The sequence below is a fragment of the Acartia tonsa genome, chromosome 15, assembly GCF_053477335.1.
Source record: "Acartia tonsa isolate MP-2025a chromosome 15, ASM5347733v1, whole genome shotgun sequence".
In the NCBI taxonomy this organism is placed as follows: Eukaryota; Metazoa; Arthropoda; class Copepoda; order Calanoida; family Acartiidae; genus Acartia; species Acartia tonsa.
This window is the reverse complement of record NC_137274.1, coordinates 17770639-17831586: the sequence shown is the minus strand read 5'-3', so window position 1 is coordinate 17831586 and position 60948 is coordinate 17770639. Positions and strand designations below refer to the sequence as shown.

The window sequence follows — 60948 nt, the reverse complement described above, 5'->3', positions numbered from 1 at the left end:
TTAGACGCGGTGGCCGCATACTACACCATCCGTGTGTCTGAGGACAGCCAGCCCTGCACCGCCTTCACCACCCCCAGGGGCTTGTATCAATGGAAAAGGATGCCCTTTGGCCTGGCTACGGCACCGTCTGTCTATTCCAGGTTTATTGCAGGGGTCCTAAATCCACTAGGCACAGCCAACCTCCAGTCGTACCTTGACGACGTCCTGACCTTCCACCAGGATACCTGGGCCCATCTGGCTAGGCTCCGGGAGGTCTTGGAAGCCCACCGCAGGGGAGGAATCCGCCTCAAGCCAGCCAAGACCAAGCTGTTCCGATCCAAGGTGGATTATCTGGGCCACACCCTCAGCCGTGAGGGGATAGCCATGCAGGAGGATTATATTGACGGTATCCTGGACTGGCCAGCCCCCAGCACCCCCAAGGATTTGCTGGCGCTGCTGGGGTTCTTTGGATACTACCGCCTGTTCATCCCAGAGTATGCAGACCTCACCTACGAGATGAATCAGCAGAAGACGGCCAAGACCTTAGCCTGGACGCCTGAGATGGAAGCCCAGCTGCTACAACTCAAGGACAAGTTCCGCAAGGCCCCCATCCGAGCGCCGCCCAGGTTTGACTTGCCGGCGGTATTCCAGCTCACCACCGACTTCAGCAGCCGCGCCATCTCTGCCATTCTGAGTCAATGCTAGGACGGCAAGGAGAGGCTGATTGCCGCCGTGGGGCGCAAGACAACTGACCCTGAGACTCGCTACCCGTCCTGGAAGGGAGAGATGGCCGCCATTATGTATGGAATCCGAAAATTCCACGGCATATTGTCCTACCGCAGCTTCCAGATCAACACTGATTCCTCAGCCTTGCTACAGATGAAATCGCTGAACACATCCACAGGGATGGTGGCCCGCTGGCAGGAGGAGCTAGCGGCCCTAGATTTTACTGTCTGCCACCGTCCTGGCACCCAGAACACCAACGCCGACGCCCTCAGCCGCCGGGAGGACGCCAACATGCCAACGGCTAGCGCCGAAGAATTAGCAGAGCAGGCTGAGTATATCCACAACCTTTGCCAGCTAGGGGAGTCCGCAGCTAGCCGGCCCCCTGCCGCACGACTGGACCCAGCTAGAGTATTGGAAGCCCAGACACAGGACCCTCTCCTGCTCCGTGTCCGCCAATGGGTGGCTGATGGCAGAGCCCCAACTAAGGCTGAGCTGCGCGGCAAGGAACGAGACGAGCAGCAGTACGCCAGCCGCTTCCCAGCCCTGGGGCTTGACGAGCATGGCTGCCTCACCACCACTGACCAGACCCTGACAGGGGAAAGGACAAGATACCTGCTGCCTTCGGCCCTCCAGCAGGACGCGTTTTTTCTAGCCCATGGGACCCCCATGGCTGGGCACTTTGGGATGGACGCGACTATCGCCCGCGTTGCCATGCACTTCTGGTGGCCCAACCTGGCCCGTGATGTCCGTCTGATGGTTCAGACTTGTCCTGAGTGTGTCCAGAAGGTTACCAAGGAAAGATTGAAGCAAGGGATACATGTGCCCTCCCGCCAGGGGTATCCACAGCAAGTCCTGTTTATCGACCTGGTGGGGCCACTGCCAGAGACCCCAGCCGGGAACCGCTATATCCTCACCTGTCAAGATGGGTTCAGCCGGTTTGTCAGCCTCTACGCCATCCCCAACAAGCGCACCCTCACGGTGGCTGAAGCCCTGCTGCACTGCCACCTGGCCACGTTCGGATGCCCCCTGAAGATCCACTCCGACAATGGGATGGAGTTCACCGGCCAGGTATTCCAGGAACTGGCCTCCAAGCTTGAGATTGGCCTGACACATCCACCACCCTACAACCCGCAGTCCAACCGAGTGGAGAGGTTTCATCGGACGCTCAATACAGGCATGCGTCTGTTCCTAGACAGAGACGACAACAACTGGGAGCCCCACTTGCCTGCCATTGCCTTCGCCTACAACACCAAGGCCTGCAGATCCACTGGCGTGACCCCGTTCCTGGCCTTCTTTGGGAGAGAGGCCAAACTTCCGGTGGACATGGTGCTCCAGCTGCCAGAAACAGAATATGCTTCAGTTCCAGCCAACGTCCAAGCTCTCCTGCAGCGCTACCATGCAGTGTATGATGCCATCCAGCAGAAAGAGGAGGGAGCCATCCGGAGGAGCGCGGCGGCCTACGAAGGCACGGCCAAGTATGAGGTTGGAGACTTGGTCTGGTACCTGGCCCCCCGCCTGGTGCCAGGGAAGGCAGCCAAGATTACCAAGAGATGGACTGGCCCCTGGAAGGTAGTGAGGCAAGCTACAGAAGTATATTATGTCATCAAACCTGCCTCTCCAATAGCCAGGATCTCGGAAGTTACCGCGCATGTAGGCCGACTGCACAAATACACTGGAGATGTGACTGCCCACCAGATCCCAGCAGACATCCAAGTCGACATGGACGGCGATGAGGATGCCACCGAGCTGCCAGTTGGAGCGGCGGCGCCCGCAGCTTGCGACCCAGGACAGTTCCCAGTGCACCAGCCGGCCGCAGCCGCCCCACAGCCTAGCGGCCAGGATCGTGACCCAGTAGAAGAGAACCTGCAGGAGCAACCCAACGAACCACCGCCGCCGCCGCCAGCTCCAGAGCCACCCAGAGATGCCATCTGGAATCCTGATACGGACATGGAGAACCTGCCAGCCAGCAGCAAGCCTGTAGGAGGAGAACCAGCCACTGCGATGGAAGAGGCCGCCCCAGAGGACGAAGCTGAAGCCATGTGCCCCCTGTTGATGACAGCCATCCCCATCCGGGTAGGAGCTAGGAGACCAAGCAACCTGAATCAAGCAGGCGCCCCCATGGAATTTTATGCGCCCTCTGCCATCGTCATTCCCCCCTTGGGAACCACCAGAGTTAGCCTAGGCCTCCGTGTCCAGCTACCCGCTGAGGCAGAGCTAGTCCTGCAGATGAGGCAAAATTTCCAGCGGCGGGGCTTGGCCGTCGCCAACCCACGCCTAGAAGCCAACCAGGAGCTGACAATGCTGATCTCCAACCACAGCCAGACCGAGCAACGAGTGTCCCGGGGAGCCTGTGTAGCCCGAGCTGTCCTCCATCGAGCTGTGCCCCAGGAAGAGCCTGTCCTGCGCAGGCATAGGTTGTCGTATCCCCAGGTTCAAGGCCTGGTGGCTCGAGAGCCACGCAACCCTTGAAGGGGAGGTTGTGGTAATACGACAACCAGACGGAGAGGCAGTTTACAGAGTTGCAACGGTGTGACTTATCATAACAAACCCCCTGCACTAATCTTATTATATCACCATCTATCTCATGACCGATGTTGACCCCGCAACCCAGCGGTCAAACTGGCCTGCCTAAATGTGGGGAGGGACTCAAACATGCAGCTATCACGCGCTCTTCACGCGATTATACAACCGGGAGGCGCTGCCTCCCCTTTTACCACCGCTGCCCCCACAGCCTGTCTACCGCCGGGAGCTAAGCCCTAGCGTCCCACACCCCCTTCAAACCTAACCATTGTTATAATCTGTTGTATATATATAGTAAACATTCACTGTAAATATTATTCAGTTAAATATATAATTTCTGTATGACTAAATCCTGCTTGTTTGTTTTGGTAGAATAATTAAAGGCTAGGGCTCGTTGAATTCGAACTCGTTACCCTGTGGGCCGAGAACGCTCAGCTTACCAGACAACTTCCATGTAATAATATATTCATTCATGTTTTATACATATATCAATGATTTTTTCTTATCTTTATTAGAAGCGAAGCTACTCTATAATTCACTAAGTCTCTCCATCAGTCAGTCCGTCCGTCAGTCAGTAACCCTATGGGGGAAACATGATTTTCGCTGCTCCTATTCAAGATATATAGCTAAAATTTTTAGTGAAGACTCCTATTATATATGCCGATCTAATATATACATTGTTTTGTCCGTCTGTCTGTTATTTTGGGTGCTATATCGGTGCCTAGATTTTTACGTTTCAATGATTTTCTCAACTCATTTTCAAGATAGAGGGCTAAAATTGTTTAGGGATTAATCATATTTACATTCTACATATTTTTATTAAGATTTGTCTTTAGATTGGGGTGCTAGATCGATTCCTAGATTTCTAGGTTTTAATGATTTTCTCTATTCCTATCCAGGATTGACGGCTGAATTTATCAGGGATTAAATATGCTCATATTCTACATATTTCCATCAAGTTTCATTAAGATTTGTCAATTAATTGTGGTGCTAGATTGATTTCTAGATTTTTAAGTTTCCATGCATGATTTTAAAGGTTTCGTGATTTCCATATTTTATACAGTTTAATGTTTATTGTATGACACTTCCTATTTTTTCCTGATATCCCTTCATTATTTTTGAGCTTTGCTACTTATGGATATTGTCATCCTTGTTTTCTGGAATTAGTCATTGGGATTTCTAATTAAGTTTTATTAATATTATTCATTACAAATAACGTGGTCACCTTAAAGTTCAAGTTTTAAACATTTCTTTTTTTGTTATCTTTAAATAACACTGCCTATTCATAACGACTTCTAATTATGTTTTATAACTTAACTAGCGGTTTCGCCCCTAGCCTCTAGGGGCTTTGACCCAAGAGGTGATAAAAAAAATTTTGGCGAAATTCGTAAAAGGACCAAGGAAATCTTCAGCAAAAAAATGGGGTGGATTTTTTGTTTTTGGTGGGGTTGGGGTGTCCCACCCTCCAAGAAAATAGCCTAAAACCACCAAAGAATCAGTAGGTATATTCCATGAAGAGTAGAATCCAATCGGTTCAGTGGTTACCGAGATCTTAAAGGACAGACAGACGGACAGACAGACAAACGGACGGACAGACATCATTCTACTTTGTATTATAGATAATCACATAAAAAGATTATTGATGACAGGTAAATTCAGAGTTTTGAGCTGTTTATATATTTTCATTCAAATGTACAAAACACAGAGATTTTGACATCAAAATATTGATGCAACTTTTAGAGTGTATGTCCAGTAAAGTCTTGTAAACTGCTGAATCGATCGATCCACGTTATTTTGGGAATGATGGGTGAAATCATTAGCAAATGATGGGTGAAATCATTAGCAGGTTTTAGGCTATTTAGTGTGAAAATGAGGGATGGAGGTAATGATGATATCTTAAAACTAATAGGGTGACTGTTTGTTGGCCTACATTGACAAATGCTATTATGATAGGTCTATCTTATAGTGAGGCTTCAATATGAAAAATATGTTTCAAGAGATGACGGGTAAGAAAATTCCGAAAATAGAAATGAGTACAAAAGTTACTGATCTCAATTTTCACGTTTTTTTTAAAATGCAATATATAATAATAGCTATTAAAACAATTTTCAAGCATCACTTTTATCTTATTAGGTTATTGATTAAATTAGAAAAACATTTTTGTCGTGTGCAATTCGTGATCAAACACCTAATTGAAAAAAAATGCAAGACATAGCTTTTATTTTAAGAAATACTATGGGCAACGCCCACTAGAAGCCTCTAGGTGTTCTTAACCCTTAACAGTCGGGCCCCTTGCCGCACCTTAATCAGTCGGGGGGGGGGGGGCCTTCAACGCCCCCCCCCCCATATTATCTCAGTTCCTATTTGAGCTAGAGAGCTAAAATTTTTTGTGCAAGTCCCCTGTGTTATGATGAATTTCCGAACTAAAGTAAGTCAAAGTCAATTTTCGCTTCCTTCACCCTTTTATTTAACAACCTTTGTTTTTAGGTTCTTTTTTACTTAAAAATTTCAAACGGCTGTAATTTTTTTATTTTTGAAGCTAGAAGAAAATTTTTTTGCAGAAAATGTTTATCTTTATGTAAATTTTATATTTGAAATATTAAAATATAAATTTCAGCGGCCGCAGCTGTACTTGGCAGCTGTCAGCCGCCGCAGTCGGCGGTCGGCGGGAAAACGGCGGCGGATCATTATGAAATTTTAATGCATCATGTAGACATGTCAGATAAGCTTAAGTTTAAAATTTGAAGTCTCTAAGTCAAAAATTGCGGCCACAGGAGCCTTTTAAAGATTTCTGGAGACCTGCAGGATCAGGACCTGCAGGATCATACCTGGAACCTAAAAATGACTTTAACACCTGTATTTAATATGAGGATGTACTACTAGAGGATATTCTAGTATTTTGGTAAGATAAAATGCTTTGTTTAAGTCAAAAAATATTTTTGCTCTTTACCTGGATAACCCTGCCAGGTTTGCTAGCATCCTGTGCCCGCCAGGATGGAGATTTTCAAAAAATTCCAACTCTCAGTTATGTTTCATACCCACACTTAAAAAGTCACGCAGTTTGGGCTCTTTATCTTTCACACACAGAAAATGAGATAGAAAAAACCAGATGGGGGGGCCCGACCGTTAAGGGTTAAGGTGGGAGGGGGATAAGTTAACCGCCCTTTTACTTTTTAATTTGAGTTTTGATAAGGAATATTAAAAAAAAATTGGAGCGGGGGATTTTAAATTGGCAGGGTGGAGATACGCCCTCCCAATGGGCGCATTTGTATAAACACCCATATACTACGCCAAGAAAAGGGGAAGGAAAAGGAGAGGGGGAGAACAGGTTTTAAGAATTCCGAGAAATATAATAACTCCAACTTCTACTGGCGATGACGCTATTGTTGATAAGGAACAAAAACATTGATAATATTCATGCATCCAACAAAAAAACGTGATCTATATCAATAGAAATTTCCAGTATAAAACAATTTAAAATGCTTAGTTACAAAATACAGGGTGTTTCAACAGGTTAGCTTCTCATAGGTCACGGAAAGGTTTATAACTATTTTGGGGGAGGGTACTACCACCCTCCTAAGAGAAATCGCCCCTAGAAAAAAATTACCCCCCCAAAAAAATTGAAAAACATTTTTTTTCTTTTAAAATCTGAAATAAAAAATTGGGTTATCAAATTCGACTCTCCCCTCCTCAAGTGCCCCGAGAGGCCTCTAGGGGCGTAGCCGCTAGTATATTATAAGGTATCTACACTATGTTCTTTCAGGATTCAATTTTACCAGGGCAATTAAATATTTCAACTGTTTCACCCTTATCTCTTCCTTGCGACTTTTATCATTTACATAAATACACATGCTTATGCCTATATTAGTTCAGTTTAAAGCGTGCATAGTGATCATAAGGGTGTCATACAACACATCATATTACAAGGTAAGAAGGCTCTGAAACCCATTAATATTTGTTGCATTGAAAAGGGTTCATTACCATACTAAAAATAATCCATATTTATCTCCTTTTACATTTACTTCATTTTTTATCTTCGTTTTTCTTTTTTTTCTTCTTTCTTTCTATTTTTTCCTTTTGTTTCTCTTGTTTCCTTTGAACTTCTCCGTAGCTTTTTTCGTTAATTTAGGCACTTTAGAATTGTCCTATCCATTTCAAATTTTTCATAGTGATCCCTGCAGTAGTTAGGTACGATTTTAAAAGCGTAGCAACTCTATAATCATTAACAGAATGTCTTTACGTCCATTTTAAACATTTTGATTTTTCACTTTTTAACATCAAATTTTATATGATCTAATTTTCCGATTTATCTGATTTATGGTAAACTGATTCCTGGGACAACAAAATACTATATTATGAGCGAAGCAACTCTATAATCAAGTCCTAAAATGCAAGTTTGTCCATAAACATTATACTGTTTCAATCAGTTTTTCAACAAATTTACTTGCAATTTTCAACTTTTATTAATTCATATTGTGATTATTCAGTTCTGACACTTCGCTGTTATGGATAAAGTAATTTTTATGTGATCTAATTATCCGATTGTTCTGAATTTTGTTAAACTGATTCCTGAGACAAAAAAGTACAATATTTTAAGCAAAGTAACTCTATAATCAAGTTCTAAACATGTAAGTATGCCCAACAAATTTACTCACAATTTTGCTTTGACTCTTATTAATTTATATTCTGATTATTCAGTTCTGACACTATACAAGTGTTAATGCTCGTTTGTCCTACCGTTTCAGAACTACGCTTTTATGAATGTTGTCATCCTTGTTTATTTAGGAAGAAGATTTTTCAGAATTGCCTTGAAACCTATTGATATCCGGCGGATTAGAACCGGTTCTTAGCCATACTGAAAAATTATGCTTAGCATCGTATTATATCCAGTTTTCTACGAATATAAAAATGTACAATCATAAGATTAAAACCAGTATTTTTTTGCTTGTGCCATCGGAATCTCGGAGCTAAGTAACTGGATTCAATCTTATAATTGTACATTTTATCCGCGGAAAGCAGTTTATAATACGATGTTATAAATAACTATTATAATATCTGACCTATCCAAGGATCCCTGGATGTCATTAGGTATTACAAGCATAGCCGTTGCGTCTAAACTATGTTGAAATGATTAAATAATCTCCTATTGGCCTATCCAAACATCCTGAATGTCATGTAAAGGGTGTGCAAAAAAATACTTGGATTTTTAAGATTTAAATTGCGCGGCTTGTTTTAATGGTAGAAAAAAAGGTACGCATACTGTTAGAACCACTATGAAGTCTACTTTTAGGAAATATAAGAACGGTTCCTTTGCTAGAAATAATCTAGGAGCTAGGTGGTAAAACGTCCAAAAATTTACTCGCAAGTCAAGTTTTAAGTCAGTTGGGACATTTTAACACGTAGCTCCTAAACTATGTGTACCACACGAGTCGCTTTTATATTTCCTAAAAGTAGACTTCTTAGCGGTTCTAACAGCATGCGCACCTTTTTTTTACCATTAACACAAGCCGCGCAATTTGAATTTTAAAATCTATGCATTTTTTTCACACAATTTATGCATTACAAAAATAGCCGTGTCGTGTAAACTATATTGAAATGATTAAATAATCCTTTTTAAAAGCGAAGTTTTTTTTATAATTAGGGTCGGTCAGTCCGTCCGTCCGTCAGTAACGGAGAGCTTTTTTCGTTAATTTAGGCATGTTAGAATTGTTCCATCGATTTCAAACTTTGCATGATGGTTCCTGTAGTAGTTAGGTACGATTTTGAAAGCGTAGCAACTCTATAATCGTTACCAGAATGTCCGTACGTCCATTTTAAACATGTTGGTTTTTTTACTTTTCTAATAAAACATTTTTATGTGAAAAATTAATCCGATTGATCTGATTTTTGGATTACTGATTCCTATTACAATAACGCACAATATTATTAGCAAAGCATCTCTATAATCAAGTATCAAAAATGTCAGTATGTCTTTAAACAGAATTATGTATTTAAGAAGTTTTGCAACAAATTTATGTACGTACAATTTTGTCAAACCTTACATTTACATATTTTGTATATTCAGTTCTGACACTCAACAAAAGTTAATGTTCGTCTGTCATATCGTTTCAGAGCTTCGCTTTTATGGATGTTGACATCCTTGTTATATATTATGGTATATATTAATAGTATTAACAAGAAGAAGCAGATGTTCAAAAGTAGCGCAAAATAATTAAATTTTACTTTCAGGACTTGGAAGTTAATTATCTGTTTGGTTAACTGAATGTATAAACAAAGTTAAACAAGGTAGGAATTATCATAACAATGGTTTTGGATCATGGAAAGAAAACGAAGAAGCGGTTTTTGTCCTATTTTTACAGTAGTTTTTGATAGGTTATTTTAGGTTATATTAGGTTAAAGTTAATGATTGCCGCGCATGGTTAGGTCCCCCCGCAGTGCAGTGGCTAGAAAAAGGAGAAAAATCTTTTGTGAAAATACGAAGAAACCCGCTGTTTCGTTTCCTTTCCACAATCCAATCTTTTTTTTCAAATATAAAGTAACGGAATGTGTGTTTGTGTGTCTGTGTGTTTGTACCGAAGGATCTCGCTAACTGCTGAACCGATCGGGTTCTCCTTATCATGGAAGCTTCTCATAGGTCCTGGGAAGGTTTATAACTATTTTTGGGGAGGGTACCACCACCCTCCCAAGATAAATCGCCCCTAGAAAAAAATATCCCCCCCCCCAAAAAAAAAACATTTTTGTAATTTTTTTTAAAAAAAGATATAAATACGGGGAGGGGCACCCCCCCAAAAAAATTTTCTCCTCCCACCCCCATATTTTTTTTTTCTTTTTCTTTTCAAATCTGAAATAATGAATCTAGTTATTAAATTCGACTCTCCCCTCTTCAAGTGCCCCTAGAGGCCTCTAGGGGGCATAGTCGCTTGTTATGAAATAAAGGGTAAGGCTTTAAACAGACCTTCTCATATGTACGAAAGGACTTGAAGATAGACATATTTAATCACAGAGTAGCTATGCTCTTTTAAATAAGCAAGCAAAACAGATTTAAGCTTACTCTTCTCTCTTAGTTATTTGAAGTGTGCAGACGTTTCAACAAGTTTAAAATCTTATAAAAACAATCATGCCAATATCTTATTTAAGAAATAATAAGAAATGCATTAATAGTATAGCTTCCTTTTAACTGGGCTATGTTCGTGCTTTGATGACAGATTTTAAATATCTATTGCAAAATAAAAATTGCTGAAAATTGCTGTCAACTAAAATGTCACAATCTTTGATATATTGACTACTCCTCTATATATGTACAAAGACGTCCTTGTTGAAATTTTTTCTAAATTAATATATTGCTTTTGTAGTAGAGGGTACTAGAAACAACCCCTCTACTCCAAAGGCATAAATTCGTCCGATAGAGCCCTAAGCTCCAGTAGTACTATCCAATGAAAGTCCTTCTGATCTATATGTTTCAAAGGTTTATTAGATACTGATCAATTAGCAATAAACACTCATATTTATAGTCAAATACAATGCTGAATATAGAAATGGGGCAGGAATCACGAGGGACGTGAATAAGCTTTGGGTGCACTATCTGCGCAGAAGCAGGCAGGGTAGGCAGGTGATGGGGGTAGACAGGTGAAGGCGAAGGAAGGGGTAAGGTCCACTCGTAGAGAGGGGAGGGGGTAATCCCTTACCCTCCTCCAACTTGTGATAAGTAGGTGGTCCGGACTGACCACCCAGCTAATCCGCCGACGCTATGACAAACAAAGGCTTTTGTTATCAGGGAGAAGGATTAAGTGCAGAAGGCTTGTGATTTCATATCTAAATTAAACTTGCCGCAAATCTTCTATACAGAATGCTAAGCTGTCCGTCTACCACAACTCTCCCTTCCAGACCTTGGGGGCCTAGGCACATCAAGTCTCAACCTGTGGTGGACGTCAGCTTTCTCCTGGAGCAGTTAACGGTGTAGCACGGCCCGGGCTCTGCAGGCTCCGCGAGAAATCCTCTGCTCGGTGTGGCTGTCCGCGGCACTGGAAGTTCTTCCTGGTCTGCAGGACAATCTCAGTCCCAGAAGGTAGTTGGATGTGGAGGCCCAGGTTAACTCTGGAGGCTCCCAGTGGAGGGATGAGGTTAGCGGCCAGGGCATTGAAGTCCATAGGAGCCCCAGACTTGTCTAAGTCCGTGGGGGGTTTGGCTCCCACTCGTTTAGGTATTGCTATCATCTTTAGCAAACACATGGTGTCCGGGTCATCCTCGGGGGCTTCAGTCTCCATCTCGATGGTGGCATCTTGGCCGGCTGGCCCTGGCGGTGGCGTAGGAGGCTCCATCTCGGCATCCAGGTTCCAGACGGGGTCTGTTGGCGGTGCGGTTACTGGCGGCAACGCCAGAGGAGGTGGGACATCTTCTTCAGGCTGGTTGGACAGGTCCTCTTCCATGGCGTCGTGGCGCTGGTCTGAGACAGGTGGGGGCGCAGCTGCACCATCTTCTGGCTGGTACACGAGAAAATGGCCAGGCTCCCTAGGCAGGGCGTCTGCGGATCCCGCATGCAGGTTGGTGGCGTCCTCGTCTCCATCAATATCATCCTGGATGTCTGCTGGGATCTGGTTTGCGGTGATGTCCCCAGTGTAGCAGCGCAGCCATCCAACGTGGACTGTTACTTCAACTATCTTGGCAGTGGGAGAGGCCGGCTTGATGATGTAGTGTACATTGGTGGCGTGCTGGACTATCTTCCAGGACCCGGTCCATCTCTTGGTGATCTTTCCCATCTTCCCAGGTACAAGGCAGGGCACCAGATACTATATGACATCGCCGATCTTGTACTTGGCCGTTCCCTTGTAAGCGGCCGCATTACGTCAGTCAGATGGTCCCATCTTCTTGGCATTGGATGGCATCGTACACAGCTTGGTACCGCTCTAGTATGGCATGTTTGTTGGCCTGCACTGAGGCATATTCAGCGTCAGACAATCTGAGCACCATGTCCACAGGCAGCTTGGCCTCTCTCCCAAAGTAGGCCAGAAATAGGGTGACGCTGGTACTCATGCACACCTTGGTGTTGTAGGCAAGGGCAATAGCTGGAAGGTGGCTCTCCCAGTTATTATCATCACGCTCCAGGAACAACCGCATGCCAGTGTTGAGGGTACAGTGAAATCTCTCCACTCTGTTGGACTGCGGGTTGTAGGGTGGAGGGTGTGTCAGGCCAATCTTGAGCTTTGCTGCCAGCGCAGTGAATACTTGGCCGGTAAACTCCAGACCATTATCCAAATGGATAATGTGGCGGTGCATGATGGCTTCCTCCACCGAGGTGGTGCACTTGTTGGGGATGGGATAGACACAGACAAAACAGCTGAACTCATCCTGACATACCGGTTTCCCGCTAATGTCTCAGGTAGGGGACCCACCAGGTCAATGAACAGTACCTGCTGAGGGTAGCCTTGGCGGGATGTCATGTGTATCCCAGCCTTTAAACACTCCTTAGTGATCTTCTGGAACACTCTGGACAGGTCTGAACCATCAGTCGGACATCATGCTGCACGGTGGGCCACCAGAAGTGCGTGGTGACTCGAGCCAGGGTGGGCTCCATCCCAGTATGGCCAGCTATTGTGACGCAATGAGGCAAGAAGAACGTGTCCTGGTGCAGTTCAGGTGGAAGCAAGTAGCGGGTCCTCTCCCCAGTCAGGGCCTGGGCAGTGATGGTGAGGCATCCATGGTTGTCTATGCCTAGGGCTGTGAATAACATACTGCTGCTCATCTCTGAATTTTCCCCGAAGTTTCAGCTTGGTCAGGGGCTTCCCATTGGACACCCAGTGGCGCACAAGCAGCAGCAGGGGATCCTTGGTCTGGGCAGAAAACATGCATTCTGGATCCAGGTGAATCAGGTTGGGTCCGGACGTAGCTGTCTGAAGGGATGGCGGCTGCTTCCTAGCTGACAAAGGTGGTTGACATACTCGGATTGCTCGGCTTCTTCTTCGGCCGTTGGGGCCAGCATGTAGTCGTCCTCCCGGCTGCTTAATGCATCGGCATTTGTGTTCTTGGAACCGGGGCGGTGGCACACAGTGAAGTCTAGGGCTGCTAGCTCCTCTTACCAGTAGGCTACTATCCTAGTGGATGCGTTGAGCGTCTTTATTTGCAGCAAGGCCGAGGAATTAGTGTTGATCTGGAAACTGCGATAGGACAGGATTCTGTGGAACTTGCTGCAATGATGGCTGCCATCTCTTCCTTCCATGATGGGTACTGCGTCTCGGGCTCAGTCGTCTTGTGGCCGACAGCAGCAATCAGCCTCTCCTTCCCGTCCTGGCACTGGCTGAGGATAGCAGAGATGGCCCATCTGCTGTAGTTGGTGGTAAGCTGGAACACAGCAGGCAGGTCGAACCGTCGTGGCGCTCGTATCGGGGCCTGCCAGAACTTATCCTTTAGCAGGGCTAGCTTGGTCTCCATGGCCTCAGTCCACGTCAGCTCCTTCACAGTCTTCTGCTTGTTCATGTCATAGGTTAAACTGGCGTACTCTGGGATGAATGCCCAGTAGTAGCCGAAAAATCCTAAGAGCGCCAGCAGCTCCTTGGGGGTAGTTGGGGTTGGCCAGTCCAGGATCCGAGCTATGTAGCCATCTTGCATGGGGATACTCTAACGGCTGAGGGTATGCCCAAGATAGTCTACTCAAGAAGTTTGGTCTTCGCCAGCTTGAGGCAAATTCCCCCCTGGCGGTGGGCCTCCAGGACCTTGCGCAGCTAGGCGAGGTGGGCCCAGGTATCATTATGAAACGATAAGATATCGTCAAGATACAACTGGAGGCCCGCGGTGCCCAGGGGGTTGAGCACTCCTGCGATGAATCGAGAGTTGGCCAATTCAAAGGGCATCCGCTTCCAATGATACAGACCCTTGGGGAAGGTGAAGGCGTTGCTGGGGTGACTCTCCTCCTTGATGTGGATCGTATAGTAGGCAGACACTGCATCCAGAGCACTATACACTCGGTGTCCGCCTGCCCACTCCACTAGCTGTTGGATCCTTGGTAGCAGGTAGCTGTCCAACTCCAGGCACTTGTTGAGGGCTCGGTAGTCCACAGCCCAGCAGGTACTTCCATCCTTCTTCTTGATGGGCACCAGGGGACTACTCCAGGCTGAGCTAGAAGGCTCAATCACACCTTTCAACCAGGTTTCCAGTTGGGCTCAAGCTCCGCTTCCTGTCGTGGATTTAGATCTCTTCTGCCTGATGGGCTGGGTACCAGGTTTCAACCGTAGCTGTAGTTCCACTAGATCTGTACACCCAGGAGTAGAGTTAGAGAATACATCACGGAACTCAGAAATCAGCTTCCAGACCTCCTTCTTGAGCAAGAAGTCCAGTTGTAAGAACTCATTCTCTTCTAGCTCCAGGTCTGTCCATAGTTGCTGCATGTCAGGTGGCTCTACGGGTTCTCCCATGGCGTGTAGCTGTGGGGGTGGTGCTGTTGAAACCTCCAGCCACAGGGAGACCTGCATCCACCAGGAGAGGCTGCTCCCCTTCATTGACCATCAGGACTCAGGAGATGCTGGCCGATTCTGGCCGGTGGTCATACAATTCTTCTGGGATAATGAGATCCTCCCCAAACTGTTGCTCCGGGGCAGCTAGGTGGATGGCGTTTTGGCCGAGTAGTTGGAATGGGACTGCCGTAATGCTGTGGGCCGGTAGGGCAACTTGCTTGGCGTTGACAAGCTGGGCCGCTGGCCTGTTTGAGGGGGAGACAGCATTCAGGGTGTGCGTAGCCGGCCGTGACTTGATGGGTAGGAGCACTCTGGAATGGGTCCAGGAGGACACAGCTGGCCGTTGATGAACGTGTCCTTGGTTAGGAGGGCCTCCAGGAAGGCAGCTGGCAAATCTACCGGAGTAGTGTCTGTTACTGGTGGGAGGGTCATAGCCAATAAGTTGGCTTCCTTGCTGGCGTTGAGGGCAGTGTGTATCCAATTGGTCCCTTTCTCAACAACCTGGAGTGGCTCTGGGAGTGGGCCCGGCAGTGGCCCCTTGTAGCTTAGCTCTCGTTCAGCATCCTTGCGGGTGGCCAGGACGCCTCGGAGGGGTATATATTCTCCCCTCACCCACAGCGTGGGGACCTGCATATTGAAGCACAGCCTGGTCCCAAACTCCCTCAGAAAGTACCCAGCTGGCCTATGACTTGGAGCGGTTGGCCTTCTTCGTTTGCAGTCATGATGTGGGTGTTGTTGGGGATCAGCAAGTCTTGTACTCCCATAGCATGCAAGAAGGACTCAAAGATGACAGTGGACCCGGGCACACGGTTGCCCGAGTCTACCATAGCATTGACCTAGACATGCTCTGCCGGGTTCCAGGTGGGGAACCGGACTCTTATGTGACAGGGAAAATGTAAATCCTGTCTTTTTGATATCAGGTGTCCGTCAGGCGGAACTGCGGCAGCGGGCATGCTGCTGCCAATGTACCTGCTATTTATAGTCAAATACAATACTAAATATAGAAATGGGGTAGGAATCATGAGGGACGTGCATAAGCTGGGGGTGCACTTTCCGCACAGAAGCAGGCAGGGTAGGCAGGTGATGGGGGTAGACAGGTGAAGGCGAAGGAAGGGGTAAGGTTCGCCTGTAGAGAGGGGGAGGAGGTAATCCCTTACCCTCCTCCAACTTGTGATAAGTAGGTGGTCTGGACTGACCATCCGGCTTATCCGCCGACGCTATGACAAACAAAGGCTTTTGTTATCAGGGAGAAGGATTAAGGGCAGAAGGCTTGTGATTTCTTATCTATATTAACACCAAAATTGTGGTAGAGGGTACTAGAAACGACCCCTCTACTCCAAAGGCATAAATTCGTCCTATAGAGCCTCTAAGCTCCAGTGGTGCTATCCAATGAAAGTCCTTCTGATCTATATGTTTCAAAGGTTTATTAGATACTGATCAATGAGCAATAAACAATCATATTTATAGTCAAATACAATACTAAATATAGAAATGGGGTAGGAATCATGAGGGACGTGCATAAGCTGGGGGTGCACTTTCCGCACAGAAGCAGGCAGGGTAGGCAGGTGATGGGGGTAGACAGGTGAAGGCGAAGGAAGGGGTAAGGTTCGCCTGTAGAGAGGGGGAGGAGGTAATCCCTTACCCTCCTCCAACTTGTGATAAGTAGGTGGTCTGGACTGACCACCCGGCTTATCCGCCGACGCTATGACAAACAAAGGCTTTTGTTATCAGGGAGAAGGATTAAGGGCAGAAGGCTTGTGATTTCTTATCTATATTAAACTTGCAGCAAATATTCTATACAGAATGCTGGGCTGTCCGTCTACCACACAACCTTTAAATCCATATATCTTCAAAAATAAGGCCTTTGGTTTTTAAGGCATAATTTGTTGGAAAAATGATCTTTAAATATTTGAATCATAAATGTCCCAGAACTGGTTTTTCAAATATATATATAAAGCATTTTATATAACTGTTTTATTTTCTATGCATAAATAAGATTTTTTTAAAAACGTTTCTCTAAAAACACCCGATAAGAAATAAAAAGTTTCATTGTTTTTTTCAAATTTCTAATATTTGAAAATTTTGTATCTTTATTGATATATTCTTTAAAACGCGTAAGTTATTTCCTACTAAGTTTAAATTATACATAGGTAAGTCAAATGTAGGAATCTACGTCAATTTACAGTCCCTATGCAATATACAAACAAAATCTTTTTATTGCATCCTTCTTTTATTCTCTATTAATGTTATCTAGGTTCGCAGACAAACCAAAGATTAGGTATTTGTATTTAAATAAAAAACATGACTTCATAACTTATGTCTGTTATAAATAGCTTTTTAATTTTATAGCTGAAACAAACCAGAACATAAAACTTATAAAAATTTAATCATTTTTTTTAGAAATGATAAACATGACATTTTAGAACACGTGTATGTTTTACTATTGTTAAAAAACAATAAATTAGATAAGACGTAAATAGAAAAATAACAAATTACGTCAATTGACTTATGCAATTTATTTTTATCATTTATTTCATAGCTGGATACATGAATAAAAAAGCTAATATAAATCTCAGCAACTTAAAGTAATATTTACGCATAACCACATAGGACAATCATTTTAAGTTATAATTAGGTTTGGGGAAAATTTTGAATTTAGCTGCAGGCGGCGCCAGTATTGTAAAAACATCTCATCTTAACATAGAGAAAATAAATTTTCAAATTAGATATTTTAAAAGAACATTTTTTAGGTGCCATTGGAGGCCTCTGAGGGCATAGCAATTTTTAAAAATATTAAATCTTCTTGAACTTGCAAACACCCAAGTGAATTGTACATATTAAAGAAAATGTAATTAAAAAAATAAATAATTACTAATATAAAAAAAGCATATATTGCGTTGGTCATTGCGCTAATCCATAAATTGAAACATAACAAAGATGACAACATCCATAAAAGCGAAGCTCTGAAACGGTAGGACGAAAGGGCATTAACACTTGTATAGTGTCAGAACTGAATAATCAGAATTTAAATGTATAATAATCGAAGCAAAATTTTAAGTTAAATTTTAAGGACATTCTTATATTTTTAGGACTTGATTATACTAAAGAGTTGCTTTGCTTATAAAATTGTACTTTGTTGTCCCAGGAATCAGTATTACAAAAATCAATCGGATAAATAGATCATATAAAAATTTGTTGTTAAAAAAATGAAAAAATCAACATGTTTAAAATGGACATACGGACATTCTGGTAACGATTATTGAGTTGCTACGCTTTCTAAATTGAACCCAACTACTACAGGGATCACCATACAAAATATAAAAACTATAGGACCATTTTAACATGACTAAATTAATAAAAAAAGCTATCCGTCACAGACAAACGGACCGACTCTAATTATAGAAAAGATTTGCTTTAAAAAAAATCAAGGATGACAACATCTATAAAAGCGAAGCTTTGAAACGGTAGGACAAACGAACAATAACACTTGTATAGTGTCAGAACTGAATAATCAGAATTTAAATGTATAATAATCGAAGCAAAATTGTAAGTTAAATGTTTATGGACATTCATACATTTTTAGGACTTGATTATACTAGAGAGTTGCTTTGCTTATAATATTGTACTTTGTTGTCCCAGGAATCAGTATTACAAAAATCAGATCAATCGGATAAATAGATCATATAAAAATTTGTTGTTAAAAAAATGAAAAAATGAACATGTTTAAAATGGATGAACGGACATTCTGGTAACGATTATAGAGTTGCTACGCTTTCTAAATTAAACCCAACTACTACAGGGATCACCATACAAAATTATAAAGCTATAGGACCATTAGACCTTTTCATGAAAATAAACTTTTTCGAATTTTAGTCTTCTGCTAACCTAAAAAGTTACTTTAGAAGCCTAGAAATACATGTACAAAATTTCAGCTCTCTATCTCTTCTCGCGACCTAGCGCCATGCATGTAAAATATCAACAGATAACGGTAGCACGGCGGTTTTAATAATATCTCAGCAATGTGCAGGTTTTAAGCTCTTCTGCATATTTCAATTTAAACACATAAGGACAAAGATATATTATCCCAAAAATCTATTGTCAAAGTCTACTCTACACCTAGCGCCAGTCAGTTTTCTAAAATCATGCATTTTATACCTGTGAAAATAGAAATCGCCAGCGCTAGGTGTAGAGTAGACTTTGACAAAAGATTTTTGGGATATTATATCTTTGGCCTTATGTGTTTAAATTGAAATATGCAGAACACCTAAATTCATCTTCCAAGCCATTCTCTAAGCATTTTAATTTTTTTATAAAATAACGGGATTTCAAAACTGTCCTTTGAAAAGGCCTAAAAAATATCTTTTTTTGTCACTTTTTTCACTGCTTATAGTTCCAACTTATTAGGATATTATGCTCAGTTTAAAAAAATCGGCGCCTCCAGCACCAAAACCGGCAAAAACTTGCAGTTAAACTTCTGTGCCCCTACTTGCCCCCCTCTTCGGCCAACAGTAGTTATCTCAAGAAGTAAAAGAGATATCACACAGAAAGAAAACTTTTAAAATAAAACTGAACTAAGTAACCATTACAGATTTCATTTTGGGACTTTCCTTCTAGGGGCTTGTGGAGCAAAAGACCCCCGAAAACACTAAAAATATGAGTTCTGAGCTTATTTTTAAAGATATCAACCTAATTTTTTTTTTAAAACTTTGTTAACATAATGGAACTCAGTAGCATTTACAGATTTCATTTTGGGACTTTCCTTCTAGGGGCTTGTTTGGCAAAAGACCCTCAAAAACTAAAAATATGAGTTCTGGACTTATTTTTAAAGATATCAACCTAATTTTTCTTGAGAAAACTTTTTTAACATAACCAAATAAGTATATTTTGATAATTTTTCTATTCATCTGTTTTTTTGAAATATTTATTTCTATAACAACAAAGAACAATATTATGAAGCGAAGCATCTCTACAATCCAGCTCTGAAAATGTAAGTTATTGCACTCTACAAGTATGTTCGTTTATTTTATTTTAGAGCTTCAATTTCATGGATGTAGTCATCCTTGTTGTAAATTTTAAAAAAAGATGGAAAATAATATTTTATGAATGTTTTCTAGTTGAACTCCACCAACATATTTCTTATCAGTTAAAACAAACATTATAAGCAAACAAAACTAGCTCAACATATAACAAATGTTTCCCGTATTTAATAATATAGTAAAGTAATAGGATGTCTGTCTGTTTATCTATGTTTAAGTGGCTGCGCCTCTAGAGGCCTCTAGGGGCACTTGAGGAGGGGGGGAGTTTAATCTCAAAACCTATTTTTTTAATAAAAATTTTTTTTTAAAGTAAAGAACAAATTTTTTTTAAGGGGGGGGGGGTTGGCGACCCCCCCCCCTCCTGAACCCATTTTTCATTTTAGTTTAAAATTTTTTTGGGGGGGGGAATTTTTTTCTAGGAGCGATTTCTCTTGGGAGGATGGTGGTACCCTCCCCCAATATAGTTATAAACCTTTCCAGGACCTATGGGAAGCTACCCTGTAAAGGAGAACCCGATTGGTTCATCTGTTAGCGAGATCCTTCAGTACAGACAGACAGACTTATAGACAAACACACATCCTGTTACTTTATTATAAGGATTAAATAGACCAAAGAAAAGGCCTTCAAAATTCTTGCTCAATATTTAGTCCATTTTGTTCACGTCTTATGAGCTTCTAGCAACTAGCACCCTTCCCCCTTAATTTTTTAAAAACTTTTAATACTTAGTTTACAATTCCTTTTCCTCTATGACAGTTAACATTAACCCTTAACGGTCGGGGGGGGGGGGGGCGTTGAACGCCCCCCCACCCGATTTTTTCTATCTCATTTTCTGTGTGTGAAAAATAAAGAGCCCAAACTGCTTGACTTTTTAAGTATGGGTATAACACATAACTGAGAGTTGGAATTTTTTGAATATCTCCATCCTAGCGGGCACAGGATGCCAGCAAACCTGGCAGGGTGATCCAGGTAAAGAGCAAAAATATTTTATTTGACTTAAACAAAGCATTTTATCTTACTAAAATACTAAATTATCCTCTAGTAGTACATCTAGTATATGAAAAACAAGTGTTCAAGTCGATTTTAGGTTCCAGGTATGATCCTGCAGGTCCTGTTCCTCCAGGTCTCCAGAAATCTTTAAAAGTCTCCAGTGATCGCAATTTTTGACTTAGAGACTTCAAATATTAAACTTAAGCTTTTCTTACATGTCTACATAACGTATTAAAATTTCATAAAGATCTGCCGCCGTTTTTCCGCCGACCGCCGACTGCGGCGGCTTGCAGCTGCCAAGTACAGCTGCGGCCGCTGAACTTTATGTTTTGATATTTCTAATATAAAATTTACATACAGATAAACATTTTCTGTAAAAAAATTGTTCTTCTAGCTTCAAAAATAAGAAAATTACAGCCGTTTAAAATTTTTAAGTGAAAAGGGACCTAAAAACAAGGGTTGTTAAATAAAAGGGTGAAGGAAGCGAAAATTGACTTTGATTCACTTAAGGTCGGAACTTCATTATCAAACAGGGGACTTGCACAAAATTTTTTAGCCCTCTAGCTCTAATAGGAACTGAGAAAATAGGGGGGGGGGCGTTGAACGCCCCCCCCCCCCGACTGATTAAGGTGCAGCAAGGGGCCCGACTGTAAGGGGTTAAACAAAAAGCCAGAATTTTTATTTTGAGGTCTTTAGATTTGCAGGAAAAATATCTTTTTCAATTGACAAATTAAAAATATATGTTAAAGGTTTTAATAATTCTAACACTACAAATTTTCAACAAAGGGAAAGGAATGTCATTCACATCTTGTGATGTTTTTTTCCCCATGTTCATAATGACTTCAAGAATTTCTCCAGTACTAAGAGGAGCTAAAAAAAAATGAGGGAATTGTTGGGTTAGGTAGGTATTGTCTAAATCAATATCTTTATTATGTATAAAAGCTGAAACTTTTTTCCCTATCTGCAGAGTTTAATGACCATATTATACAGTCTTACCTAACTTCTAATCTATTTAACCCTTAACATTTGGGCCCTTTGCTGCACCTTAATCAGTCGAGGGGTGGGCGTTCAACGCCCCTCCCCCCTATTATCTCAGTTCCTAATTAGAGCTAGTGGGCTAAAAAATTTTGTCCAAGTCCCCAGATTGATATTGAATTTCCGACCCTAAGTAAGTCAAAGTCAATTGTTGCTTCCTTCACCCTTTTATTTAACAACCTTTGTTTTTAGGTCCTTTTTTTACTTAAAATTTTCAATCGGCTGTATTTTCTTATTTTTGAAGCTAGAAGAAATTTTTTTTTTGCAGAAAATGTTTATATTTATGTAAATTTTATATTAGAAATATCAATATATAAATTTCAGCGGCCGCAGCTGTACTTGCCAGCTGCCAGCCGCCGCAGTTGACGGTCGGCGGAAAAACGGCGGCGAATCTTGAAATTTTAATAGACATGTAGACATGTAAGAAAAGCTTAAGTTTAAAATTTGAAGGCTCTAAGTCAAAACTTGCGGCCACAGGAGCCTTTTAAAGATTTCTTGAGACCTGGAGGATCAGAACCTGCAGGATCATACCTGGAACCTGAAATTGACTTGAACAACTGTATAACATATACGGAGGTATTACTAGAGAATATTTTAGTATTTTGTTAAGATAAAATGCTTTGTTTAAGTCAAAATAATATTTTTGCTCTTTACCTGGATGACCTTGCCAGGTTTGCTGGCATCCTGTGCCCGCCAGGATGGAGATATACAAAAAATTCCAACTCTCAGTTATGTTTCATACCCAAACTTAAAAAGTCACGCAGTTTGGGCTCTTTATCTTTCATACACAGAAAATGAGATAGAAAAAACCAGAGGGGGGGGGGGGCGTTCAACGCCCTCCCCCCGACTGTTAAAGGTTAAGTCACACACACATAATGTACTATATAAATTATAGCATCAAAGGTATTTCATTTAATGTTGAAATGCTGTACTATAACTTTTTATAAACAGAAAGAAACATATACATGATAAAGGTTTTGTGATTTTCTAGAATAAAATAATTTCAGCATTATTAAAGATGTTATTTTTCTAGATAGTGTGAAGAAATCCTTCTGATCCCTAAGTGTTTGGCTCACAGAGTGTATGGACATAGATCATTGTTTTACATATAGGTCTGGTTTTTAAAGTCCTTTCTAAAATTTTTTATCCATTTTGAAATAAGCAACCTCTGTTTTAAGTCTCTTCTTTTGCTGATTATCTCAATCACTTTTTTTAGGATTTTTCAATCATTTCATTCCATTTTGAATCCAGTATGTTATTATTTTAGATTTGATGAGCAGTTAAGCATGTTGCTGGATTTATTTCCCTACTGAGAGACCAGAACCCTCTAGTGGTGCCACCATAGAAAGAAGCATACTGATCTTTCACCGGCTGGCTCACATAGTTGGGTCTTCATAATTATCAAATTTCTACTTAGGTAATTTTTAGTAGTAGAGTTACTCTATATTTCAATTGGTCCATACTTATGTTAAAAATCAGAAAAATCAATACTCTATAGTTAAATTATCTCAATTATTTTCATTTTTTTCACTCATATTTCCCTTTTAAATCTTCTTATTATTGAAAAGATCTATTCTATACTTTTGTCCATACTTTTGTCTGTAAAGCCTCAGGGAACATCTATTACTATAGTTAAATAAATGATCACCAGCTGGCTCACAGAGTTGGGTCTTCATAATTATCTGATATCTACTTAGGTAATTTTTAGTAATGAATCTACTCTGTAACTCACTTGGTCCACTTGTGTCTGTAAAGCCTCAGGGAACATCAATTACTATAGTTAGATTATCTAAATTATTTTCATGTTTTTTTACTTCTAATTCCATTTTCAATCCTCTGTGTTATTGAAGATCTCTTTATTTCAGATTAGATGAACAGTTTTTGATAGATTACCCTTCTACTAACAGACCTGAGACCTCTAGTGGTGCCACCATAGAAAGAAGCATACTGATCCTTTACTGGCTGGCTCACAGAGTTGGGTCATTATAATTATCAAATATCTAACTAGGTAATTTTAGTAATAGAGCTACTCTATAACTAGATTGATCCATACTTTTGTCTGTAAAGCCATAGGAAACATCAACTCTCTATAATTAAAACAATTAAATCTCAATTATTTTCATGTTTTTTTACTCCTTCTTCCATTTTAAATCCTCTATGATATTAAAGATCTCCTTATTTCAGATTAGATAAAACAGATTTTGATGGATTATCCCTCTCCTGAAAAACCAAAGACCTCTAGTAGTGCCACCATAGAAGGAAGCATACTGATCCTTCACCGGCTGGCTCACATAGTTTGGTCATCATAATTAACTGATATCTACTTAGGTAATTTTTAGTAATGAATCTTCTCTATAACTCAATTGGTCCATACTTTGTCTGTAAAGCCTCAGGAAACATCAATACTCTAAAGTTAATTTATTTCAATTATTTTCATGTTTTTTACTAATATTTCCCTTTTAAATGTTCTTATTATTGAAAAGATATGTCTTAAGATCAGATGAACAATACATATTTGGTGCATTGCTCTACTGACACACCAGAGACATCTGAAGGAAGTATACTGATTCTTCACTTGCTGGATACAGCATAAGGTCATCATAAATATCAAACCTCTAACTAAATAGGTAACTTTCAGTTATGAATCTACTCTATAACTCACTTGGTCCATACTTTGGTTGTAAAGCCACAGGAAAAATCAATACTTTATTAACAAATTATCTCAATTATTTCAATGTTTATTATACTCATAATTCCATGAAAAATCCTCTAGGTTATTAAAGAACTTTTTGTTAATATTAGATGAACAGTTTGGTGGATTTACTTCCCTACTGAGTACCAGAGACCTCTAGTGGTGCCACCATAGAAGGAAGCATACTGATCCTTCACCAGCTGGCTCACAGAGTTGGGTCATCATATTTATCTGATATCTACTTAGGTAATTTTTAGTAATGAATCTACTCTATAACTCACTTGGTCCATACTTTGTCTGTTATTAAAAGATCTTCTTTTAAAAGATTAGATAAGCATATTTGGTGCATTACCCTACTGAAAGACCAGAGACCTCTAGTGGTGCCACCATAGAAGGAGGCATACTGATACTTCACTGGCTGGCTCACAGAGTTGGGTCTTTATATTTATCTGATATCTCCTTAGGTAATTTTTAGTAATGAATCTACTCTATAACTCACTCGGTCCATACTTTGTCTGTAAAGCCTCAGGGAACACCAATTACTATAGTTAAATTATCTAAATTATTTTCATGTTTTTTTTTACTCCTAATTCCATTTTCAATCCTCTGTGTTATTGAAGATCTCTTTATTTCAGATTAGATGAACAGTTTTTGATAGATTACCCTTCTACTAACAGACCTGAGACCTCTAGTGGTGCCACCATAGAAGGAAGCATACTGATCCTTCACCAGCTGGCTCACAGAGTTGGGTCATCATAATTATCAAATATCTGACTAAGTAACTTTTAGTTATAAATCTACTCTATAACTCACTTGGTCCACTTGTGTCTGTAAAGCCTCATGGAATATCAATTACTATAGTTAAATTATCTAAATTATTTTCATGTTTTTTTTACTCCTAATTCCATTTTCAATCCTCTGTGTTATTGAAGATCTCTTTATTTCAGATTAGATGAACAGTTTTTGATAGATAACCCTTCTACTAACAGACCTGAGACCTCTGGTGGTGCCACCATAGAAGGAAGCATACTGATCCTTTACCGGCTGGCTCACAGAGTTGGGTCATTATAATTATCAAATATCTAACTAGGTAATTTTAGTAATAGAGCTACTCTATAACTAGATTGGTCCATACTTTTGTCTGTAAAGCCATAGGAAACATCAACTCTCTATAATTAAAACAATTAAATCTCAATTATTTTCATGTTTTTTTACTCCTTCTTCCATTTTAAATCCTCTATGATATTAAAGATCTCCTTATTTCAGATTAGATAAAACAGATTTTAATGGATTATCCCTCTCCTGAAAGACCAAAGACCTCTAGTAGTGCCACCATAGAAGGAAGCATACTGATCCTTCACCGGCTGGCTCACATAGTTTGGTCATCATAATCATCAAATTTCTACTTAGGTAATTTTTAGTAGTATAGCTACTATTAACTCACTTGATATCTCTGTTTTTTTTCTATAAAACCTCAGGGAACATCAACCCTTTTAAAGATTTGGGGAAAAAATGATTTTCTTTGTTCCTATAAAAGATAGAGAACTGAAAATTCTTGTAATTATTCCCCTCAAAAAGAATAAAAAAATAAAAGTTCCATGGTCGGATTGCTTGTAGGCATGTTTTTACTAAAAATATCAGAAAATAATTTCAGTCCTTCTATATTCTATTAGAATATTTTACTTTTAACAGCCAGCTAAAATACAAGACTGAAGAGGGTGCAATGTTCACTGGAATATATTAATAAAAAACTAAGAAGTATCAAAGACTTTTTCACTCATGTTTGATATTTTGCAAATCTTGGCTATCTTTATTTGATTTCAAAGACTTTAGACTAAAATTGTTAGAAAATGATTTTTAGTACTTCTATGAAGTACTTGGATGTCTATATATTAACCCTTTACAGTCGGGCCCCTTGCCGCACCTTAATCGGTCGGGGGGGGGGCGTTCAACGCCCCCCCTAATTATCTCAGTTCCTATTAGAGCTAGAGGGCAAAATTTTTTTGTGCAAGTCCCCTGATTGATAATGAATTTCCGACCTTTTATAAGTCTAAGTCAATTTTCGCTTCCTTCACCCTTTTATTTAACAACCTTTGTTTTTAGGTCTTTTTTTATTTAAAAATTTCAAACGGCTGTAATTTTCTTATTTTTGAAGCTAGAAGAAAAATTTTTTCCCAGAAAATGTTTATTTTTATGTAAATTTTACATTAGAAATATCAAAATATAAATTTCAGCGGCCGCAGCTGTACTTGGCAGCTGCCAGCCGCCGCAGTCGGCGGTCGGCGGGAAAACGGCGGCGGATCTTCATGAAATTTTAATACGTTATGTAGACATGTAAGAAAAGCTTAAGTTTAAAATTTGAAGTTTCTAAGTCAAAAATTGAGGCCACAGGAGCCTTTTAAAGATTTCTGGAGACCTGGAGGATCAGGAACTGCAGGATCATACCTGGAACCTGAAATTGACTTGAACACCTGTATTTCATATAAGGATGTACTACTAGAGGATTTTTTTGTATTTTGGTATGATAAAATGCTTTGTTTTAGTCAAAAAAATATTTTGGCTCTTTACCTGGATGACCCTGCCAGGTTTGCTGGCCTCCTGTGCCCGCCAGGATGGAGATATTCAAAAAATTCCAACTCTCAGTTATGTGTCATACCCATACTTAAAAAGTCAAGCAGTTTGGGCTCTTTATCTTTCACACACAGAAAATGAGATAGAAAAAACCGGATGGGGGGGCGTTCAACGCCCCCCCCCCGACCCTTAAGGGTTAATGTGGAAGAGTGAATTATATTTTTCTGAATCATGCAATAATGTATATCCATTTTATATTAGCTTCAGCTCAACTCTTAAAGGAAGCCTGCAAGATATACACCAATTTTACTGCTGAAAGACTGCCACAAGTAGACCATATCCCCAAATTTGAAGCCCTAAGCTTCGTTATAGTCAATTAACATTTTTAGTTACATGAAAATTTTGAAAGATTTGCATTGGTAATGATATAAATTTCAAAATTAAACTATGTTGCCTAGAAATAAAATTATAAGCTTATTTTTGCCAGAAAGTTAGGTTGCCTGTAACTGATTAGATTTTTGCAATAAAAACACCCATTTTTATAATTGAAATCATTAAAAAAATTCAGTTTAACTTGCGTTGTACCTAGAGTACTATAGTATTTCTAGCCAATCAGAAGGCAGAATCAGCCCAACAACCAATCACAGCTGAGCTGAATTATTTTATTTGTTTCCGCTATGATTACAATGTTTAAAAACGAAAATTAAAGAAACCCTGCAAGAAATACCCTGCTTTAACTGCTTAAAGCCTGCCACAACAAGACCCAATACCCAAAATTTAAAGCCTCTAGCATCAATAACAAAAAAGTTACAGACATTTCAAAATGATTCTTATCAAAATTAAAAGCTTATCTTTATCAAAAACTTAGACTACCAGTAACTACCAGTCAAAATGTCTTTTAAAAATTCGGTTTAAATTGTGTTTGAAAGCATAAAATCATAGCGGGAAAAAAATAAACTAATGTAAGTAATACAGATGCTCAGCTGACTTAGCTGTTTAGCGGACTTAGCGCAGACTTAGACTTCTGATTGGCTGGAAATCCTAGAAGCTATTATTTTTTTTAATGATTTTGACTATATAGAAGAGTGTTTTTATTGTAAAAATGTTATCAGTCATTGGCATCCTAAGTTTCTGCCAAAAATAAGCTTATAAGTTTCTTTTAAAGGTTGCGTGATTTTAACCAGATTGGGCCCCAATTCCCACCTTAATAGATTGGGGAGGGGTCATATTGACCCCCCCCATCTATCTCGGCTCCTGTTACAGATAAAGACGTAAAAAAAATTTCTGGTTTTTCATGTGTATTTTTAGAGAAAATTACTTTTTCTAGTCATAGCGGTCAGACCGCTCCTTAGCTGCTTTTTAGCGCCAGCCGCTAAATATTAAAACAGCTGTAGAGCGGCCAATTTTGCAGCTAGGATGACCAAATTTTAGGACGAACTTTTATTTTTCATAACAAAAAAATTACTTTTTCTGATCATCGCCGAAAATGGCAAATAACGGAAACTGCCATTTTCGGCAGTTACCGTCGTAAAACGGCGGTTGGCGGCGCATATTAATATTTTTATCTGTTTATTGTTGCTCAAGGATGTACCAAAAAAATTTATAGGTCTCTAGCTGTAATAAAAGCAACGATATTCATGATATATGTCTGTCGTAAAAGCTGGACAAAAATCGGTCATAAAGTCGGTCAGGGAGCAATCAAACGGTCATAACACCACTTTCTCAGAAGGTCATTTATATCTAAGTATTCACCAAAATAATTTTAGGTTTCTACCTTATACACAAAAGTCATAATGTAGAAATTAAGATTTATTCAGAATTTTTTGTAAATTTGGTGCCACCTAACCGACTTTGACCGGACGCCACGACCGACACAGACCAGATATCTTTATAAGATCAACTCTAGCCGATGTATAATTACTAAACTTGAAAAGTCATGAAGTCACAACTCTCTATCTTACCTACAAAAAAAATGTCATTGAAAAAACTAGAGAGGGGTGGGTCAATATGCCCCCCCCCCCCCCCCCGATCTGTAAGGGTTAAACGTTTTGTTATTTCCCTATTAATAAGTAAATTTGAATAGCAGTTAAAGACATAATCCTTAAATAAGAAAGGAGTTCCTTAAAGGGTGTACAAAAAATGCTCCTTAGAATTAGATAAAACATTCCTGAGCATGTCATAGAGCTCTGAAGTTGAAGAGATCATGAAAAAAGAAAATTGACATTGAATTAATTCAATGAATTGTAGTTTTATTCACTTGCAAGTTGCATATTCCAACTTTACTCACATTTCTGTCAATCTTTCTCCATTTCCAAAAACTAGAAATAATGTCTGTTAGAGTAATATGTGTAGCATTTTTTTACTTTTAACCCATTTTTTGGACACCCTTTATTTATCCTTTTCAATGACTATTTTGTATATTTTAGACATGATAAAAAAAGTGCACTTTGAATGAAGAAAGAAAACAAAAGTTAAGAAAAGAAACAAATAAAGTTATTCACATAGACAAGGTAAAATATTTTCAACTCTTATGCATTGATTCATATATATTTTTTTTTTTATATTTTTAATCTATTAAAAAAAAATATTGATAAACTAGCTTTAAGACTGAAAATAGTAAAGATGTTTATGAAAAATCTTGTTTTATTTAATTTTTGAAAATCATATTGATTTAAGTTTTTTTCTTGCTTTAGAAATGGAGGAAAACACCGAAGAAGATGTGGATACATCTAGATCAACAAGTGATTCAACCAAATCCTTAGAAAGTAAATCAAAATTAGCTCATAAAAGATCATGGAAGAGTGCAAACATGGATGAAGCCATGAATAATTTGGAAATTAATCCTCAAAAGAAACAGAAAACATCACTTTGCACCTGCAGTCTTAAGCTAGGTGTTTATCCTTTATCTACTCTTGAGTCACAATATAACAATGTACTTGAAGACATAGAAAATATGACTATAAATTTTCATGGCCCAGCTGGTTCAAATGAACAACTGAAAATAAAAGAGAAGATTGATGAAATTAAAGAAAAGATTGCTGAATATTATTTTGATAAAAACTGCCAGGTGATAGCAATTCCTAATAACTGGAAGATACCAAAAAAGCCATCAGTGATTGGAATTCCTGACAGAGAAACACAAGATGAAGAATTTTTAGACAAACATTGTGAAGAACTTCTGCATCATGAGATAGTAAATTATGCCAGAAAGAAAAAGAGAGAGGGTATAGTAATTTATGGATTCCAATCCCAAGATTGTCTCAAAGTATTGTCAGATAAAGCCAAAAAATCCAGGGGGAAAAATGTTTTTGCTGAATTGAACAAATTTGAAAAGGAGATTAAAGAAATTCTTAATATAGAAGACATCTCAGTGGAAAAGCTTCAAGAGACTTTGGAAGAACATGAAAGGTGGAAATATGATAAATTAGACAAGAAAGATGCTAAAAGTTGGCTGTTTAAAGAGGAACTTATATTTTACAACCTGCAGAGAAAACTTTAATTTTCTGAAAAATAACCAGTGGGGGGGGGGGTTTACAGTTTGAGAGAAAATATCTACATTACCCCAGTATTACTAAAATTACTCTGACAGATGACAGATGAAAATACCAATGTCTAGATGTAATTTGGTTTCAAATGATTTTTAAAAAGCAAAGTTTAACATATAGCTCTTAAGATTAATTAAGGCATGCTAGAATTGCCCTACGAAAATAAAACTTTTCATGATGATTCCTTCAATAGGTAGGTACAAAATAAGAAAGCAAAGCACTATATAATTAGAAAGTCCCTATGTCCATTTTAAACATACTGATTTTAATTTTTTTTTATATTTACTGCATGATATAATTTGCCTTTTCTTAAATTTTTTGAATAATGATTCCTAGGAAAATAGTGGATAATATAAATTATAATAAGCAAAGCATCTTTTATATACAAGTTTGGCTAGAATTAAAATTTAAATTCTACTTAACCCTTACAGATCGGGCCCCAATTCCCACCTTAATAGATCGGGGGGGGGGGGGGGGCTCAAAGAGCCCCCCCCCCTCTATCTCGGCTCCTGGTACAGATAAAGACGTAAAATTTTTTTCTGGTGGTTCATGTGTATTTTTAGAGAAAATTACTTTTTCTATTCATAGCAGTCAGACCGCTTTTTAGCGGCCAGCCGATAAATTTTAAAACAGCTGTAGAGCGGCCAATTTTGCAGCTAGGATGACCAAATTTTAGGACGAACTTTTATTTTTCATAACAAAAAAATTACTTTTTCTGATCATCGCCGAAAAACGGCAAATAACGGAAACCGCCATTTTCGGCGGTTACGGCGGTAAAACGGCGGTTGGCGGCGCAAATTAATATTTTTATCTGTTTATTATTGCTCAAGGATTTACCAAAAAAATTATAGGTCTCTAGCTGTAATAGAAGCCACGATATTCATGATATATGCCTGTAGTAAAAGCCGGACAAAAATCGGTCATAAAGTCGGTCAGGGAGCAGTCAAACGGTCATAACACCACTTTTCTCAGATGGTCATTGATATCTAAGTATTCACCAAAAAAATTTTAGGTTTCTACCTTATACACAAAAGTCATAATGTAGAAATTAAGATTTATTTAGAATTTTTTCTAATTTTTTTTGCTACCCAACCGACTTTGACCGGACACCACGACCGACACAGAGCAGATATCCAAATAAAATCAACTCCTGCCGACGTATAATTACTAAACTTAAAAAGTCATGAAGTTACAGCTCTCCATCTTACCTACAAAAAAAATGAGATTGAAAAAACTAGAGGGGGGGGCTCTTTGAGCCCCCCCCCCCCCCCCCCCGATCTGTAAGGGTTAATAAGTTTAGTTACCCTATAAATGCAAATGTTTGTTTGTTCTACCATCTTATTTTAGAGCTTAGCTTTTATAGATGTTGTCATCCTTATTTTTAGAAAAATCGCCTTTAATAATGATATGACTTTAAAAAAATATCAAAATAAAAGAATTGCATATGTTATAGTACAAGTAAAAGCCTATTAATTTGAGATTTATATAATAAATAGAAGCCAAGAATATTGTGTTTCACCTTAGCGGTGATTAGCCAGACAGACAAGTAAGTTAGATATAAAGAAGCTTTACTTCATCAATTTGTAAAATATAATTACAAATATTTAAGGTATTAAAAAATATGGGAGACAAAAGAAAACTGAATAATCCTCACAAACAAGATGAGAAACAAATTGGAAAAGCTCACCCTTTTAATAGTGTTGAAGAAAAAATGAAAATTGCTCTGCCAAATGAAAGTTATGGTCCAACTGAACTATCAAAAAAGACACACAGGACTTTAGAAGAGTTTCAGAATATAGACAAAAGCAACATTAAAAGTGAAAAGAAGAAAAGTAAGGGACCATTAGGTCTACATGAAATCCTTCGTGAAAATTTAGAAAACTTTTACAAATACCAACATTACAACATGAGTTTGCAACAATTTAAAGAAGAATGGGACATTTTAGCTATTTTTCCTGATAGTAAATCTGTTATTAATATTGAGGTTAAACGTGGTCCTAAGGAAGAAGGAAACAAATCTAAACTACTTAAGGACGCTACAAAGCAGACCAATAATCACTATTTATATTTTCAAAAGTTGTTTGGTTCCAAGCTTACTGATGATTGGAATTTCACCAAAGCTGCATGTGTTCCTTACCTGGAGATAGAAGAAGATGCCACTGAGCCATGCAAACACTGTGAAATTTATGTTCTGAATCAGAAAGAAATGTCACAGAAGGACTTGATTGCTTGGATTGAAAAACTGGCAGACAATAGTAAAGAAAATACTAATAGAACAGATTATGAATATCTAGTTGCTTCTATCATTGGTCATTCCTACCTGAAGGAATTTCCAAGTGATGGTTTAATTGTATCTCCTTTAGACTATAGTAAAAAAGTTGAAACATCAATAGTAGGAAAAGGAAAGAATCCTGGAATATCAGGGGACTCAGAATTCCATAATGTATACCTGCTCAACACAGAACAATACAATGCGGTACAGGACAAGTCTTCTTTTCTTGTAATAGAAGGAGACTATGGCACTGGCAAGACATTTGTATTAAAAGAAAGAGCTAAATTATTTTCTAAGAGTTTGCTAGATAAAAATTCCAAAGAAAAAATAGCCTATATCAACTTTAGTGGTCTTAGCAGTGAAATATTTTTTTTGGATAAGTTTTCAAAGTCAACTTGTATGGATTTGATGGTCAAAAACGAATTTGAAAGTTGTTCAAATGTTAAAGTTACATCTTGTAAAGACTTATTTACAAACTATTTGACATCACAAGAGATTATAGCAGAGGATCAGTTGGATATAACACTTCATAACTTTCTAAATCAAGAATCATTTGACCATATATTCATTGATGAAATGGTACCTCTTAAAACATTAATTGATTATCCTAATCTTTTAAGATCTTGTAAAACAGTAAGCTTTGCAATGAAGGTTAGTAGAAATGAACTTACAAGATATAGTGGATGGATAATTCAACTACAGAAAATTTTTGATTTTAAGTACATTTCATTAGAAATGAATATGCGGAACAGTGAGAATGTTGTAAATCTATCAACAGCCTTTTTCTCTGGAAATAAGTTGAACATCCTGGAACCAAAAAAGAAAATCAAAGGAAATTGTAATTATTACTACAGAAACAAATTAGGGCTTGACAAAGGCAAGCTGGCTGCTGCTGCAATCAGAAAATATTTTACTGATGACTTTACAAAAATACAAGATAATGTAGTTGTTATAGTTTCAGAAACAGATGCTCCAAAAACTATATTTAGGGCATTACATTATCAATTTTCATCAACAAGGAAAGTAGAATATTACAATATATACAATAGAACATACAATTTCATCAATGAAAATCAGATTAAAGAGTATCTGAAGAAACCAGAAGGTATTTTTGTTGTTGGCATGGAATCTTTTCAAGGTGCTCAAGCAAGAAATGTGATCATGTTATTAGAAGACACAAACATCTACAAGGAGGCTGTTAGAAATATCATCCTTAGAACAATGTCATTTGGAATTGTTATTTTGTCAGGTGGGTTGGTTGAGGAAATAAAAATACCAGGAATTGAACAGGATAAAGATCTACATGAATTTGTATATCCTGAGAAAAGAAGACCATATATAATGGAATATCATAACAAGTTTAATTTTTCTAGTGAAATTTTGATTGGGGCAATCATCAAAAAGTATCTAAGAGATGGTAATGAAAGTATAGTTGTAATAACCTGTAGCATTTACAAAGACCATACATTTAGATGTTTACAAAGATACATTTCAAATTTAGAAATAGGTATATCATGTTATAGTATTAACTCAAATGACAATGTCAATATTATTAGAAATCTACAGAAAGAAAACCCAAGGCATATGTTATACATTGATGTTGGATCTTCTACTGATATGGACTGGATTTGGGAATTTATACCCAACACAAAACATCTAATTGTAATAACTGAGAAATCCCATGCTCACCATGGCAAATTTATTTATTTATGCAGAACTATAATCAAGAATGTAAATCCAAATTTTACCATATTTTTACATCAAGATGATATTGAAGACTTTCATCTTCCTGTTTATTCTCAATTTCTTGAAATGAAAGAAGATGTTAATCTACATGAGTACATGTTGAGTGCAAGTTGCTATCATTACAAAAATATATACAATTTTGATTGTTCTATACTTACTTTGGAAGTACTAAACAAATATTTTAAGTACAAGCCTGAAGAAAGTCTTGTAATAATTTCATCTCAAGACAAACCATTGTTTAATCGAATAGAAAAAAAAATTAGAGCTGTTTCTAATGAAATTACTTGTAATTATTTTGATGAGCAACAAATTAAAAAAAGTATTGATCTAATTAGCAAAGCTGGACATATAATCTTTATAGAGAGTGACATGCTATATTCTAACTCTGAATTATTAGATTATCTTTTTTTAGCAAAATGTATTGTATTTATCATCAATGAAAAGTGTTTATCAGATGTTGATAAACTAAAGAATTACAAAAAAGAGTGTAGAAATCTAATCCTTAAAATTAGACCAAAGTTTGCACTAGTTATACATGATGGAAATATTGAGGAGTTCACTGGACCTGCTGATTTTCCATTCCTGAATATGATGGAGGATAGAAACCTTCATGAACATAATTGTTATCATTACCAGAATAAATACAATCTTGATGAACCTACCATTACTCTGGGGGTATTGGACAAATATTTCAAAGATGAGAGTGAGGAAAGTCTTGTAATATTGTGTCATAGAAGTAAGGGCCCTGTGTTTAAAAAATTAGAAAAGAAAGTTTCTGGTGTTTCAAGTGACTTTGCATGTTCTCACTTTCGTCAAAATAGCCTAAAGAATGTAGAAACCAAGAGTAAACTCAATGATCTACTGCTCAAACCTAGACAGATTATATTCATAGAGATTCAATCTTTTGGGTTCTCTTATGCATTTTTGGATCTTCTCTCATTGGCAAAAAATATTGTAATATTCTCTAATAAGAAGTATTGGTCTGATGAGGGACATAAGAGATACAATTCAGAATGTAGAGACCTGATACTTAAGATTAGACCAAAGTTTGCACTAGTTATACATGATGGAAATATTGAGGGGTTTACTGGTACTGCGGATCATCCATTCCTGAATATGATTGAGGATAGAAAACTTCAAGTACATGATTGTTACCATTACCAGAATAAATACAATCTTGATGAACCTACCATTACTTTAGGGGTATTAGACAAATATTTCAAAGATAAGAATGAAGAGAGTCTTGTAATAGTGTCCATGGCAAGTAAGGCTGTGTTTAAACAATTAGAAAAGAAAGTTTCAGATTTATCAAATGACTTTGTATGTACTTATTATCATGAATATAGTTTTTATAATGAAAACATCAAGAGTGAACTAAATGATCTACTGCACAAACCTAGACAGATTATTTTCATTGAGATTCAATTCATAAGGTTCTTCTTTTATGCTTTTTTGGATCTCTCTTCATTGGCAAACAACATTGTAATATTCTCTAATAAGAAGTATTGGTCAGATGATGATAAACTCAAGGAATACAATTCAGAATGTATAAATCTAATACTCAATATTAGACCAAAGTTTTCACTAGTTATACATGATGGAAATATTGAGAAGTTTACTGGTACTGCTGATTATCCATTACTGAATATAATTGAGGATACTGATCTTCACAATAATATACAGATTGTTCGACATGATTGTTATCATTACAAGAATGAATACAATCTTGATGGTCCTACCATTACTCTGGGGGTATTAGACAAATATTTCAAAGATGAATATGAAGAAGGTCTTGTAATATTGACCACAGACGATATGGCTGTGTTTAAACAATTAGAAAAGAAAGTTTCTGATTTATCAAGTAACTTTGTATCTTCTTACTTTCATCAGAATAGCCTTAAGAATCTACTGCACAAGAGTAAACTCAATAATCTACTGCACAAACCTAGACAGATTATATTCATAGAGATTCAATATTTTGGGTTCTCTTGTGCATTTTCAGAACTTCTCTCATTGACAAAAAACATTGTAATATTCTCTAATAAGAAGTGTTTGTCAGATGAGCTACTTCTTAAGAAATACAATTCAGAATGTAGAAATCTAATACTTAATATTAGACCAAAGTTTGCAATAGTTATACATGATGGAAATATTGAGGGGTTTACTGGTACTGCGGATCATCCATTCCTGAATATGATTGAGGATAGAAAACTTCAAGTACATGATTGTTACCATTACCAGAATAAATACAATCTTGATGAACCTACCATTACCCTTGGGGTATTGGACAAATATTACAAAGATAAGAATGAAGAAAGTCTTGTAATATTAACTGCAGGAAATCAGGCTGTGTTTAAACAATTAGAAAAGAAAGTTTCTGATTTATCAAATGCCATTGTATGTGCTTATTATCATGAAGATAGCCTTGAAAATGAAGACACCAAGAGTGAAGTAAATGATCTACTGCACAAACCTAGACAGATTATATTCCTAGAGATTATTTTTGGATTCTCTTATGCATTTTTGGATCTTCTCTCATTGGCAAAAAACATTGTAATATTCTCTAATAAGAAGCATTGGTCACATGATGAGGGACATAAGAGATACAATTCAGAATGTAGAAACCTAATCCTTAATATTAAACCAAAGTTTGCACTAGTTATACATGATGGAAACATTACTGGTCTTGCTGATTATCCATTTCTGAATATGATTGAGGATACTGATCTTCACAATAATATACAAATTGCTCCTCATGATTGTTATCATTACCAGAATAAATACAATCTTGATGACCCTACCATCACTTTGGGTGTATTAGACAAATATTTCAAAGATAAGAATGAAGAAAGTATTGTAATAGTATCCTTGGCAAGTAAGGCTGTGTTTAAACAATTAGAAAAGAAAGTTTCTGATGTATCAAATGCCATTGTATGTGCTTATTATCATGAAGATAGCCTTGAAAATGAAGATACCAAGAGTGAACTCAATAATCTACTGTGTAAACCTAGACAGATTATATTCATACAGATTCAATCTTTTGGGTTCTCCTATGCATTTTTGGAGATTCTCTCATTGGCAAAAAATATTGTAATATTCTCTAATAAGAAGTATTGGTATAATGAGGAACTTAAGAGATCAAATTCAGAGTGTAGAAACCTAATCCTTAATATTAGACCAAAGTTTGCACTAGTTATACATGATGGAAACATTGAGGAGTTTACTGGTACTGCTGATTATCCATTACTGAATATGATTGAGTATAATATACAGATTGTTCGACATGATTGTTATCATTACCAGAATAAATACAAGCTTGATGAACCTACCATCACTTTGGGGGTATTACACAAATATTTCAAAGATAAGAATGAAGAAAGTCTTGTAATAGTATCCTTGGCAAGTAAGGCTGTGTTTAAACAATTAGAAAAGAAAGTTTCTGATGTATCAAATGCCATTGTATGTACTTATTATGATGAAGATAGCCTTGAAAATGAAGATACCAAGAGTGAACTCAATAATCTACTGTGTAAACCTAGACAGATTATTTTCATTAAGATTCAATATTTTGGGTTCTTTTATGCATTTTTGGAGCCTCTCTCATTGGCAAAAAATATTGTAATATTCTCTAATAAGAAGTATTGGTATAATGAGCAACTTAAGAGATCAAATTCAGAATGTAGAAACCTAATCCTTAATATTAGACCAAAGTTTGCAATAGTTATACATGATGGAGATATTAAGGAGTTTACTGGTCCTGCTAATTATCCATTACTGAATATGAAGGAGGTTACTGATCTTCACAATAATATACAGATTGTTCCACAAGATTGTTATCATTACCAGAATGAATACAAGCTTGATGAACCTACCATTACTCTGGGGGTATTAGACAAATATATCAAAGATAAGAATAAAGAAAGTCTTGTAATAGTATCCTTGGCTAGTAAGGCTGTGTTTAAACAATTAGAAAAGAAAGTTTCTGGTGTATCAAGTGACTTTGTATGTACTTATTATCATGAATATAGTTTAAATAATGAATATACCAAAAGTAAACTCAATAATCTACTACTCAAGCCTAGACAGATTATTTTCATTGAGATTGAATATAATAGGTTTTCTTATGCCTTTTTAGAGGCAAAGAACATTGTAATTTTCTCTAAAAAGAAGTATTGGTCAGATGATGAGAAACTCAAGGATTACAATTCAGAGTGTAGAAACCTAATTCTTAATATTAGACCAAAGTTTGCACTAGTTATACATGATGGAAATATTGAGGAGTTTACTGGTACTGCTGATTATCCATTACTGAATATGAAGGAGGTTACTGATCTCCACAATCATGTAAATAGTTTAAGTTGATGATATCTTTTTTTGTGTAATAAAATTTTGTATATGAAGATGTTTGTATTATAAAATATGAAATTTATAACTGTTTTTTTGAGGATTAAATCAGCAATAAAACTTTATAAATAACTTTTTCTTTTTTGTTTATTATCAAACCTTTGTAATTACACAGATAACCAAATTAATAAAAAAAAAAATTGAAAATGATTAAGCCTAACATTACAATTAAACAAGGATGACAACATCCATAAAAGCAATGTTTAACAAGTCTTGATATATAAATATGTCAATATTGTATTATTCTATTAATAATCACTATCTAGAGGTGTGGGAGGGGGAGGGTGGAGGCGTTCAAAGTGTAGCAGGAACATTTCTAATAAGCAAAAATTGAAGTGCTATGGTATATTTCCAAAAAGTAGATATTTTGGTAGTTCTAACGATATGTGTCACAATAACTGAATTTAACAAGGTTCATAAAGTTCCAATATCCAATGAAGAGAATGATTACATTATCCCTATTTTAAAGTTACAGGATGTCTGTCTGTCAATACTGAAGGATCTATTGTTTTAATTAGGTGAGGGTACCACCACTCTCCCAGATAATCACCTCTAGAAAAAAATGCAAACCCCCCAAATTTTGGATGGGCAGTCCCCCATAAATATATATTGAACTGAGGGGGTGGTCTCTAGAGGCATCTTAACCCTTACAGATCGGGCCCCAATTCCCACCTTAATAGATTGGGGGGGGATGCTAATTTGACCACCCCCCCCTCTATCTCGGCTCCTGTTACAGTTAGAGACATAAATTTTTTTCTGGTGGTTCATGTGCATATTTAGAAAAAAATACTTTTTCTAGTCATAGCGGTCAGACTGCTCCTTAGTCGCTTTTTAGCGGTCAGACTGCTCCTTAGTCGCTTTTTAGCGGCCAGCCGCTAAATATTAAAACAGCTGTAGAGTGGCCAATTTTAAAGCTAGTATCACCAATATGAACCCCAACCCTCTCCGATCTGTGAAAATCTTGAGGTGGAAAGGTTGTTTCAAAGTTTTACAGGAATGAATATATCAAGTTTTGAATTGATAGACCAATTCTATTATACAAAAAAGGTACATTTCCAAAAAGTAGTGCTTTTGGTGGTTCTAACGATATGTGTATTAACCCTTACAGATCGGGCCCCTATTCCCACCCTAATAGATCGGGGGGGGGGGGGGTCATAATGACCTCCCCTCTATCTCGGCTTCTGTTACAGATAAAGACGTAACTGGTGGTTCATGTGTATTTTTAGAAGAAAATTACTGTTTCTAGTCATAGCGGTCAGGCCGCTCCTTAGCCGCTTTTTTCTAGAGCGGCCAATTTTGCAGCTAGGATGACCAAATTTTAGGACAAACTTTTATTTTTCATAACAAAAAAATTACTTTTTCTGATCATCGCCAAAAAACGGCATAAAGTCGGCCAAGGTGCGGTAAAACGGTCATAACACTACTTTTCTCATAAGGTCATTGATATCTCAGTATTCACCAAAAAAATTTTAGGTTTCTACCTTATATACAAAGTAATAATGTAGAAATTAAGATTAATTTAGAATTTTTTTTTAATTTTGGTGCTACCCAACCGACTTTGACCGGACACCACGACCGACACAGACCAGATATCTTAATAAAATCAACTCTTGCCGACGTATAATTACTAAACTTAAAAAGTCATGAAGTCACAACTCTCTATCATACCTACAAAAAAAAATGACATTGAAAAAAAAGGGGGGGGGGTTAATATGACCCCCCCCCCCCGATATGTAAGGGTTAACACAAGCCGGGCAATAATTTAATTTTAAGAAATGTCCCCATTTTTTGCACACCCTTTTCTTTTAGAAATCCATATTCATAAGACGACTTTCAAAATCTTACTTTAAATATATTAGTTAAAATAGAAATGTTACATTTTGAATTTAATATTTTCCTGTGGGAAAGGGGTGGTGTTAAAAGCCTTCCTCCTGGTACCTTAGCTGCTATAAGAGCTAGAGGGCTAATTTGTGCTAATTTCCTGTTTGACAGAGAATTTTTTGTCAGTCTAGGTCATTTTACAATTTTTTAGAAAATTTCAATTTTTCAGACCGCCAAAATGTAGATATTAAAAGAATCAACTCTCAGTTAAGTATATTAACCAAAGGTGGTTGTATACAAATCAATGTTTAAGTTTCACAAAAATATATTATTAACAAAAGATATTGTCCATTTTTCGAATATTTTTTCCAATAAATTTTGGTAGATTTTTTTTACAAAAATAATCCGAAGATCTGGCTACCGCCAGCGACCCCCTATCTCCAACTTTTATGAATCAACCTCAAGCAGGCACGCTATCATTTCGGGGGGGGGGGGGTTGTCTTATTTTTCAACAAAATAGTTTTTAACCAGTTTTAGCAGGACCTGCAGCTATATTCCCTGAAGAGTAGGGCCCAATCGGTTCAGCGGTTATCGAGATCATAAGCTCTTGACGTACGGACAGACGACGAACGGTAGGACGCACAGACTTTTTTCTCTCTCTCTCTCTCTTAATAATTCCCCATTAATATTTTGTACCTGGTTCTCTCCCTCCCTCTCTCTCTCTCTCTCTCTCTCTCTCTCTCTCTCTCTCGCTCTCTCGCTCTCTATTTCTCTCTCTCTTTCTCTCTACCTTATCCAATCCTAAAGAAAATTTTTACCTGGTTTTCTCTCTCCCACCCCCCCCTCTCTCTCTCTCTTTCTTTCTTTATCTATCTATCATATATCTCTTTTTCTCTTAAAGTTTGGGTCGGACGGAAAACGCTCATGGGACAAAAGGTTTCAGTTTTACAAAAATACAGGCCATAGTGGGTTAATAATAAAAAAGGATATAATACGTAGATATATTGACATGGAAGAAAATTTGACGTTAAATTAACTTGCTAATATGGACCTCATTTATTGGCCAGTTCGTTCATCGAGTAGGAGGGTAGGGGATGGGGGGGAAATCGTTCGTTAAGCCAGCTGCAAGCATTATTTTTTCAGAGTACATGAAAATCTGCTGCAACATCCAAGTAATATTAAATCCATTGTTAGTAGATCCTAGAAGGGATCTTAATAGATAAGACAATGGACGATAAATTGATATAGAACCCCTTAATTATGTAAAACAAAATTACCTCTATTGTAGACTAAAGTAAATGGTGGAATTGTTTGGACACTTAAGGTTTGTATCAACCAAGTAAGATTTAATTGATGTACCCAAGGTTTTTTTAAGGCAACGAATGGGTACCGACTTAATTTACAGTCCAATGTCGCCACCCTCCCTATATACTTTTTATGTTCAACCGAATACGAAATTTTTATAATTAGGGTCTGAACATAGGACAGCTCTTATTGTTAATTTAGGAATGTTAGAATTGCCCTATCGATTTCAAAATGGTAGGATGATTCCTGTAACAATAAGATACAATTTATAAATTATATGGATTTTTATAAACGCTTCCGGTATGGTATCGAATTAATATTCGCTGGATTAGAATCGGTTCTTAGCCATACTGAAAAAAAAGCATAGTATTGTATTTCATACAATTTTCTGCGAATGTTAGAATAAAAATCATTAAGTTATTACAAGTTTTGTTAGCCAGGGCCTTTAGCCCCTTGGGGCGAACAGAACTGGTTCTAATCTTATAGTTTTTCATTTTGATATCCGCGGAAAGCTGTCATATTATACGATGCGATAAATAACTATTATCCTAATCATCTGGATTTTGGGATTATGTGTTATAAGCGAGGCATTTCTATGATATAGGTTTTAAAAATGTAAGTAAGTCCAAATAATTTGTAAGATTTTTTTGGTAATACTTTTTTATGTTTAGACTTGTATATTCTGTCCGTCTCTCCGTCCGTAATGGTTGGCTCTTTTCGTTAATTTAGGTATGTTAGAATTGTCCTGTCGATTTCAAACTTGCATGATTATTCCTATGACAGATACGATTTAGAGAGTATAGCAACTCCATAATTATTACCAGAAAGTCAGTACGTTCATTTGAATCATGCTAAATTAAACATTTTGTTGTATGAAATAATTATCTGATTTTTGGAATAAAGATTCCTAGAACAACAAGGTACATAATTATGATTATAGCGTTTTGCTTTTATGGATGATGTCATCCTTGTTAAATATTGAAGCGTTGTTTCTTTATAGTAAGTCAATGTTCATTTGTCTATCCGTCTGATTTGTTGATATTTGTTTTTATGGATGTTGTCGTCCCAATTTTTATATGTGTTTGTTTAGATGTGTGCGTGTTTCTGTGTATAAAGGTGTGTATGTTAGTGTTTTTTATACTGTCTGTGTAATCTTTAAGTGTTTGTTACTGTGCGTGAATGAGTGTGTGTGTCTGTGTTTGTATGTGTGTGTATGTATATATAGTGTGTTTTTTTTTATGAGAACTTTTTTGAAAGCAATTTTACCCCACTTAGCAATCATAATTTAATGATTAATGGCTTATTTTCTTCGTTTTTTAAGGGAAATTATGAAACAACCAAAAAAAATTACAGTTTTTGTTGAAAAAGTACAGAAAAGTTGAAAATTAAAAACTTAGGTGTCAACATCTAAAAATGGTTTTAGCGCATTTTTCTTATGTTCAAATATTCAACCTTTTGCAAGAATGGCTGCAAAACGCTTCAAAGTCGAGATATAGAGCTATAAATTTATACAGATACTATTGGGGACATGTACTAGAATAGGTCAAAGTTTGAAAGCCATATCTCAATCAGGGAGAAAGAACTGGCCCCCCAAAGTCGACTACTGAAAATCCAATTTTGAGCATAAGAAAAATGCGCTAAAACCATTTTTAGATGTTGTCACCTAAGTTTTTAATTTTCAACTTTACTGTACTTTTTAAACAAAAACTGTAATTTTTTTGGTTGCTTCATAATTTCCCTTAAAAAACGAAGAAAATAAGCCATTAATCCTTAAATTCTGATAACTATAAGTGGGGTAAAATTGCTTTCAAAAAAGTTCAAAACACACTGTATATAGGTGTGTGCGTGTGTGTTTCTGTGTATGTGTGTGTGAGTGTGTGTGTTTGTGTGTGTGTGTGTGCTGAATTGATTAAAAAGTTCCTAGAATGTAAAATTATTAAAACATTTTAAGTCAAAAATTATTCTTATATATTTAAGTAACAGTATATCTGTCTGTCTGTGTTTGTGTGTGCAGGGGCGTCCAAGCTTTTTATTTTTGGGGGGTTAAAATTTTTTTAAGGGGGGGGTAATTTGGATTTGGGGGGGGGTAAAATGGCAAATTTTTTTCCCCCCCCCAAAATTTTAACCCTGGGGTAAAATTTGCTTGGGGGGGGTAATTACCCCCCTGAAATCTGTTGGCAGGGGTAAAATTTGTTTACCCCCCCTAAAAGAAGCGCGCAAAATTTTTTTTTTCTATTTTTGGGGGATATTTACCCCCCCAAAATTGTTTGGGGGGGTAAATACCCCCTCCTAAATGGTTGGGGGTGCCTATGGCACCCCAAGGGTATGGGTAAATTTTAAATGGAGGGGGTAAAATGATAAAAATTTGGGGGTGCCTTCGGCACCCCCAAATTCGTTTGGGGGGGGGGGGGGTAATCGCCACATTACCCCCCCCCCCCTTGGACGTCTATGTGTGTGTGTTGCTTGACACTGAACCCTGAACTGGGTCATCTATTTTATGCAGGTTCTAGTAATGGTTTTAGGCTATTTTATTTTCAGATTTAATCTATTTTATCCCATCTGTGCCCCTTCGAATACAGAGCCCCTAGATGCTAGGGGCGTAGCAACTTTAATGTATTAGACAACACCAATTCATACTGATGTCAGGTTCGGGACATAAATAGTAAGAGTAGGGGAATGCTTTGGCTCATGAACAGGCGTAGATTATTTTCAGACACAATCCAACAAGGGTGGTTGTCTATATACTTAGTTTAACATCTTATGTTAGAGAATCATATTTGATTTAGGGATCTTAAGGAATAAGACAATAAATTGATATACTACATCCCCAATAATGATAAAGTTTTCGAACCAAGAAATTTTCCAAGTGCAAAATTTTTTATAAATCTTATTCGTTGGGTTATAAACTATGGTTATTATTACTGAAATTTAATTGGTTGATTCCAAAGTGCCCAAACTTTTGAGCCAATAATTTTTACCCAAGGGGTAAATTTGTTTATCCTAATTAGGGATATACATCATGAATCGACAATTGCAATGGACATTGGACAATAGACATACGTAAAACCCCCCTTATTTTTAAATAAATGAAAAGTAAGGAAGTTTATTTTTGTTTGATTGTTTTTTTTTACCACCGAGAGAGCGGACTATACGCTGTTTATTACACTTGTCCCCAAAGTTTTTAAATGACGATTTCTTATTCGTTGGCTTAAAAATTTTGGGGACTTTGATAATTTGTTGGTTTATTTAGTTGAGTGTTCAAACCACTAATTTTAATCTACAGAAGGGGTAATTTTGTGTATCATCATTGGGTATGTTCATCAATTAATATGCCATTCTCTTATCCCTGTAGATCCCTGGTTTTTACTTTAGATTATATTTGGTTAGTTTAGTTGCTTGGATCTTAAGGAGGATATGACAATTGTCAATTAATTGATGCATATTCTTTTAAACAAAACTACACTGGAGATAAAAATTATTGGTTAAAAAGTTTGAACACAACCTTCTTGGTATTTAAGTTTGGTCAACTAAAAGGATAATATCGCTATAAAGCTTTGGGTACCAGTGTAATTTACAGTCCAATGTCCCTTCTCTCGCTGAAAATTCAAATAGTTTTTGTTCATGATAAATATTTAAAAAGTTAAGACACAATTAGTACCCAAAGTTTTTAAGTCAACAAATAAGTTAACTTGGTTATAAAGCTTTGGGTACCAGTGTAATTTACAGTCCAATGTCCCCTCCCTCCCTTACAATTCAGTTCTAGATATATTAGTAAAATATCTTTCCAGAGGAAAAGTTATCAATGGTTTTTGTATAAAACAACAGAAAAATATTTTAGCTATCAAAAACAAACATAGATTGATAGTTTGTTAGATAGATTGATAGATAGATAGATAGATAGATAGATAGATAGATAGATAGATAGATAGATAGATAGATAGATAGATAGATAGATAGATAGATAGATAGATAGATAGATAGATAGATAGATAGATAGATAGATAGATAGATAGATAGATAGATAGATAGATAGATAGATAGATAGATAGATAGATAGATAGATAGATAGATAGATAGATAGATAGATAGATAGATAGATAGATAGATAGATAGATAGATAGATAGATAGATAGATAGATAGATAGATAGATAGATAGATAGATAGATAGATAGATAGATAGATAGATAGATAGATAGATAGATAGATAGATAGATAGATAGATAGATAGATAGATAGATAGATAGATAGATAGATAGATAGATAGATAGATAGATAGATAGATAGATAGATAGATAGATAGATAGATAGATAGATAGATAGATAGATAGATAGATAGATAGATAGATAGATAGATAGATAGATAGATAGATAGATAGATAGATAGATAGATAGATAGATAGATAGATAGATAGATAGATAGATAGATAGATAGATAGATAGATAGATAGATAGATAGATAGATAGATAGATAGATAGATAGATAGATAGATAGATAGATAGATAGATAGATAGATAGATAGATAGATAGATAGATAGATAGATAGATAGATAGATAGATAGATAGATAGATAGATAGATAGATTGATAGATTGATAGATAGATTGATAGATAGATTGATAGATAGATTGATAGTTAGATTAATAGATAGATTGATAAATAGATTTATAGATAGATTGATAGTAAGATTTATAGATAGATTGATAGATAAATTGATAGATATATTGATAAATAGATTGATAGATAGATAGATAGATGGATATATAGATAGATAGATAGATAGATAGATAAAGGGTGTGCAAAAAAATGCGGACCTTTATTTAAATTGCGCGGCTTGTGTTAATAGTAAAACGGGATAACGCTTACCGTTAGCACTGTTATTTTTTTTTAAATAGGGAGCTACGTGGTAAAATGTCTTAACTGACTTAAACTTGACTTCAGAGAATAGGGTTTGCAAAAAGAACTGCGTAGATTTTTAAATCTTAAATTGCGCGGCTTGTGTTAATAGTTGAAAAAAGTTATGCACACCATTAAAACCGCTATGAACTCTAATTTTTTTTTTTTTAGAAATATAAGAACGTTTCTTGTGCTACAAATAATTCAGGAGCTAGGTGGTAAAATATCCCAAACTTTACTCGCAAGACAGCTTATACCAATAACAAAATTAATTCAGAAAAAAATCACGAAACCTATGCGTGTTTTTCAGCTGTCGTTGGGGGGCATACATCGTAAAATTGACGACATCTCCGTTTGCCCCCCAAATATTATTTTATATTTAATTCCCTTGTTGGTTATACCTTATTCCTGCTCGCAAGACAAGTTTTAACTCAGTTGGGACATTTTACCACGTAGCTTCGGCTCCCTAACTAATTAAATCAGAGCAGAGAAATCGCCGAGCAATTTTTGCACACCCATTAGATTGATAGATAGATCGAAAGATAAAAATATTGCTATTTTCTGAATTTCTCCATATTTAGAAAACATATATCTTTCTCATCTAAGTTAGATTTGTATAGGTATTAATAATTTAAACGAGTCGGTATTTCCCTGTAACATAAGTGGAGCTTTTACGTAGCCCCTTAATCTACCTTATAAGGTCAGGTATCTAGGATAAGACAATGGTCGATAAATTGATGTCCCCAATGATGATAGACAAAATTATTGTAGATTACAATTAGTGGTTAAACCTTTTAGACAATAGCCGATAAATTGGTTTACATTCCCAATGATGATACACATAATTTCCCCTTCTATAGATTGAAATTAGTGGTTTAAACGTTTGGATACTCAACCTTATAAACCAACAAATCAAAATTCCCTTAAAGTCCCCAAAGTTTTTAAGCCAGTGAATAAGAAAACGTTAAAATAAAACTTTGGGGACTAGTTGAATAAACAGCCCAATGTGCCCTCCCTCCCTGATATAAGGTAGTGTGCTGATATCAATAATTCTGATATTAAATATCCTTATAGCAATTTATTTTATTGTATTACAGACAGCTTTCCGCAGATGGTAAAATAAAAAAAATTGCATGATTAAGACTAGTTTTGTTAGCCCCAATGGGCGTAGGTCCGGGCTGACAAAACCTTATTGACTTAATAATTTTAAAGAAAAGTGTCTGAAATACAATGCTATACACGATTTTTCATTATTGCTGTGAACCGGTTCTAATCCTGCGGATATTAATCGATTTAGAATCAATACGGAAAATACATACCTGAATTTACAGCTTTTTTACACTGCACTGATAAGTTTCAAATTATTTCATTGTGTTTCAGGAATCATTATTTTAAAATATTTTGGAGTTGCAACTCTTTCTCCATTGCATTGCACCGAACTTGTTTTATGCAAAGTATGAAATGGATAGGACAATTCTAACATGCCTACATTAACGACCAAAGTAACGCACTGACGGATACTAATTGTAACGAAGGTTTGCATCTTATTGATCTAAAGGGATAAGACAATGGACGATAAATTGATATAATCCCCAATGATGATAAACATAATATTTCTTGTGTAGATTTAAATTATTGGTTGATAGGTGTGACAATGCAAATTTAAACCAACCAATCAAAATTTGATAATATTACCCAAGTTGTTAAGCTAATTAATTTAAAATTTTGTGTACCATTATAATTTACAGTCCAATGTCCCCTCCCTTCCTATTTTTATATAAAACAAGGATGACAACATCAACAAAAGCAAAGCTCTACAATCAAAAGAAGGGATAAACGAACAATAACCCTTGTAGAGTGTCAGAACTTAATAAGTTTTAAATTAATTTGTAGGTTTAAGTAAAATTGTACATAAATTCATTTTGCAAAATTGCGTAAATACAAGATACAGTAAAAGGACAGACTATCAATTGTAGGATTTGATTATAGAGATGCCTTGCTTTTTAATAATGTATTCTAGAAATTCCACATGTTTTAAATGAACGTACGGACTTTCTGGTAAGGGTTACAGAGTTGCTACGTTTCCTAAATTGCACCTAACTGTTTTCGTTCAATCAATAGGACAATTCTAACATATCTAAATTATCAAATACATATGGACGGACCGACCCAAATTATAGAAAAGCTTCGCTTTTAATATTTCTATACGAGTTTATTAATTATAATGTCGGAAGTGGGTTTGATTTATTTACTAACAAGGATGACAACATCAATAAGAAGCGAAGCTAAACAAGTAAGAATATCGGACAAACTAACATTAAGACTAATATTATCTGTGTCTGTGAGGATCTCGCCTACCGCTGGACCGATATGGTTCTCCTTCATCTAAGGTCCTTGGAAGGTTTTTAACTATTTTTGGGTGAGGGTACCACCACCCTCTGAAGAGAAATCGCCCCAGATACAAGAATCATCCCCCCCAAAAAAAAATTTTAAAAAAGAAATTAGAATTGAAAACGGGTAATTATTAAAGAGATGTTATGCTTTATAAATTATAGCAAATTGTTATAAGAATCATATCAAGTTTTAAATCTTTAGGACAATTCTAACAACCTAAATTAATGATAAAGAGAGACTGACCCTAAATAGCTATACCTGTAAAATAGATATAAAATATGTGGATATTTTGAGAGATTCTTGAATACCCTCATGAAATGTTTCTCCTAGCTGGCTAATACAACTATTTCCCCCATCCCTTATGACTTATCTCCTTCCCTCCTCTTACAATGGAAGAATGTAGTAACCATTTGTTAATTGACGATAAACATTCCCTTGTCACAAATTTTACTTATTATATATCCATTATTAATATGCTTATAGGGCATATAATTAGGATCTTTTATTATATCATCATATTAAAAATAACAAGGATGACAACATCCATAAGTAGCTAAGCACAAAAAAGTTTTGGTTTGACGACAAAGTAAGTTTGAAGTTTGAAACATGTCAGTCCAGCAGTTCGCAAGATCCTCTTGTACAGATGAATGCAGATACTTTTACTTTTATTAGCGGCTATGCATATATGCCCCACCATTTTCAATTTTTTTTTGGGGGGGGATGGGGGATTTTTTCTAGGGGTGATTTCTCTTAAGAGGGTGGTGGTACCCTCCCCTAGTTATAAACCTTCTTAGGACCTATGAGAAACTACCCAGTAAAGGAGAACCATACTGGTTCAGCGGTTAGCAAGATCATTTGTTACAAACAAACAGACAGACATCCTTTTACTTTATTATGAGGATTTAGAGATTCAGTGAGTTAGGCTAAAAAATATATTTTGCTATCAATGAGAACAAGATAACTACAACCCCTAGAATAAACATAATGGGACAGTCGGACAGACATTATCATACTTTTATTCAACAGTTGGGAGGTTGAATAGAACTAATAATGAAATCTATGATAAATATTTTGTACTTTAATAAAGATAAAAGATTACATTTTACCTCTCTTTATATGATATTGTAATTGCCAAATGATTTTTGTGAAATCCTAAAGAGTGAGTAAAACAAATAAATGTTATCAGCATGACCCTCAAAAAAGTATTTTTAAGCATCTGCAGCCCTTATTTCTCAATGAATTATAAAAAAATGCATATGTCCTTGTTCTCCATAGTATTCCACATAAGTAGATATAAAAATATTTTTTTTACCTCCATTAACACCGGAGATTTTTAGAGCTAAAGTTTTGAAAAAGTGACTGAGGAAAAAGTAACTTTTAACATGAAACGACTTTTTAAGCAAAATTAAGGTAGAAATCCTTTTATTTTTGTTACTAGCAGAAACTTTATACAAAAATGAAATAAAAAATTTAGTTTTTGAGTAAAAAGCATTTTTTTACACATATTTTTTGAGTCTTTTTAGTTTAATGATATTTTGAAAAACTTACTTATTAGGCAAAATTTTTAAAGATTAAAAAACCAAATAAATCTTTATGAATATAGCAGGAAAATTGTTTTTGTTTCACAATCCTAACTTTAATAACAAAAAAGTTATGAAGAAAATAAAATTAAAACATAATGATTTTTTTGTCTAAAAAGCTTAATTAACCCCCTATTAAATTATTGAGATGTCAGAAAAGTAGGCGGAGCAACTGTCATGATTAATCCTTTTCTCAAATAAGGGTTAATAAATAACCTAAAATTTGCAAATAATCAATTCATTCAGTAGTATTTTTTGCCATTAAAAATTTATATTTTTTGGTGGAATAAAAAAGAAATAATTAGTTAACTTGTTTTTCTTTGTGTCTCATTATTCAGTTGCCAGAAAAACATAATATAACCATCCAAAAAATAAGAGAAACAAAAAAAATTCTTTTTCTCAGTCACTTTTTCAAAACTTTAGCTCTAAAAATCTCCGGTGTTAATGGAGGTAAAAAAAATATTTTTATATCTACTTATGTGGAATACTATGGAGAACAAGGACATATGCATTTTTTTATAATTCATTGAGAAATAAGGGCTGCAGATGCTTAAAAATACTTTTTTGAGGGTCATGCTGTATAATCAAAGCTCTTTAAAAAGTAATCACTTTAATAAACATTTTGAGTGGAATAAACTTTTAACAATCACATAAAAAAGATGAACTTTTAGCTTTCATCATCATCATTGCCTTTTAGTTCTCGTCAGATCGTAGGCCATTTTGATTTTCTTCTTTTTCAGTTCACTTAAGAGTTCCCACCTCCATGTTGTTTTTGGTCTATTTAGTTTACCCTTTCCTATAAGGGGGATCCAAGCCCAAGCCCAAGTTTAAAGTTTTAGCTTTACAATTCCTTTAAAACTTTAAGAAACCCTTTAAAAAAATAATTGTTTGGCTTTAAAATCACTTTAAGATAGAAGAGCTTAAGGTCTACAATCCCTTTAAAAAAGGTGAAATTTTAAATTTACAATCAAGAAAAATAATTTTTTAGCTTTACAATCACTTTGATATAAATGAGTTTTAGCTTCACAATCACTTTAAGTATGGTAACATTATTTATTTGCTTTATAATTACCGGTTCCAGAAAATCACAAAAATAACCAGTTTCCAGCTTCATAGTTGCATCAGTCTCAGTATGAATCCCCCCTCTACTACCCTGGTTTTCATTTCCCCCTGAAGCAGGCAGTTTTGCTTACTTCCATTTGCCGGTATAGCTCAACAAAATTTGAAAACCACGAAAATTTTGGTGAATTCAAAATACCACTACTAACTTTTTTGTTTTTATAGTAAAGTTGCTGATTTTTTTGTGAAAGCTAAAGTTTATTGACAAGTACATCTATTTGTGAAATCGTTTTATTCAAATTATTATTTTTTATATGATTTTTTTATCATTTTTTTTACGGACTATTAGGACCTGGTTTGGCATGGCCATAAATACCCAGCAGTTTTAAAACCTGGTTGGCTTTGGTTTTATTACCCGGTTTTAACTTTTCAACCATTAAATATTTGTTTATGATTTATTATTTTTGAGCCACCCTAATAAGTATACCCTAGTAATCTCTATATGTGTCCTCCAATATTTTTATTCTCTTTTTCTGATATTTATCACCCATTTTTATATGTTCTTTTTTTGTAGTGTGTGTGTTTTAAAACTTCGACAAACGGGCTTTTTTAATCAAAAAGGGTGGTACCTATAGCCAAAACACTAAATGTGATATAAATCTCTTGGTAAATTACTTGTAGCTCTATAGATTACATGAGGTTATGTAGTTTTCAATTACGAATGGTATCAAAGTTCTAAAAAGTGTTCATCTCACTTTGGGCGTTCAAAAATTACATTTTTCATTTTTTTGTTGAAATTATCGGGTATTTAGAAAAAAACAGGTTTTAATGCCAAACAAAGAGCAAAACAAAAAAATTGGAATTCTGTTTTGACCATTATAAAGCTTCCCCGAGATTTTCAGCTCGATCAGCCCATAAAAGTGGCACTCGGCACTAATGGGTTAAAAAAGATGAATTTTTAACTTAACAACCCCGTGAAGTAAGACGATTTTTAGCTTCACAATCATGATAAGAAGATGAAATTTTTTAGATCTACAATCCCCTAAAAAAACACTTTAAGGGAAAGGGAAAGGGAGGTTACAGCTTTACTTTAGGTAAGATTATTTTTAGCTTCACAATACCTTTAATAAATTTGAATTTTTGCTTCACAATCCCTTTAAGTATGGTGAAATTTTAAGCTTCACAATTACTTTAAAAAATTTTAATTTTAGGATCTCAATCACTTTAAGAAATTTTAATTTTTACTTCATAATCCCTTTAAGAGATGTGATTATTTGTATCTGCCCAACAGTTTAACTTGTTTAGGATAAACTCGTTTGTGATCTTAACAACTTTGTTAGAAAAAGTTTGGTAATTTCCCAGCTGATCTCAGTGGACCATTAATATACTATTCCTCTTGCTTTTATAGAGATATAAATAGATATATAGATATATTGATAGATTTATTGGTTGATAGATAATTTGATAGATATACTAATTGATAGGTTAAAGGATAGATTGATTGATAGATTAATGGATAGATAGATGGACAGATTAATAGATAGATTAATTCATGGATAGATTGGTTAATTAATTGATAAATTTATGGTTGATAGATAATTTGATAGATATATTAATTGATAGGTTAAAGGATAAATTGATGGATAGATTGATTTATAGATTGATTGATAGATTTATAGATAGATTGATGGATAGATTGATGGATAGATTGATGGATAGATTGATGGATAGATTGATGGATAGATTGATGGATAGATTGATGGATAGATTGATGGATAGATTGATGGATAGATTGATGGATAGATTGATGGATAGATTGATGGATAGATTGATGGATAGATTGATGGATAGATTGATGGATAGATTGATGGATAGATTGATGGATAGATTGATGGATAGATTGATGGATAGATTGATGGATAGATTGATGGATAGATTGATGGATAGATTGATGGATAGATTGATGGATAGATTGATATAAATTAATGGATAGATAAATGGATAGATTAATGGATAGATTAATGGATAGATAGATTGATGGATGGATTGATAGATAGATTTATAGATGATGATTGATGATATATGATGATATTGATGATACCCAAAGTAACCCCTTTTGTAGATTACAAACTTTGGGGACTAGTGTAATAAACAGACCAATGTCCCCTCCCTCCCTGAGTTTTATTAATAAAAATGTTCACATTGGAAGGGGGGGGGGTCAAAATAAATTGTCATGGAAATTGATGAAAAGAAAAAGTTAGTTTTCTCGTTAAGACACAATACTAAAGATGTTTTCTGTTTATTAGAAGTAAGGATTCTCTATAAATATTGCATGTCCTAGTGCAATAACGATACTTAACCAAGGAGGGAGTAGACATTTGACTGTAAATTACACTGGTACCCAAAGTTTTACAACCATGTTGTCTTATTCGTTGAATCAAAAACTTTGGGTACTTTTATTGAATTTTAATTGCTTGATTCCCAACTTGTAGTGTTCTATGTGTTCAAGAAACTTGTCTACAGGAGGGGTAATTTTGTTCAGCATCATTGGGGATGTAATCAATTTATTGTTTGTTTATATAATTCCATGGATATAGAATTTTGGGAAAATTTTCATCAATTTTGGTTGCTAACATGGAACTCATTTATTGGACAGTTCATTTATTCAGTAGGAAGGGATGTTTGGGGTAAAGAGATGGAAGGATTGTATTAACATTTTAACCTGCTGCTTGTTTCACTGTATTAGAAAATTTGAAAATCTGTTGTAAGATTCAAGAAATAATATATCCATTAAGATTCCTACAAAATTTCTAAGGTTTTCTTATCCTTACAAAGATATTATAAAAGAATCTAAAAAGATTAAAATTAAAGTTTGGACACTACCAAATTTAATTAAAGTACCCAAAGTTTTTGAGCCAACATTCATTTGTAAGTTTATTTATTTCATTGTCTTATTTTTGTAAAATTTTACATCTTCACATTTCGGTGATTTTTATGAACACAGTAATAGTGTCTGACTGATTATGACGTAACAAAAAAAATTAGCCAATGAGAGACCACTATAAATTTTACCATTGGTCAATAACGGCCTCTCATTGGCTATTTTTTTTTGTTACGTCATAATCAGTCAGACACTATTACTGTGTTAGATTTTTATCAAAAGTTTGGAAGATTTTTTAGTTATTCATTTTTTCATCCTCTAAAAGATGTATCTATGATACAAATTAGCTTGGTGTCTCTCTGTACGTCTGAAGCTTAAGATCTTGGCAACCTCTGAATTGATTAGTATACTATAAAACGCTACAATAAATAGCTGTAATATTTAATTTATCGATCTATTCAATTCAAGGTTTTTTTTTATCAATTTAAAAAGTAAATAAGAAAAAAGTATGTGAGTTGCTAGTTTGCTTTCAAAGTTTATATTGTTGTGAAGATTCCTTGTATACATAAAGATATTAGAATGCTAAAGAAAAACAAGTACCCGATAACTTGGCTGCTGACAGATATAGAATGCTGATTTCTTTAAATTCTAAGGTTTTATATAGAGATCTAAGGAATAAGACAATGGACGATAAATTGATGTATATGCCCAATGATGATACACAAAATTAGTGGTTAAAATATTTGGACACTCAATTAAATGAAAACAATAAACAGCGCAATGTCTCCTCCCTTCTGCTTTATCTTTTGGTCTGTCTGTCAGTCCTTAACGTCATGGAGGAAATGAGATTTTCTCGTCTGCTATTCAAGAAATTCCAATGGCGATACCTATGACATGTGCACTATGCGCTACTCTATACATTATTTTGTCTGTCAGTCAGTAGGCATGTAAAGGTATTTTTTTTTTAATTTTGTGATCTTATTTGATTATTTACATATTCTCTCTCTTTCTTTTCTATGTTATGACAACTGAACATCTGTTCTACAACTCACTTTGACCATTTGTTCATTTTTATTCTTTTCATTTGCTATTTTTGGATGTTGTTATCCTTGTTTTTTCTCTTTTACAGAATTATGGAAAGTAAGGGAACTATGCAGCTAGATTTAAGACAATTACCTAAAGATCAGGTATCTATCTATTGATCTATCTATATATTGATTTTTCCTATCAATCTATCTATCGGTCTATCTATCAATCTTTATATTATTCTGTTTATCGATCTATTAATCGATCTATCTATCGATCTATCTATCAATCTATCTATTGGTCTATCATGTGATCTATCTATCTATCGATATATCTATCGATTTATCTATTAATTTATCTATCAATCTATCTATCGATCTATCTAGTGATCTATCTATCAATCTATCTATCAATGTATCTATTGATCTATCTATCGATTTATATATCAATCTATCTATCAATCTATCTATCGATCTATCTATCAATCTATCTATCAATCTATCTATCAATCTATCTATCAATCTAACTATCGATCTAACTATCAATCTATCTATCGATCTATCTATTGATCTATCTATCGATCTATATATCAATATATCTATCAATCTATTTATAATTCTATCTATTGATCTATTTATTGATCTATCTATTATTCTATTTATTGATTTATCTATCGATCTATCTTTTGATTTTTCTATTGTAAATATCTATCAATCTATCTATCAATTTATTTATTGATATATCTATCGATCTACCTCTCAATTTATCGATCAATCTATCTAGCTATATATTTATATATCTATCGATCAATCTAGCTGTATATCCAATATCTATTAATCTATCTATCAATCTATCTATCAATCTATCTATCAATCTATCTATCAATTTGTCTATCAATCTATCTATCTATCTATATATCCATCTACCTACTTATCAAACTATTTGTCTATATACCTCTTAATCTACATATCTATACATTTATCTATTATTCTTTTTTTCAATCAATCAATTTATCAATTTAATATTTATCTAAATATAAATTTGTAGCAAGAAAATGGAAGAAGAAGGATAGGAAACAACAATATAAACAGGAATATCTAAACATTTCTCATTAATAATCTATAATACAAAGTAGAACAAAGTCTGTCTGTCTGTCTGAAGCTTAAGATCTTGGTAACCACTAAACTGATCATATTCTACTGTTCAGGGAATGTACATAATGGTCCTGTGATGGTTTTAGGCTACCCTTGGGACACCCCCAAACCCCCCACCCCCGCCCCCCCAAAAAAATCACCCTCTCTTTAAAAACAAAATACCTCTTGGGGAACAGCCCTAAGAGGCTAGAGGCGAAGTCGCTAGTATAATATAAAGTAGTAAGTTTTCTTTCTTTAGATTCTTGATAATTGCTGATCCAAATTGGTTGTATTTTTAAGGAGATCATAACAAATATCTTGGGGTCGTTTTTCAATATGATAGAAATAGCAGTTGCCAAGATCTTAAGCTTTAGACGTACAGACAGACATTTGTATTATTATATATAAACAATTCTATGTAATAATCAAAATAATTTCATGAGAATGAAATAAAATGTTTAAATAATAAAAATTAACTAGGGACCAGGACAGAAGATTCAGTTTGACTGGGTAATAATATTTTTTTTTTATTTTCCAGTATGGATTTGAAACTGATTAATATCCACTGGATTCAAACCAGTTCTCAGCCATACTGAATGATTATGTCTAGCATTGTATCATATCCAGTTTTCTACGAATAAAAAAATGTACAATCATAAGATCAAAACAAATTTTTATTGGAGGTGCCTTCGGCATCTCGGGGCTAAAAAAATTGTTTTAATCTTATATAATTGTACATTTTGTATCCCCAGAAAGCTATTTATAATACGATGCAAGAAATAACTATTCCAGTATGGCTTTGAAACTGATTAATATCCGCTGGATTAGGACTGGTTCTCAGTTATACTGAAAAATCATATTCTGCATCTTATCATATCCAGTTTTCTACGAATATAAAGATGTACAATCACAAGATTAAAACAAGTTTTTTTTGGATGTGCCTTTGGGACTAAAAAAACTGGTTTTAATCTTATATAATTGTACATTTTATATCGCCGGATAGCTGTTTATTATACGATGCAAGAAATAACTATTCCAGTATGACTTTGAAACCGATTAATATTCACTGGATTCAAACCAGTTCTCAGCTATACTGAAAAATCAGGTTCTGCATCTTATCATATCCAGTTTTCTACGAATATAAAGATGTACAATCATAAGATTAAACCAGTTTTTTGGCCGTGCCTTCGGCATCTCGGGGCTAGAATTTTATTTCCCAGGAAAGCTTTTAATAATACGATGCAAGATATAACTATTCCAGTATCAAAACTGATAAATATCCGCTGGATTAGGACTGGTTCTCAGCCATACTGAAAAACCATGTATAGCGCATCGTATTACAGACAAATTTATATTTAAATAATAATAATGAAATTAATTCCAGACGTGTAAGCCTGGTCCTTCAGACTCTCAGGGCTAAAAAAAACTGAGGTGGATTCTTAAAAAACTTTTGCTTCAATCTTATATTTTTTCATTTGTAATATTTGTTGCAATCTTTCTTTAATACAATGAAGTCCCAGTCTAACAAAACTGGTATTGATATTTTATTTTAATATTTGTGGAAAAATGGCTGTAATACAAGGTTATACATGATTTTCCAGTATGACTGAAAACCCTGCGGAAATTAATTGGCTTTGAAGCCATACTGGAATAAAATATACATTACTTACGTATAATTTTTAAAGAAATATAAATTCGTCGTACTTTTATAAGGGTTAGCTCTTTTCATTATTTAAGACATGTTAGATGTGTCCTTTAAATTTCAAACTTTGCATGATAGTTCCTATAACAGGTACGATTTAGAAAGCGTATCAACTCTATAATCGTTACTAGAAAGTCCGTTCGTTATACAGTATTCTATATTGCAACAAATTTACGTAAAAGTTTGTTAAAATTTATATTCTGCTTATTCAGTACTGACACTTTACATGTGTTAATGTACGTTTGTCCTACAATTCCATAGCTTCGCCTTTATGGATGTTGTCATCCTTGTTTTATACTGTAATTTTCGTTTAAAAAACAACAAAATTATGTACCGAATTTTAGTAATATTGCACATATGGGAATGCATTTTCAAATTATTCTGTTAGTCCTTATTTAGAGACCAGGGATCTAAAGGGATAAGACAATGGCAAATAAATTGATTTCTTATTCGTTGGCCTAACAACTTTGGGGATTTGAGTTTCCTTGGTTTGGTTCATTGAGTTGAGTGTTCAAGTGTTTCAACCTCTAATTGTAAGCTACAGCAGGGGATATTTTGTGTATCATCATTGGGGATGTACATTAATTTATCGCGCACTGTCTTATCCCTTTAGATCCCTGCATAATTCATCTTTTTTTTCAGCATGTCATCAAACCAGTTTCATCGAAACATAAGGTAGGAGTTTTTATGTTTTAGGTTAGGTAAGATTGGGGTTGATTTGAGGGCGGTAATAGTTTTTCTCGTATTCATTCGAATCCGGTGGATAGGAACCGGTTCTTATCCATACGAAAAAACCATGTCTAGCATCGTATTATATCCAGCTTTCTACGAATATAGAAATGTACAATCATAAGATTAAAACCAGTTTTTTAGCCGGTGCCTCCGGCACCTCGGGGCTAAAAAAAACTAGTTTTAATCTTATAATTGTACACTCTATATCCGCGGAAAGCCGTTTATAATACGATACGAGAAATAACTATTTCTTGCATCATATTATAAGCAGCCAGCCGAGGATATAAAATGTACAATTATAAGATTAAAACCATTTTTTGTGTATAATTTTTTTAAGGTGTAGCTTTAGCTTTTTTCGTTAATTTAACATGCTATATTTGTCCTAGCGATTTGAGACTTTGTTTAATGATTCCTTTAATAGTTAGGTACAATTTTAAAAGCGTAGGAACTCTATAATTGTGCCAGAAAATCTGTAGGTCCATTTAAAACATGTTCGTTAGACAAAATTTTTGGAATTCTGATTCCTATTACAACAAGGAATTATTTTATAAGAGTAGCAACTGTATAATCAAGTCCTAAATACGAATGTATGGTCCATTCACTGTAAACTGTATTTACGCAATAATTTTTTTAGACTTGTATATTTTTAATCTGTTCAATGAGTTCTGGCACTTTACAATTGTTAATGTTCGTTTATCCTACCGTTTAAGACCTTTGCTTTTATGGATGTTGACATCCTTGTTTTTACATAGATATAGATTACTAGAATCTAGAAAGATAGTTGATAAAATAAAGGAAAAAATCAGAAACTTAAAGGGATAAGACAATGGCCGATCAATTGATAACATCCCCAATGATAATACACAAAACTTCCTCTCTGTAGATTACAATTAATGGGTGAAACTTTTAGAAAATTAACTAAATAAACCACCAAATAAATTAAAAGTCCCCAAAATTGTTGAGCAAACGAATAAGAAAACATTTTTATAAAATATTTGGGGACTAGTGTAATAAACAGCCCTCCCAGGAGAAAAATAATTTTTTTTAGTAATTAAAAGATAGTTAAATAGAGAAAAATATATAGTCTGAAACATATTTTATTGGTTTTAAAAAAATATTCCAAAAAAAATTGTAAAAATCCTCTAAAATTTGTATTTAAACTTTGGTTTTAAATTGACATCTGAAGAGTGCAAACATGCACGAAACAATGTGTAATGTCTGAATAAGTATGTAAAATTTATTTATTGTTTGTAAGTTAACCTCTTATTATTAGATAGATAGATTTATAATTTAAATATACTTAATATAAAGATTGATATAAACTAGAAAGATAGATAGATAGATAAAGAAAGATAGAAGGAAATATAAATAAATAAGATAAATTGATAGAAATTAGAAAAATAGACAGATAGTCAGATGAATAGATAGATAATAGTTATTTATCGCATCGTATTATAGACAGCT

The 60948-nt window shown here is 35.7% G+C and overlaps 2 protein-coding genes and 1 long non-coding RNA gene across 3 annotated transcripts in view; all 3 read left to right on the top strand.

Moving 5' to 3' along the window:
- The first annotated feature begins 6868 nt into the window (after positions 1–6868).
- On the top strand, positions 6869–25193 carry LOC145307077 (uncharacterized). The gene is made up of 7 exons (XR_013875289.1): positions 6869–7152; positions 9454–9510; positions 22761–22839; positions 22995–23144; positions 23593–23735; positions 23912–24055; positions 25055–25193. It is a non-coding gene; the product is annotated as an uncharacterized LOC145307077 (long non-coding RNA).
- Positions 25194–25670: 477 nt separating this feature from the next.
- Positions 25671–30560, top strand: LOC145307075 (uncharacterized). Its single transcript, XM_080149414.1, has 3 exons — positions 25671–25829; positions 29417–29500; positions 29684–30560. Exon 3 carries the CDS (start codon positions 29686–29688, stop codon positions 30487–30489), a length of 804 nt encoding a protein of 267 aa, XP_080005540.1. The 5' UTR covers positions 25671–25829; positions 29417–29500; positions 29684–29685; the 3' UTR covers positions 30490–30560.
- A 28835-nt stretch (positions 30561–59395) lies between these two features.
- The window catches only part of LOC145306962 (uncharacterized), a 20291-nt gene continuing 18738 nt past the window's right edge, over positions 59396–60948 (top strand). Inside the window, exon 1 of the mRNA XM_080149304.1 lies at positions 59396–59427. Within this exon, the coding sequence (XP_080005430.1) occupies positions 59396–59427 (32 nt within the window). The remainder of the gene's footprint in view (positions 59428–60948) is intronic.

What these genes read in the sequence shown, in the direction of transcription:
- LOC145307075 (XM_080149414.1), top strand. Translation starts at nt 29,686, where the DNA reads ATGGAGGAAAACACCGAAGAAGATGTGGATACATCTAGATCAACAAGT.